Genomic DNA, 72,089 nt, shown 5'->3' with positions numbered 1-72,089 from the left:
CAGGAGCAGAATGTCTCTAATACCCGTTATTTCTCATTAGAAGCCACAGAAGCCAGAAGGAACTAGCACAAATTTTTCAAGTGCTAAGAGAAAGAAAGTGTTACCAGAACTCTATATCCAGTCAGAATATCCTTCAGGAATGAAAGTGAAATGAAGGCATTCTCAGATGAAGGAAAACATTTGAATTTATTTCCAGGAGACCTAACCTGAAAATTGCTAAAGGAATGTCTTCTTGAGACAGAAGGGGAGAGATAACATGGAATGCTAGAAGTGAAAAAGAAGAATTAGAAAGGGTTAGTATTTGGTGAGGATAATAGATTATTCTCCACTGGAATTTTTAAAATTATGCTTGATATTTGAAAACAAAAATGATAGCATTGTTTGAAGTGGTTCTCAATGTATTGACAAATAATATTTAAAACAGAAAGTAAAAAAAATAAATAAAGTGCACATAAACCAACTGAAAGAGCTTCCAAAGGCCAAAGCTGGAGCTATTTCACTAAGAAAACAAGTAATGTAGTATTGGGTTATAACCCAAAGTATAAAACAAATATCCATGAATCCATAGTAATAAATAAATCATTGAATGAATGAAGGAGAATAGAAAGTACCCTGTGCAGAAGAATTCCAAATAACTTATGTAGGTACTCTGCCCTTGGGGAGTGCAGCGTAACTCCCCATTTTTTCACTGTAAGCTGTACCTCACGTCATACTGCCAAAGAGGACAATAACAAGGGAAATAACAAGACTATGCAGTGGAGAAATCTGTCAAGAGTCCACCTCAGCCAGGACATCAAGGTCAACATCACTAGTGATAAGATGTGTTGATAGTGGCTACCGTTGATATGTGAAGAGGATGGCCGCTTACCTCTGGCTTCTTCCTCCCCAGATCCTATAATTGCCATCTAACCATGAGGAACCATCAGATAAATCCCAAGTGAGGGACATTGTACAAAATAGGTGACCAACACTCCTCAAAACAAGGAAACTGAGAAACTGTCACAGCCAAGGGGAGCTTAAGGGGACGTAACAACTAAATGTAACTTGGTATCTTGGATGAAATACAAGGATGAGAAAAACACATTAAGTAAAAACTAAGGAAATCTGAATAATGTATGGATTTTAGTTAATAATAACGTATCAACGTTGGTTTGTTAATTGTGAGAGATGTGCCATACTAATGCAAAATGTCAGTAGGAGAAACTGGGTGTGAGGTATACTATCTCTGCAATTTTTCTGTAAATCTAAAACTATTTAAAAATTTTTAAGTTTCCTTACAAAAAATTCTATGAAAACACTAATCACAGAAAGCTAGACTCGTTATATTAAGACAAAATGGACTTCAAAAAAAAAAAAATACCAGAGTCAAAGAGATGATAATGGTGAAAGGGTCAATTCACTAAGGAAATGTAATCCAAAATGTGTGTGATCCAAACAACAGAACTGACAGAGCCGAAAAGAGAAATAGATACCTCTTCAGTTATAGCGAAAGGCTGACATTCATCTCACAGTCATTGATAGAACCTCCAGACAGAAAATCAGCAAGGACTAGAACTGAACAACGCGATCAGCCAAATACCTACAGGATTTTGTGTGGATGTCGACAAACTGATTACAAGCATTATATGGGAAGGCAAAAAAAAAAAAAGAACAGCTATTTTTTTAAAGTTTTGAAAATGAAGGATAAAGTTGGTCTAATTTTAAGGCATTGTATGTATCTACAGTAGTCAAACAATGGGATACTGGTAGGCAAATAAACCTGTAAATCAATGGGATAGAATAGAGTCCAGGAATAGACTAACACAAGTATGGTCAAACGTTTCTGTTTTTGTTTTGAATTGAGATATAATTCACACACCATAAAATTCCCCTTTTAAAGTATACCATTAAGTGGTTTTGGTATATTCACAAAGTTATTTTTTCCCCCGTGTTTTTAAAATTGAAGTATAGTCCGTTTACAATGTTGTGTCAATTTCTGGTCTACAGCATAATGTTTCAGTCGTACACATGTATTCTTTTTCATTATAGGTTACTACGAGATATTGAGTATAGTTCCCTGTGGTATACAGTAGAAACTTACTGTTTATCTATTTTATATATATATATATATTAGTATCTGCAAATCTCAAACTCCCAGTTCACCCCTTTCCACCCCCTTTCCTCTTTGTAAAAATTTTTGTTTTTTGTTTGGAGAAATTTGTGTTTGGGATATGTATGTTTTTATTGTAGACTTGTAAGAGTGTTTTATGTATCCTGGATGCTAGGCTCTTATCAAATACATGATTTGCAAATATTTTCTTCCATTCGGGGGATTTTTCACGTTCTTGATAGCATCCTTTGAAGCACAAAAAATTTTTCAGTCCAATTTATCTATTTTTTCTTTGGTTGTTTGTGCTTTAGGGATGATATCAAAGGAATCATTGACTAATCCAAAATCACAAAGATTTATGCTTTTTTTTTCTTCTAAGAATTTCATAAGTTTAGCTCTTGTATTTAGGTCTTTCATCCATCTTGAGTTCATCTTTTGTAGATGGTGTGAGGTAGAGGTTCAACGTCATTATTTTGCATGTTGGAATATCCAGTTGTCCAGTTGTTGAAAAGACTACTCTTTTCTTTTTTCATTGTCTTAGAATCTTTGTAAAAAATCAGTTGACCATAATGATGGGTTTATTTCTGGACTCTCAGTTCTATTCCATTGATCTATATGTCCAGCCTCATGCCAGTATCACCTAGTCTTGATTACTGTAGCTTTGCAGTATGTTTTGAAGTCAGGAAATGCAAATCTTTAAACTTTGTCCCTATTTTTCAAGACTGTTTTGGCTGTTCTGGATCCTTTGCATTTCCATATGAATTTTAGGATCCACTTGTTAATTTCTGAAGAAAAAAAGTCAATATTTTAGGAATCATACTGAATCTATATGTAATTTGGGGAGTACTGCCATTTTAAGCATATTAAGCCTTCTAATCCATGAAGACAGAATATCTATTTATTTAGCTCTTCTTTAATTTTCTTGTAGTTTTTAGTGCACAGTCTTGTGCTACTTTTGTCAAATTGATTCAATTTATGCTATTGTAAATGGAATTGTTTACTTAATTTTATTTTCAGATTGTTCACTGCTACTAGTTGCATAGAAATACAACTGATTTCTATATATTGATTTTGTGTCCTGCAACATTGCTGAACTTTATTAGCTTTAATCGTTTTCTTGTGGATTCCTAAGTGTTTTTTGTATCAAAATACATGTCTGCTACAAATAGAGATAGTTTTATTTTTTTCTTTTTTGATCTGGATGCCTTCTATTTCTTCTTCTTGTCTGATTGTCTAGATCCTCTAGTAAAATGTTGAATGTAAGTGGAAGTAGCAAACATTATTGTCCTGTTCCTGATATTAGGGAGAAATTTTTCATTCTTTCACTGTTAAGTGTGATGTTAATTGTGGAATTTCTGTAGATGCCTTTATTAGGTTGAGGGTATTCCCTCCAGTTCTTATTTTGTGGGATATTTTTAGCCTATAAGGGTTTTGGATTCATCAATTGCTTTTATTTTTTTCTCTGTATGTATTGAGATAAGCATGTAGGATTTGGCCTTCATTAACATGATACGTTACACTGATTGATTTTCTTATATTGAACACACTTTGCATTCCGGGACTAATCCTACTTAGTAGCTGTGTCCTTTAAACACACACACACACACACACACTTCACTTATTTTTTTTTTGAGAAGTTTTATGTTCACAGCAAAATTGAGCAGAAAGTTCAGAGAATTCCCATATACTCCCTTTTCCCTTGCACACACAGTTTCCCCCACCATCAACATCCTGCACCAGAGTGGTACATTCATTACAGTCAATGAACCAACATTGACACTTGTCATTCAAAGTCCATAGGTTACATAAGGTTCATTCTTGGTGTGCATTTTATGGCTTTTGACAAATGTATAATGGCATGTGCCCACCATTATAGTACCCTATAGAATAGTTTCACTGCCTAAAATTCCCCTGCACTCAGTCTATTCATTCCCTCTCCCTTAATCCCTTGGACAACCGCTGAACTTTTTACTGTCTCCATGGTTTTGTTTTTTTACAGAATATCATAGAGTTGGAATCACGCAGTATGTAGCCTTTTTAGATAGAGATCTTTCACATAGTAACATGCATTTAACGTTCCTCTATGTCTTTTCATGGCTTGGTAGCTCCTTTCTTTCTAGCATAGAATAATATTCCATCATATGGATGTACCGCAGTTTATTTATCCGATCACCTACTTGAGGACATCTTGGTTGCTTCCAAGTTTTGGCAATTATGATATACAGCTGCTATAAACATCCATGTGCAGGTGTTTGTGTAGACATAAGTTTTCCACTTTTTGGATAAATACCAAGGGGCACAATTGTTGAACTGAATGGTAAGAGTATGTTTAGATCTGTAAGAAACTATCAAGTTGTCTTCCAAAGTGGCTGAATCATTTTGCATTATCATCAGCAATGAATGAGCATTCCTCGTGCTCTTCTCACCAGAGTTTGTCAGTGTCTTGGATTTTCACCATTCTAATATGTGTGTAGTGGTATCTCGTTGTTTTTATTTACAATTCCTAGTGGCATTTGATGGAGAGCATCTTTTCATCTACCATTTGTACATCTTCTTTGGTAAATTGTCTGTTCAGATCGTTTGCCTATTTTTAAATCGGGCTGGATAATAGTGCTTCAACAGATAAGTCTTTTGCAAATATTTTCTTCCAATCAATGGCTTGTGTTTATTATTTTGATATAACCTTTTAAAATGTATTCTTGATTCACTGTGCTAGTATTTTGTTAAGATTTTTAAAATCCATATGCATTATCCATATCCATTTTATCCATAAAGGATATTGGCTTGTAGTTTTCTTGTAATATCTTTGGTTTTGGTATCAGTATAATATCGAATTCATAGAATGTGTTGGAAAGTGTTCCCCTCTCTTCTACATTGTGAAAGATTTTGTGAAGGATTGATGTTAATTCTTCTTTAGACATTTGGTAGAATGCACCAGCGAAACTATCTGTTCCTCAGCTTTTCTTTGTGGGAAGCGTTATCATTATTAATTACTTGCTATTATCTATTCAAAATTTCTGTTTCTTCCTGAAGAATTTTAGGAGCCCATGTCTTTCCATAAATTTGTCCATTTCATCTGGGCTATCTAATTTTTTGCCATTCAATTGTTCATAATATTCTATTATAATCCTTTTAATATCTGTTAGGTTAGTAGTGATGTCCTTTCTTTCACCCTTGATTAGAGTGTTTTGAATTTTTCCTCTTTTTTTTCCTCTTTAGGCTAGCTATATTAAATGTGTGTCAGTTTTATTGATTATTTCAATAACCAACTTTTGGTTTTACTTCCTTCTTATGCAGAACCTCAGGGTCAGCCTTTGCAGATCTTTCCTGAGCGCGTGCACAGCCCTGGGCATGTACATATCCCTGTATCTGCACGTGACTTTCTAGATTCCCAGCAATGTGATGGTCGGCACTTTTCAAATCCCCTTTTTCGTTAGACTATTATTTGCCTCTTTGTTGTCTCTGCACCAGATAACTGCAGAGTTAATCAATTGCCTCTAATATTTTTAACAAATGCCCCAGGCAGAGGCTTTTTGCACTGGGTGAGCTCTGAATCAAATGAAACAAGGATAGCTCTATGAATGAGGTATTCCAGGGAACTACCAGACAGGCCGAATAATGACCATGCTCTGGGAATGAGGCTTTTAAAGATTTGAATCTATCCCCCTTCATTATTTGCTATGCTGCTGGTTTTCACCAAGATTGAGGACTTTTTTTTTAATTTATTGATGTGTAGTTGATTTACAATGTTAGTTTCATGTGTACAACAAAGTAATTCAGTTATACATATACATACCTATTTTTTTCTTTTCAGATTCTTTTCCATTACGTGTTATTACAAGAAGTTGAATATAGTTCCCTGTGCTATACAGTAGGCCCTTGTTCATCTATTTTGTATATAGTAATGTGTGTCTATTAATCCCCAACCCCTAATTTATCCCTCCCTGCCCTGTTAATTTCTGAGGTTAGTGTGGGGCTAGAGACGAGGGAGTGGGAATCAGGCAGGTGAAAGCATCACAAGGCCTTCTGTTCTGACTGAGATTCTGTTGTTTTCCTTGAATAAAGACTTCTTACATTACTATGCTTCTTTGTTTACTACCTAGAGTCTTGAAAATGTTGCTTCTGACCATTTTGGCCAGTTTTCTTGCTGCTTTTATGCTAGAGAGACCTTTTGAAGGCTTAGACTAACAAGTTTGCTGACAGTCTCCCTCTCCATTCTGCTTTTAACTTTTATTTTTATTTCATTGCACTTGACTACTCATGGTCAATCTAGGTGCAGTGTAAATTCCCAAGAACAGAGGTTTGCATAGAGCCAAAATGCCCTACAACAGGTGAATCGTTGAAACAGCTAGAGGCCTAACAACATGTTCATTTTAAGGGTTCACTAGTATTCTGTTTCTCTGTTCCTGTTCTCCTTCTCATTACCATTGAAGCAAGTTTAGTGGACGTAACCTTAGTTCGTACAGACAAGCAAAAGAACACGATGTCCCCACAATCATGACCACCTGTGGACAGCCCCTGTTGAAACCCAGATTTATATCCTTTCTAGATTCTCATTCTCATTCTTTCTTTCTTGGTATACATTCATATACTTACCCTCTTAAAATACATTTATGTGTTTATTCAATAAATGTGGACTTACAACCCAATAGTGTTTGGTGGTTATCATAAATTCTAATTGTGATATAAAATATTTGGAAAATTAGTAAGTTCATCAATTAAAAATATAAATATTAACACAGACATATAGTGAGGAGGCAGGCTCCTTTCAGTAGCCAACATGGCCAGGGGCCAGTGGCTCTTTCTTGACAGAGATAGTCTATGTGAAGGTGAAGGATTGTGAGCTTATAACAAACTATGCCCTAATTCAAATTTAAATCTCCAGGCAGAAGGAATGGCAGAGGAGTCTGGTCTCTACCTTCTCTCACTCAGCTTCCAGCTTCACGCGCTCAGAAACTTCTTTGCTCCTGTGTTCCTCTCTGGCTCCCGGTGACATGATCATTTCTGGAGCCTAAGACTCTTTCAACACCTTTTTGTTCTTCAGCAGTAATGTCAGTAGATCACTCATTTCTGGATTTCATTTTCACCGACTTTGCATCGCTTTCCTCCCTCTCCTCCTCTTATTTATTATATGAAGGTGGACAAGGGATTCCTTTAACGCCTTAGCACCTACGTGCACGAATACTACGTACCTCACAGAACTGCAGTGGGAGTTCAGTGGAGTAACGTGTGGAACGCTCTGACCAGAACTTAACAGTGAGCTCTCTCGCAGGAAATGGGACGTCTCATTTAATCATTGGGAGCTACGTGGGAGCCGAGGTGGTTCTGTGTGTTCCCTTTCTCAGACAACTTTCAAGCCCATTGGCTTGCATGGGGTTGGTAGAAACTCCTGAGAAACAGGATTTAAACTCTCTTGACTAGTAACTAAAACTGTGATCTGCAGAGCAGCAGCACTGGCCTCCCCTGGGAACTTGCTGCAGTGGAGATGCAGTACCCCAGACCTACTGAATCTGTGTTTTTAACAAGGCCTCAAGATGAACAATGTATATTAGGGTCGAGAAGGACCACTCTGTAAATTCTCCTTTGTGAAGAGGAGAAATGCCTGCTCCAGTGCCTGCAGTGCTCTCAGCTGAAGGAAGAGGTAACAGCTCTCATAAAGGACCTTTGTGAGGATTAAATCTGTTAGCGGCTAATGCTTTAAAATACTCCTGCTTGTTACTCTTCCAGTTCCCCTCCATAGCAGTTCATCTCCCCAAGTTCAGCATTTTCTCAAGTACTAAAACTGAATCAGTGGCTCCCTGCCACTCTTAGCGTCTGGTCAAGTGATAAGTCAGTAACCCTCTGTGCATGCCCATGGTGTTTCCTGGGGACGGGGCCGTGGGCCAAGTCTCCACCTTCAGGAGGCTGCAGTGCTGCTGTAACAGGGCATGTAGCAGCTTAGTGCAAGCTGCAGTGGGCTGCTCACCACCTGAAGGCCATGAACATTGCTGGGTGCCTTTCTCCTCGAATGGGATGTTACTAGTACCCACCTCTGGGGGCGGCTGCAGTGAGTTAATGACATCATCGTGCTACTGCATGTCCATAATAAGTCATGAAGTCCTCCATAAATGCTCATCATTAAGTCATCACAAGCACAATGAGTCTTACCAGCAGTGCTGTGAGAACTACATGTGAAGACACCTAGATTTAGAGAAGTTAAGCAATAATGTATTTAAGGACCCAAAGTTCTAATTAATAAGTGCTGGAGCATGGATTGGTCTCCACGTCTTCCAAATCTTTTAATCCCAGCTCTTTGCAGCTCTTTGTGCTACAGAACAACCCCCTCCAGTGCTGTGTTTTCCCTTAAGCAGCCCTAGCAGAGCTATGTGCCCTACAGTCATTTCCAGTGAGTTAAGGGAGGAAGACCCAGATCCTTAGTCCAGAATTGATACCCTAGAAAAACCCCTGGAGGGCTGCCGGCTGTCACCCATAATCCCCTGTCTGGTTAGGCTGCTCTGTCTTCCCTGTGGGCTCTGGATCAGGGGAAGTTTTGAGCATAAAGGGAAGGGCATTGATACACTAGTCCTCAGACTTTTGAAGAAAAATAAAATAACTAATGTGCCAGAACCTACTGAGGCACCTTACATGGTAACCCCATGAGGCAGCGAAATAATTATTTCTGTTGTTCACAAAAGAAAAATGAAGTTTAGAGAATTGTTCTAAATTTTCCAATTTCATGGAGCTAGGAAGGGAAGAGACGGAATCACAATGAAATCGACATGACCCCAGTGCCACACTCCACCCCTGGGAAGGAAAGGGAGGGAGTGGGCTGGGAAGAGGGGGAGAGAGGAAAAAATGCTGGAGTTCATTTTAGCCAAGAGTGGGAAGCATGGTCCTTAGGTTCTTCCATAGGCCTTGGTGAAGATATGTATGAAAAGAAACTTTTAAAATAATATTTATTTATTTATTTATTTATTTACTATTATATCATTTTATTTTATTTTATCTTTGTGGGGAGAGGTAATTAGGTTTATTTATTTTTAGAGGAGGTACTGGGGATTGAACCCAGGACCCCAAGCATGTGCTCTACCACTTGAACTATACCCTCCCCACAAAAAGAATCTTTCTGATTCCCTCTCAGTCACCCTCAATCTTCATCTCATGCACAATCTTTTTTCTCTTTCTTCTGTGTTCGTCTATTGCTCTGTCATGCTTTTTGAAAATCTGCTGATTTTTAAAATACTAACCTCAAATAATCAACAAATATTTATTGATTCATCACTGTGTTATAAATTCTGCCCATTTCTTGTGGGAAAAACTTACTAATTTGTAAGCATCTAATACACTGCACGTGAATAATAAACATAATCTGGGGCAGACCAACTCATTGTCGAATGTCTTTGGAGGTAAAGATGAAACTTCCTTAAATTTTTTTTTTTTTTTTTTTTGCCTTTTTCCCTGTTACCCTCTAAAGGAACCTGGAGTCTTGACCTTCTCTCATGAGGCTCATGGAATCTTCTTAAAGCCATAAAGAAATAGTACTTGTCTTGTTTGTGTAATTATCTTTGGGATTTTGCCCCATATCTGGCACCTTGTAGGTGTGGAGGTACTGTTACTGAGTCCAAACTTGTTCTGCTCACCACACAACAGGCTAATAAATCGGAAGACGAGGTGTTGGGGCAAGGAATAGCGACTTTATTTGGAAAGCTGGCAGACCGAGAGAGTGGCAGATTAATGTCTTGGAGAACCATCCTGCTCTAGTCAGAATATAGGCTCCTTTTATACAAAAAACAAGGGAGCGGGTGTGGTTGGTTGTTGCAAACTTCTTGCTGCAGGCATTCTTTGTTCTTGCAGCCGTCCCCATGGGCTAGGTCATGGTGTCCCTGTAAACCTCCAACAAAACAAAGGTTATTCTCTACTGCAAAGGTTGTTGATTGACAATTGACAATTGATTATTTGTTTCATAGACAGAGCTATTTCACATCCTATGTTTTGTGCTGAGGGTCCAAAATGCAGTGTGTGTTTTATGTCCACAGTACATCTCAGTTTGGACTTGCCACATTCAGGTGCCCAACATGTGTCTCACAGCCACTGTATTGGACGTAAACACCCTCATGGCCTGTTTCAGAGGAGATAACAGGGGAGCAGTTTACTGCCCAAACTGGCTTGATTCCCAGGACTGTGCCTCCCAAGGGGCCTCCACTCTTGAAGAAATGGGGATGAGGGCAGTTGTGGGGACCAATTAATACATGGGCAGAGCTTGGCCCAGAACAGAAAGCCAGATCTCTTGAGCTCTGGACACAATCCCAAATTAATCCAGCCAGAAGCAAAACAAAACAAAACTCTAAGGAGCTTGAAAGGAAACACTGATGGTCATTAAAATGTGATTGTAACTACTGTCCCACCCTGCTAATTGCCACAGTGAGATAAGCCAACTGCCATCCAGCTTCCCACCATCTGCCCCGTGCCCATCCCTTCTCCTCGTACCTGCAGCTTAGGGGCAGTTCTCAACCCATTGTCCTTTCTATTTCTGTGGGTTCACATGCTACTGAAAAACTCCAGGACTTGTTCAGTCCATCTGGGTTCAAGAAAAGGGCTTCCCGATGTACGGCATAAACCAAAGTCTAAACCTTGACTCACCACCTTCTATGTACTAGTGTTACTGAGTCCAAACCTGTTCTGCTTGGCACACAGCAGGCCAATAAATTGGGAGACAAGGTACTGGGGCAAGGAATAATGGCATTATTTAGAAAGACAGCAGACTAAGAAGAAGGGGGACTAAGGTCCTGGAGAACCATCTTCTCCAAGTCAGAATTCAGGCTGCTTTTATACTAAAAAGGGGAGGGGTTGTGGTCGGTTGTTGCAAACTTCTTGGTGTTGGAATCCTTTCTTTCTGTAGCTGTCCACATGGGTCAGGTCATGGTGTAAGCCTTCAACAACACAAATGTTATTTTCTATTCTGTAACTTTTTAATCTCTATATGAATGGAAAAGTGTTAATACCCTTAAAGGTCAGAGCATTGAGAATGGGCTCTCCTGTCTATTTCAGGCTAGAGGCAACAGTCTTTTATAAAAAAGGTGCAGAACCCATGTGACTCAGGACAGGAAACACAACACAGGATTGGAGCTAAAGGAATAGATCTAATACGGAGTCAGATTTGTTCTTCCCTATTACAGCATCACCCCATCAATCATCTCATCTCTGCTTTGATCCATTCTTTCCTATAACAATGCTTGAGTTTCTCCCATTCTATCACAAGTTTCTCCTAAAACCTGTGTCCACCATGTGTTCAGCTCCTTCTGCTCCCCTGCAAAATTCTCCATGGTCTCCTCACTTCTGCACCTCCCGTTCATCTCCCTCCTCCCTCCCAAAAAGCTTCCCTCCTACCACCCCCTGCAAGTGCAGTCGTTTCCTCAAACTTGAAACAATGAAGTGAGAGGTTTCAAGGGTGACAGAGTAGTGGTGGGTGGGGGTCATGTGGAGTGGTGTGGTGTGGTGTGGAGTCATGTTGGGTTGTTGTGGGATCATTTGGAGTCTTTGTAGGGTGGTTGGGGGTCATGCAGGGTTGTGTGGGCTCTTTTGGGGTCTCATGGGGCTGTGTGGGGTGGGGAAGTAAGACTACTTGAAGCCGGTGCTTGTGGTGAAGAAGTTGGGACTAAAACCTGTCCCAGGAGGACTCTCTGATGCTGAACCTGTTCCTGCCGGCCACGTCCTTCCTGGACATGCAGCGTTGGAGATCATTTCTAACCAGAACGGGTGCAGATGGAGCCTTTTAAGACCTGAAGTGTTTTGGGTTTTCAGTCAGCTTCTCCTCTCTGCAGGTGGGAGACAGGCCAGCAGAACCAGTCCTCAAAGCAGACCAGCAGAGCGGTGCCCATGTGTCTCTGAGCTCCTGGACTGCTGAGCAGGAACCAGACTTCCGAGATGGAACTCGCCCCGTGAAAGTGATATGTAACATTTCCAGTCTGTCCTCTTGGCAGCTTTTAAAGATACATCCCACTCTATTTCTCAACACCTGGATCTTTTCAAGGCATCTCTCTTTGATATTCAAATCTTTCACCTCAGGACAGACTTTGGTGGAAATCATTTCTTTCTCTTTCTTTTGCTGGGACAATCCCAAATTAATCCAATTAATTGCAAATTAATCCAGCTAGAAGCAAAACAAAACAAAACAAAACACTAAGGAGCTTGAAAGGAAACGTTGATGGTCATTTATTATCCCACCCAGCTAATCGCCAGTGAAATAAGCCAGCTGTCATCCAGCTTCCTATCCTGGGCCTCTGTGCCCATCCTTTCCGGTACCTGCAGCTTCCGGGCAGAACTTAACCCATTGTCCTTTCTATTTCCGCGGGTTCACATGCTACTAAAAAACCCTGGGACTTGTTCAGTCCGTTCCGATTCAAGAAAAGAGGGTCCCCATGTACCGCATAAACCAGTCTAAACCTTGACTCACCACCGTCTATGCGCTAGGTTGTCATAGCGGCGGCTTTTACAATAGCTCATTTCGTGATCAAAATGCTGCAAGTTAAGATTTCAGAGGCTATGCAGTGATGGCTTCCTTAGTAACTGGAGAGTGGGACTCAGCCCAACGACGTTTGCTGGCGGGGGTTGGGGGGGTGGGGGGAGGAGGGTGTTGCTGCACTGCACATGGGCAGGAGGGGTGCTTTTGGGATGCAAAGGGGTCATTTCCTTTTCGCTCGGTAACTAGTTCATTTGCCATAGTGCCCTTCAAAATGCCTCTCATTGATGAAGTGTGTGGTCTGGCCTACGCTGTTTTGCGGCTGTGCTGGGAAATCTTTTAAAAGTCCTGTTTCTTCGGCCCTGACTTGGTGCTCATCGCCGCCTCGGCAGCTCTGCAAGGCCTGGGAGGGAGCTCCGTGCGCTGGGAAGGGGAGCCGGAAGCGCAGGGCAGCACCACTCCCAGAAGCCCTTTCAGGGAAGATAGCGATTAAGGGAGGGGGCCTTACAAGGTGTTAAAAGGGGCTTAACTGGGTGGGTGCCTCCAGATCATCCTCAGGACTCAGGGAGGCCGAGAAGCGGTTCCCGCCGGAGTTCCTTGCTTCGAAGTTCCTTGCTTCAAGGAGGTGCATCTTGGCCATGTCTGCAAAGCGCGAGTCCTTGGGAGGAAAGCTTGCACGGGGTATGGCAGCTGCGGCCGGGCAGCGGGGTCGGCGCAGGGCTCACCTGGAGCGGTTTCAAGTTCTCTGTTCACTGTGGTGCTGAGACTTGGGGAGGGGGAAGACTAACCAAAGCAGACCTTTAAAAAGCCGCCTTGGAGAAGGAGCTCAGGATGGCAGTAGGGGCCCGCGGCAGTACAGTGTTTGTTTCAATTCAGAAGCGGGGAAATTTCCCGCTGCAGGGTTGGGTGGCGTTCCAGAGCCCTGAGGAGGGGGCTGGGGGCGGGGAGGTGGGGGTGATGGGGGTGGGGGAAGGGAACTGGTTTCACTTGGGCCTTGTATTTTTGCCCATTTTGCGCCATGGAGCGAAATCCATTTAGAACTGAGTCCATGGTGAGCCACGCTCTGATTGTCTTGGGACCCCAAAGCTGAAACAGGACTGCGGAGCCTCCCCAGTCACAAAGGGAAATATAAACGTGAATGTATAGAAATTTCCAGATGTTATGGTTCCCTCGTGTTAGTCTTTTGGCATCTCCTAGTATCTGCGTATTTTGGGTCCTCTCATAGGTGGCAGATAAGTTAGCAGGAGTCGACACATCTGGAGATGCTCTTTACTTTACAATTGTATAGTATGTAAGTTGTCGTAGTTTATTCGGCTGATGCCCCAAGAACTGTTTGGGGTTCAGTGATTTTCGTGGTATCCGTAGACGTGTGGGTGGAGCCCCTGAGCTGGGAGCTGAGGGAGAGCTGGGAGCAGGCTCTGTGTCTGTATTTCATGGGATTCCTCCGAGGGCGCCAGGACCAGCAGCAGACTCTAGGAGCGGCCCTGAGAGAGCTCAGGAAAGGGGCCGAAGCTTTACACCTGGAAGCAAAGTCCTTCTCATCTGGAGGCTGCAGGTCCTACACTGACCTGGGCTCAGGGGGCAAGTCTCAGGTCTCACGTGGAGATTGATGGGTGGTGGATGATGGGTGAAGACTGAGATCAAGAGCGAGCCTGAATGTGAGGCCTGAGACTAAAGTCTATTTTCTGCCTATCTATTCTCTATCTCTAGAGTGCAAAGAAGGCCAGAGGCGCAAGAGGACCAAGTTCGACAAAAACCAATACAAGATTCTCACTGAGGCCTTTGAAAACGACCGTTACCCAGACATTAATGACAGAGTAGATCTGGCCAATCGAACCAAGATCCCTGAGCCAAGGATCCAGGTAAAACTGTAAATCTGTTCTCCTTGACAGAGGGGTGGGGTGGGTGAGGCACTAGCGTGTATTGGCAGCCTGTTTAACACTGGCTTAAAAACTCACTTGGAGTTAATCTCCTTAATATCCCTGTAAGGTAGGCATTATCCCCATTTCCTGTATTAGACAAAGAAAGGTCAGAGAGGTTTAGTAGTTTAGGTTACTACTCTGGCCGGGGTAGAGGCTAAGCTGGCTTCTGTGGGTTGTATCTGTCAAATATTTACCATGTTAGAAATTGAAACTGAGAAATTTCAAAATATTTGCAAATTTATGAAAAATAACCATAATGAAGTCATTATGTGTTAACCTAAGTATTGTAAAGAAAATGGTTGAGACCTCACAGGGATCCCCAACAGAGGCTGGAGGTCCCAGGGGTCCCCGACCTTTTGAACCTCTGGGTCTCAGCCTTGGGGGTGTGTTGTAATCTCTCCTGGGGGGTGGGAGGACTGGGTCCCAGTTCCGCCTCCAGGAAGCCTGCCAGGATGAGTCTGGGCACAGCCCAGGGATTGGGAATTTTACACCCCCACCCCCCTGCCCCCTGGGTGACTGAGGTGTGAGCTCAAATGTGAGAACCACTGTCCTAAATGAAATTCAGGCCTCAGAGTAGAGCCCTTACATCCACAGGTTGTTTGGGGAGCCTCCCAGGTGATTCTAACGTGAAGCCAGGGTTGAAATTTCTGTCCTGGACTGACACTTTTCAATCCTAGACTAACGGGGTCCCATTCCGAAATTTGATCTGGGAGTATGGCCCTGGGTGTGCGGAAGTTTTGAAGTTGCCAGGTGACTCCAGCACACAGCTGACCCCCAGCCCTGCATCCTACACTGACAGCTGGGCTTTAGCTGGGGCCCGGGAAGTTCTGAACTCTCCCCAAGTGGTTTTCATGTGCAGCAGAGTCTTGAGAGTCACCCCACAGCATGCCTCAGCTCCCGGGGTCCCCCATTCCACTATTTTCTACCCAGCCTTTTTCGAGGTGCTTGATGAAGACAGAATGAATCTGAGGCCACTGAAGTGGGAATGAACACCCTTGAGGTTTGCCATGAGCCAGGTGCTCTTTTAAGAATTTTATTTTTCCAAAAAAAAAAAAAATCTATGTAGCCCCAGAGATAATTAAACAAACCACACCCAGAGGAAAGAAGGGTTACCGGAAACACCCAGTACTGGACTGAAAGATAAAACCTGGATGGTGAGGGCTGTGGGGCTTCCTATTTTTAGAAGTGGTAACCTGAAATGAATTTTTCCCAATTAATTTCCGTATGTTTTCTATGGAGCACCTCCCCACCCCTGACTCCCCCCCTCCCGAGGTGTTCCAAACTTTACAGAGTGAACCAGGATACAGAAAAAAAGCTTAGGGTTAGCCCCAAGCCAGTGACTTTTGATTTAGAAAGATTTGAAAGCCTCACAGTGGCCTCTTATCAGCTGGCCTGGGGAACCTCACTCTGAGGGAGGGGCAGGCAGCCCTTAAGGACTTGATCACAATCAGAAGACTTGCCAGTCATTACTTCCTTGAAGCCTCAAACAATCCAACAAGCTAGGTACACCTTTATGACCACTTGCAGGCAAAAGCAGTGGCCTCAGAAGTTCAGTAAATGGTTTCAGGATTCCAGTTTACAGCTTAAGTAGCTCCCGGAGCCAGATGGGAAACTCTGAAGTTCAAACAGCTATGCTGGGGTGCATCCCTTAGGGGGCACCTGGGAGACATGGGTCCAGAGGGGCTGGCAAAGCTTGCTGGCTGAAGATCAAATTAGCATTTGCAAAAGCCCCGGGGGAAGAAAGCTAGGTTAGTTCAGGTGCAGGCTAGGGCCCTGCGCCTGCCTGGAGTTGGGCCTGGCCTGGGGTCAGGGTGTAAACAGGAGGGTGCAAGGCTGGAGTTTTAGGAAGGCCCCAGTATAGGATTGGGCCTTTGTCATGCAATTGGAGAGTGTGGAGTTGTTTTGTTTTGTCTTTTTTTTCCCCTAAGTGGGAAAAATAATGCATGGGAGTTGTTTGTGTAGTTCTCCTATTGCTCTGTTCCATCTTTAGGGCTTGCCTGGTGGCTGGGCCTATAAAGAGGCTACTGTTGGGTTTCTAAAGAGCAAGAGGGAGGCCTGGCTGAGCTGGAGCAGGGTGAGGGGTTAAGGGGAGCCCACCAGGAGAGGGAGTAGTCCTGGGGGAAGTGGACCACATCTCAAAACTAAACAGAGGCAGGGAGGAGGCCTGCCTGGAAATGGGGAAAGAGGAGGAGACACTGCCTGTGTTTGGGCAAAGGAGAGGAGGCAAGATTGACAGCTGTCCTGCTCCCAGGACTCACCTGGCCGAGGTGAGGTTGGGAAGGGACCCACAGAGAAACTGATACTGAACTGGGGCTTGGGGTGAAAAGGGGTTTTACTCAGAGAGGTGTCTGTCTTATAAACTGCAAAATGATTACCACTGTAGCTTACCTAACACCTCCATCCCATCACATAGCATTTCATTTTGTGGTGAAAACACTCAAGATCTCTTAGCAACTTTCCGGTACGTATTCCCATTACCAGCTATAGTCACCACGCTGCACGTTAGATCCGCAGGACCTGTGAATCTCATGCCTGAGAGTCTGTGCCCTTGGACCAGCATCCACCCACTCCCCCCACCCCCATGGGAGGAGGCTTATTTGAAGGATGATCTGGATAATAAAGGCTGAATCGCAATTGGCAGACGGAAGAGAAGGGGCAGGAGTGAAAGTGCAAGCACGTGAACCGTGGATTCCAAGGCTGAAAGGGAGAGGCCTCCACACCGCGCCCTGGCCTGTGCCTCCCCCTGCCCGACCCTAGGTGTAGGCGCATGCGTACATGGGTGCTTCGGGCGGGGCGGGGCGGGGCGGGGCGGGGGGGGCGGATTTGCCTGCAAGGTGAGGTTGGGCCACACAGTGAATAGTTTGAATCAGCCTAGCCAAAGACTTTGCTTTTATTGTAAGCACTAGTAGTTTTGACATCTGTTTAACCTCAGGTCACAAGCTACTTAGCGGTGATGATTATGAGATGGCTTGACTGGAAAATGTCTTTTCTCTCCCTCCATCTCTCTTGCTTTCTCCATCTCCCCGCCCTGCCCCCTCCCCAGGTCTGGTTTCAGAACAGAAGAGCTCGAGTTCCAAAGAACACCCAGAAGGTGGAGGCACACCCCCCAGTTCCAGGACGCATTCAAAACCCTGGAGTCTGTGCCCCAGTTCCAGGACCCACTCAGGCCACTGGAGTCTGTGCCCCAGCTGACAGCCCCATTCAAAGTGCCAGAGTCTGCACCCCAATTCCAGGATCCATTCAGAGTGCTGGAGTCTGCACCCCAGTTGAAGGACCTGTTCTGGGTGCTGGAGTCTGTGTGCCAGTTCTTGGACCTGTTCAGCGTGCTGGAGTCTGCACCCCAGTTGTAGGATCCATTCAGGGCACCGGAGTCTGCACCCCAGTTGAAGGACCTGTTCTGGGTGCTGGAGTCTGCGCCCCAGTTCCAGGATCCATTCAGGGCACCGAAGTCTGCACCCCAGTTGAAGGACCTGTTCTGGGTGCTGGAGTCTGTGCCTCAGTTCCAGGACCCGTTCAGGGCGCTGGAGTCTGCGCCTCAGTTCCAGGACCCGTTCAGGGCGCTGGAGTCTGCGCCCCAGTTCCAGGACCCGTTCAGGGTGCTGGAGTCTGCGCCCCAGTTCCAGGACCTGTTCAGGTCGCTGGAGTCTGCGCCCCAGTTCTTGGACCTGTTCAGGATGCTGGAGTCCGTGCCCCAGTTCCAGGATCCAGTCAAGCTGGACTCTGTGCCCCTGACTGCTCTTGCCAGCAGGGTCTTAGAGATGCCAGCCTCTTCTGGAAGTCGGAGGACGCTTCTGGTCCAGCTGTTTTCTTGGGATATAGGGGCATCCTGGGTGTGCATATGGCCTCGCCTGACCCAGAGACTCCAGCTGATGCACTGGGTGAGCCTGCTGGAGATCTCCACTACTCTCACTTTTCCAGCTTCAGCCCCAAAGTCCTTACTGCTTCCCAACAGCCCTTCTCACAGTTGGAAGCTGACAGTGCAAGGACTCATTTCGGGAACCCTGGACCACTCCTGACATGCGGGAACTGGGCCCTGCGGGGGTGGGAGAAGCATCCTCCCTCTGGTGAACAGCCATGGTGGAGCTGGCAGTCCCCGCCTGCTCTGCAGCCAGAGACAGCGCCCCAGCAGCTGCGGCCCCAGAACCCGGAGACCTGGGAGCCAGCACGATCCGGTCTGCCCCTTGTGCCTTCTCCAACCTTTTCATCTCCTCCATCTCCTCTGCCCCTGGAGCCCTGGCCAAATCCTGCTTTCCCTCAGTGTCCTATGGGGCCTCAACATTATCCAGTGGCAGCACCTGCCAGGCAGCAGGAGCAGTTTCCATCCCTCCCTCTGAGAAAGGACGTTAGTGGGAAGCCCTAGGGCACCAGGGCCTTCAGCCACTGCAGCTGTGGGAGCAGCACCTGAAGCCTCTGCTACAGCAAAGTGATGGGAGTAAGCTAAGTAAGTGAGAGTCAATAGGAAACGGAGTAAATCAGCTAGAGTCATGTCTGCCTTTAATTCTATGGAGACTTGAAAAGGCGTTCAAAGATGTGTGTGCTTTGCATGGAGAGTCTCCCAGCTGCACCTCTCAGGAAGTGGAGTACATACGGGCAGGCAGAGGACCGGAGGGGTTTCCTTACATGGGAGGGAAGAGGGTTTTTAAAAATCCATCCGTCTTTTCCTTTACTGATCGATCAACGTGGAGCACTTAAAAATGTTTTATAAACCTTAGCAGGTCCTGAGGCTCAGCCTGAGGGCTGACTTGTCGAAATACATCCAGTAATCAATAAAGAATGAGAATTCACTGTGGCTGTTTCTGTGCCTCTGGAATGTATGCTCGCTCTTGTCCCTGTGCACATGGCCTTGTCCCTTGGCCAGGCCTTTCATGGTGCCCCCTGATCAGCCCTGGCTTGTCCCTGTACCCAGTCAAGTGTGGCTTCTTTCTGGACAAGTATGTCTCTGCCCCTGGGTAAAGTTTCCCCGGAAGCAAGCCCTCTTTCAACTCACCCTGCAGGGTCTAATGCAAACCCCAGTGTGAAATGAATGGGTCTGAGTAGAGAGAGAAATTGGAAGATGAATGAGATGCATCTCTTGTGTCAAGTTCACACAGTGTAGCCTGGGGCCCTACACTACCTACATACCCCTACCCCCCCACCCCACCCCAGCCCAGGAGGAGGACTGAACAGATCCCTCAAGGTTGGGGAAATCAAAGACCCTGCTCACTCACTCGGGAGACTAAGACCTTGGAGGTTACAGAGCAGCAGAAGTTAGCTTTTCCCTATTTATAAATAAGGATCTGGTGTAAATCAGATGTGAACTCCAGGAGAATTAAATTGCTCTGCACGGTCTGAATGTCAGAAAAACCAGGGGTCGATCATAGGCTGCTTATTCGTAGAAGTGCCTGATCACATATCTCACCTTTCTTGCTACTTTGGCATTTCTGTGAAATTAAGAAAGGGCCAACACGCTCAGAAACTGTCAGGACATTTGTGAATGACAGTGCAGTGGCTTCTTGGTGAGCCCAAATCCACTGGCTTGTCCTGCTTTATCAGGTGAGGCCTAGGGAGGCCTCCCAGCTCTTGGCCCCTGCCTCACAGTCTGAAGAGTCTGAAGTTGAATCTACATCCCTGTCAACACCTTAGGTTTTGACTCCAAACTCCACACTACTCATTTGCTAGTCTTTGGAAACCTTTCTAGCCTACAATCCCTTTCCCCCACCCCCACCCCCATTTTCCTTCCCATATGACAGTCCTGGCTGAAGAGGGGTGTTACTCTGGCCAGAATGAGCTGGAGGGCAGGGCCCCAGGCTGCACTGGGTGTCAGGGAGCTGCCCCTGTGTATTTGCTCCTGAGAGGATGTCCTGGGTTTCCCAGGGCCAGGACAAGAAGGAGCAGTGCTACGTGTCAGGGGACTCGATGTCTGTCCTCTGTTCAGATGGAGCTGGGTGAAGGCTTGGCTGAGCACTGACCCAAAAGGTGAGGTTTCTCCCTGGCCCTCTGTCTTTCTGCCCCTATAACACCTTGCCATGTGTGAAATCCACACTGAAATGGATTAATGAATATTAATTGGCCCTTATATGTGCCAGGTTGTGGTGGGGACTAGAGAGAAGACACTGATTCACCAGCCATTTATTATATGCCTCAGGCGATGCTGACCACAGAAGCTGCTTCCTCTAAGACCGGTGGTGAGTGTTCTTTCTCTTGAAATAAGACCTCAGCATTTCTAAGCTTCCTGTAGCTGCAAAGGAAATAAAGAAAGCTGTCTCTCGCTTTTTGACTCTACTTTTCTTCTATTCTTTGCAGGAAATTTGTCCTCAGCAGGGGCAAGGCCTTCAGGGAATTGGTATTTGGTGGGAAATTTTTTAGGATATTCAAGGGACAGGCTGTCTCACCAAGGCTCCATGCCCCTGGTCTTCTCAGATTAGCAGCTCCCTGGCCAGCTGGCTCCCTGTCTCTCCCCAGGCTCCTGCATGCCTGTCTGCCAGGCAGCTGATCAGGGGAAGCCTGAGGGATAGAGGAAAGAGCCTGAGCTAGGACTGGGGCTCAGTTCTGGCCCCCACACTTTCTAGATGCAGGGCCTGGGCAACATTTCTTCAAGAGAACCTAGCTCTCTAATTACAGGGCAGCATATGAATTCCTACTCGGGCTAAGATGATGGTTCCAAGTGTAAAAATAAACACAGAAAAGAGACTGCTCTGCAATTCATACAGGCTAGTCACCCCTGACAAAACTCACGAGGCAAATGACAAGCTGGGGGGAAAAATGGGAACATTGAGAGCAGAGAAATTAATAAATGCAGATATTGATGGATAGCATGCCCCAAAATGGAAGTGTTCTGATAAATGGGCAATATACATTTTTAAAAAGTCATTCTATTGCCAGTGGTTAGGTTCTTGTCGCAGAAAGAATTCAGAGACGAGACATGGAGGTTAAGAGAGTAAAGTGGGGATTTATCAAGGGATGGATGGTACATCCTCGAGGGGAGAGCGGGCAGGCTCATGTGAGTGGGCCCAGAGTTTCATTAGCAAGTTGGTTACATAGAGTGTGAAAATGAGTGGGCAGAGTATTCACTGGGGAGGGAAGGGTTTGGGGTCGTATCCCCTGATTTTCATCCCAGCTCCACCTTCCCAAAGGGAGGAGGGACTTTTGTCCTTATTTAGTCTGGATCCGAAGTGTCATGGTGTTGGTGCAAGATGGGTACTTCTGATCTGCAAGGCTAGTTTTATTGTAATGAGGGCATAATGAGCAAAAGGTTGCATTGGGACACTGGAGATTCCTGCCTTTTCCCACCTTTCTTTGTCCACCTCCAGGCTGCCCGTCACCCCAAAATGTGTGATTGCTTATCAGCCCAGAGGTTCCTGCTTTTCTTTGTCTGCTTGTTGTTTGCATGATGAATAGTTTCCTACATTTGGCTCTCCTTTTTTTGCCCAGTTCCTGCCATTTGGCCTGCACCCCCCTTTCTCTGCTCATAGCTATCTGCCTGCCCTAACAATTCTAAATTTAAAAACCAACACAACTTAAAATTGTGAAATACTGTATTTTACCTGTTGTACTGGATTAACAAATGAAAATATTTGTCATGTAGAGTCCAGTACTTAAGGATACGCATAGTAGAGCTTCGTTTATAATAGTAAAAATTAGAAAAAAAATTAATGAAAGTAGGATGGTTAATTATATGGATCTTCCAGTATATGAACTATTGTGCACCGACTTCACACAATGTCCTAAATTAATTGTATTCAGCATCTGAGCTAGAACTATTTAGCTAATTAAATCCCCTATTTTGCAGAAGAATTTGAGCAGCTAATTAGCCAGATCCAACTTCCTTCTTTCTCCATTTCACCAAATCTCTCCAGCTAATTATAAATGACTTTAAAGGCACACTGACATTGTTTAGATAAATCACGTGAAACTTCTGAACGCTCCTGGTCCTGGCTGGGGGTGGCCAAAGACGGTTGCCAAGAACTGACATCTTTGGGTTTTGGACAAAACACCCGACCAAAGGTGCCGCCCTCTCCCTTCCTACCCCCAGGAAGCCTGTCCCAGTTCCTAGAATGCACTTCACTTCTGGGAATCTCCCCTTATCTATGCATCTTTGCAGCAGCTCTTCTTGCTTTTCAGGCCCCCTTCCTGGAAGGTGGGGGAGAGGGGATGACAGCGAGGTAGGAGGCTGGAGGCCTGGTGCTCACACTTGAACTTGGTTCCAGGGAAGACATGATGGAGAACGGGAAGAAAGGTAAAAACTGACCCCTAAGAAACTCAGTTGTGGGGACTACGGGTTTTCAGGGCAACACATATGGGAGCTGGGAATGGTAAACACAACCCTGTAAGTCCATCTGAAAGTTCTGCTTTTGCATTCTGGGTCTGCCTGATAAGGTAATACAACGAATATAGAAAACCATTCCTGCTTAATTTCCTTAATTATATTAAAAGTGATTTATTGTTTACCTGAAATTCAGATTTAACTGGGGTTCTGTGTTTTATTTGACAGCTCTGCTTCCAGAGAGTCTAATGCATGCCAAAATTTGGGACGCACTGGCATAGAGACTTTGTCTAGGTCAAAAGCCCTGTTTGGGCTTTTTCAAAGGCATTTTCTGGCTCTTTCAATGACCAACTCCAAAAGTCTTATTTCTTTAGATCCCTCTCACTTTTATCTCTCTGGTGCTTTTATAACCAATGAGTCCATGTCCTACAGACTTCTCCTGAATCTGAGTGCTAGCTTATCCAAGTCAAACAAGCATCTGAATGTGGTTGTGTTTTCATCTTGTACCCACCAAAGGGGATTTGAAATACAGACACTACTGGGGAGAAGGATGGTGGTCCCATCAGAATTTGTAAGCCAAAGTGCTCTGCCCTCCTCTTCATCTCTGTCTTTAAGCAGCTCTGCCAGGTTGGATTAAGATTTGCTCTGATATTTGCACTGTTACCTGGAAGTATTACTATTTGTTCCTGTTAGGAAGTTAGATAGAAATGAGCACCGGGCAAGGGGAGAGGAAGGGGGAGGGAGCAATAATATTATGCCTGCACTCAGGATAGGGGCTTCAAAAACTTTTACTTTCTCTAAATGAAGGCCAGCAAAGAAGCCGGCTGCGGCTGCATAGTAGGGGGAAGGACCCGTCTTAACTTGACCCAATACTCATTGTAATGTAATTAACACTGCAGTTTGAGCCCCCTCCCATAGTTTCTCTGTGTGCATCACGGGCAAGAACAAGCACAAAAGAGATGGGTGTTCCTGAGCACAAGGAACGTAAGCCATCAATCAGCCTGAGCACACAAAGAAGCTGCGCTGTGGGTCAACCAGTCGGTCATGAAAACTAACCCCTAAGCCAGGATGTAAGAACAGGAAAAATAAAGGAGTGGCGCCGTTTTTCCCTCTCTTGGGTTGGCCCGCCCCCAGTTCTCGGGGGTGTGCTATATTTTACTGCATTTTCACTCTGCTAATGAAATCTTGTTAATATCACACCCTCTATCTCTCATTAAAAATTCCTCTTTTTCAGGTGACTAACAACAAAGGTAACTTTTATTCTCTATTTCCTGGTAACATTCCCATTGCGGCCTCCTCCCCAAAGGTTCTCCAAAAAGAGCAGGAGTGTCGGGCACATAGCCATCGTCCAGATTGCTCTTGTTATCAAAATGCACCAGACAATCCATGAAACACCACATTTCTGGAATGACAGAAATTGAAAAATTGCAGCCAAGAATTAAACTGTATTTTACTATCAAAGGGACACGTCATTGTGGAGGGACAGAGGTCTCAGATGTGCTGATCTGCACCGTGGACGCGGCCCAGTGCAAGGGATGTGCTAATAATCATCCTGGCCGCTTTGTGGGGTCAGAAGGCTCAGGAAGGGACCACGGTGCCTATTTGTGGAACTGAAAGGCATAGACAGTACAGTTAGTGACTATCAAACCCCTGATTCCTCTTGTGTTATGGTTCCTGGTCACCTTTGCAGTTATAGGCTTTAAGCTATGCTCAGGTATGTTAAGTGGTTCAAAATGGGGTCACCACGGCTAAGGAATTAACGAGTCATTAGTTATTATGAGCCACTCTCTAATTCCATAGTCCCCTGTTAAAGTTTCCAAAAACAACAAAGTGGAAGTTAACTTCCAGATATTACTATACTTCAAAATTGTGTTAATCAAACCCCACAGTTACTTCAAAGATATGTAATTAAAATGAGTAGAATACATGCCATTCACTGTCCATTTAGCAGGTGTCCTGTGCCTGCGTTGGGGGCTGCGCTGTGAGTGCCCACTGAGGCACCAGCCTCACAGAGCCCTCCATGCTCCTGCTCAGAGCCCACAGGCCTTGAGCCAGCTGAGGAGCAAGTGCGCTGCACCTAGATTGTGGAAAAGCCCAAGAAAGATGTCAAGAAAGCCACTGTGTCAGCCTCTGTCTTTAGATGAGGTGGTTAAGGAAAGCTGTCTGAGTATATTAGTCAGGATTCTCTAGAGAAACAGAAGTGATCATACATGGGTATATATGTGTAGATGAGATGAGAGGGGAAAAGAGGGGAGTTTTGAAGACTTGGCTCACATGATTGTGGGGGCTGGCCAGTTTGAGGTCTGCAAGGCAGGTTGGCAGGCTGGAGACCTAGGGAAGAGCTGACGTTGCAGCTTGAGTCCAAAGGCCCTCTGGAGTCAGAATTTTCTCTTCCTTGGGAGACCTCAGTCTTTTTCTAAAGACCTTCAACTGACTGGGTGAGGCCCTCCCACATTGTGGAGGATAATCTGCTTTACTCAAAGTCTACTGATCTATTATTTTTTTTTAATTGAAGTATAGTCAGTTACAATGTATCAGTTTCTGGTGTACAGCATGTTTCAGTCATACATATACATACATATATTTGTTTTCATATTCTTTTTCATTAAAGTTTATTACAAGATATTGAGTATACTTCCCTGTGCTCTACAGAAGAAAAATTTTTTTGTCTATTTCTTAATCTTTATTTATTTATTTATTTGTTTGTTTATTTATTTATTTATTTATTAATTATATAACTCATAGAATTATCTAGAATAATGTTTGGCCAAATATCTGAAGGCTGTGGCCCAGTCAAGTCAACACATGAAACTAACCATCACTCTGACCAGCTGAAAATACTGAAGCATGGCTTAGCCATGGGTAGAACATTCCAGAAAGGAGGGCAAGAGGCCCTGGCCTGGGCAGGGCTGTGTGCACCGAAGGGTTGCAAGAAAGAGAATTGCGAGGGGCGCTGGGAATGTCAGGCTGAGGCTGCATCACGCAGGGCCCTGAGGAGCAAGGCAGGGTTTTGAACTTATTCTGAGAGCAATGGAGAGAAAACTCCCAGAGGAAGGACAAACATGCGCAGTGACACGTGTCAACGCTGCATCTGAGGGGAACTTCCAGCTCCACGTGCCAAGTGTGAAACAGCGTGCCCTGCAGACCAAGCGCTCGCCTTGCTGAATGATGAGTGCCAGGTGCCAGCTGAAACAGGACAAATGACGTGAAAGACACAGAGCGGCCTTTTCCTCTAGCTTTCACTCCCAAAGGCTACTGGTACCCTGTAAGTCGCTGGTACCCTGACTCCCACCTTTCAACATTTTCTATTACAGACGTAGATCCCTATTTTACATTTTAAGTGCCATTGTATTGCACTGCGTTGTACTACAGACCCCTAACAGTGCTGAGCCTAATAAAGACCAGTCTTCATCTAGAACACAACTGGAGTATATGTTTTTTTAGTGACTGGGAAGTCCGTCTTTCTTTCATGATGACAATTTCTAGGCAGTTTTACAGTTTTCTTTGGAATGCTTCCTACAGCAGTTATCTGATTTCAAGCAGTCACCACTCAGCACTTTAAGCAGAGTGTGCAGTAACTGACTTTGGCTGTATCACAAAAGGAACACAGCTTAGTAATAAGAGGCCAGGCTTACGTAGTTACTGGGAGTCCCCCAAAGGACTGTAAAGCAACACTGTGAGAGTCCTTGAGAGAAAGAAGTCACGTGAAGAGGGACTGAATGTGAGAACCAGGCTCATCTGCTGGTGTGTGTGGGGTCTGCAGTCAGACAGGGCCTCCTTCATCAGGAACCAGCGGGCCTTCTGAGAGCTTTCTATTTCTAGCTCCTTTTACAAAACGCGTCTGAAGGCAGCTTGATTAGCAGGGAAGTACTTGAGGAAAAAAGCCAGTGGTTTAGTAAGTGGATGAGAGCCAGAGGCTAGTGCTCTCTGGGAGCTCCCCAGGCCTACAGCAGTTCCTTAAACTTCAATGCCTGCCCACCCCTGGCCCTGGGGGAGGGCGGGGCCTCTCTCAGTAGAGTTGCTAATGGCGGTGCTAAGAGTACTAGGCACAGCGCAAGACCACCTTCCCAGGAACACTTGGCTTCAGCCTCTTCTTTCTTCCCTGCTTATGGTGAAGCCCACCCAGCTCTGACAATGACCTTGGGAAAACAAAAACAAAACAGGACACTAACCTGTCATTTCCCAGGCAGTTTTGGATAACATTCCTGTTCGTTTCATGCACATTCTCCTCCTTGCTGTAACTGTGAGAAAAAGATGACTCCATCATGGTCTAAATTGGGCCCCATCACACTCAGCCTCCATGGGGTCCATGAAAGGCTGAGGATTGTTTCTCAGGACTGTTCTTAAAATTCAAGAGCTTTTTCTTCTCTATGAGCAGACATTTTTCTAGCAGAGGCTAACTGTATGGGTGGAAAGTTGAGATCCATCTCAGAATTTTTTTCTTTTTCAGGGCATAAAAGGAAAGAGAATTGACATGAAAAATTAAGAGACATGAGCCCACATCCTTCAACCAAATGTAATCTCCTTGCGGGCTTAATGGAGATAAATAAATGCTTTTGTTTCTACAGATTTACTTTCTATAGGAATTTGTTTTTGTGGAAGAGCTGAGTTCATCTGCTCCAGGTAATGCTTGCCCTGGTTCTGGGATCTGAGGATGGCAGGGGAGACAGGAAGCCAGGTACAAGGCCCTGAAGCAGGAGGGTGGGGAGCACAGGCACAGGTGGGCCCACGGGCTGTGTCCAGGCCAGCCTTGCTTCCTCAGTCTGCCTCTGCAGTTAGGAGCTCAGTGTGTGAAGGCAGGTGAGGCACAAACCAGAGGCTGGAGTTGTCCATGTGTGGGAGAGCCTGTGGGCACTGCCAAGCAAAACTTGCAGTGGAGAAAGCCAAGCAGCTAAGGACAACTTTACTCAAGGCTATTGCAATAGGGAGAGAATGAGCAAACGCATCCTGAACTCCACACCTCTGACACAAATTGCCACAGGGTTTTTTAGGTGTTGGCTGAAAGGGAGAGCAGAGGCACCTGTTTGTTATCTGGCTTTAACAAAGAAAAGTGACCTTCCCGTGTCTTTACGACAGGAGGGAGTTGTACAGCTCGGGGACCGGGCGCCTACCTTTTCATGGCAACTGGGACATGGGGGCGCTATCGCCTCTAATGTGACATTTCAGAGAGAGAGCTCCCAGGTCCTTGAGAAAGACATTCCTGGGTTATAAAACTGGCAGGAGACTTCCAAAAAAGATTTATTTATGTACATCTCAAAGGGGCGGAAAAGGAATTTTACAACTATTAGTTTTCTAAAGAAAATGCCTGATTATTTACAGTAGCCAAGACATGTAAACAACCCAAATGTCCATCGACAGATGACTGGATAAAGAAGATGTGGTATATGTATACAATGGAATACTACTCAGCCATAAAAAGAACAAAATAATGCCATTTGTAGCAACATGGATGGACCTGGAGAAGGTCATTCTAAGTGAAGTGAGCCGGAAAGTGAAAGAAAAATACTATATTATATCACATATGTGGAATCTAAAAAAAAAAAAAAGAGACAAATGAACTTATTTACAAAACAGAAACAGACTCACAGACATAGGAAACAAACTTACAGTTACCAGGGGGGAAAGGGTGAGAAGGGATAAATTGTGAGCTTGAGATTTGCTGATACTAATATCTATAAAATAAATAAACAACAAGTTCATACTGCATAGCATAAGGAACTATATTCAATATTTTGTATTAAGTTATGGTGAAGAAGAATATGAAAACAAATATATGTATGTTCATGTATGACTGAAGCATTATGCTGTACATTGTGAACTGACTATACTTCAATAAAAATATATAGGTACGAAAAAAAAGAAAAATGGGCATTGACCATCTGTTGGTTCCAAGGTGAGGAGTTGCCAGTGCTCAAAATACATTGGCAGGGATATGTGAGGAAGTTCCCAGAATATACTCTCAATTTTATGATCTTCAGAGTTCCAGAATATCCCTAAAAATCTGCTGTTGATACAGCCAAAGATGCACGTGGGTTTGTCTCACAGGCTGGGAGGAATGTTAACATCAATCGTGTCCATGAGCCCTTCACTTAGAAATTATGAGGAATGATGACACTGACTCTTCTCTTGACAGGCTGGTGTTTGTGGCTCTTCCACAGAAACAGTCAAAGGTGAGGCCAGTCGCCCACATGTCAATGTCCCAGGCATACCCAGGGCCTTCCCCAGGGTTTGCCTGGGATATGTGGGCCAAAGTGATGTCCTTACAGCTAAATCACCTCATCCATGGACATGGTCTGCCTCTCTATTAACTAACTGCTTTATGACTTTTCTAGACTTTTTAAATCATCTCCATAAATATCACATGCCTTCTTGGGTAGGTTAATTCCTAACACGCTTTAGCTAAAATACATGCTACAAATGCTAAAAAAAACAACAAAAATACAGTTGTATATTTGTGAAGAGGAACATTCATGATTTTATAAGTTAATGCTATGCCTGTAAACCTTTATAAAGCCTTCTAATAGTTTTAATAAGCTTACAGGTTGTTCTCTTGAGATTTATATGTAAACTATCATCTCACTTGCAATTAATGAGCGTTTTATCTTTTCTCATTCCAATCTTCATTTGGATTGCAATTTTAATTTCTTTTTAATGTCTTACAACATGGAGTAATACTCCAAGAATTACGGTAAACAATAGTACTAATAGCAGGCATAATTGCCCTATTTCCTACCTGAAGTAAATTGACGTAAAATTTCCAAATTAATTATGTATTTTTTGTTGCATTTTTAAAAATTTAGTCTTTATCCAGTTAAGGAAAGCCCTTGTATTTTTATTTCCTGATACTAGGTGGTGCTAGGTGGCCAGCTACACTGCTGCAGGTCTTGTTGGCGACACTTCTGGTGTTGTTACCAGAGAGTAAGTTCTTGTCTCATTGCAGAAAGAGTTCAGAGATGAGCCATGGTGGTCGAGAAAGCAAAGCGAGGATTTATTAAGTGGCAGTGTACTCTCAGAAGGGAGAGCGGTCAGTCTCAGATGAGTACCTACCTGAGTTCCTTTGGCAAGCTGGGCATACGGAGTGCAAAAATGACTGGGCGGAATATTCATTGAGATGGGAGGGGTTTGAGGTCGTATTTCCTGATTTTTTTCATCCCAGTTTCCCCTTCTCGAGGGGAGGAGGGATTTTTGTCCTTATTTGGTCTTGATCAGAAGTGTCATGATGTCCGTCGTACACGATGGGTATTTCTTATCTGCAAGACTAATTTTACGGAATGAGGGCACAACAAACAAAAGCTTGCATTCAGATGCGAGAGATTCCTGCCTTTTCCCACCTTTCTTTGTGTGCTGCTAGGACCCCTGTCCCCACAAGATACATGGTTTTCCGTGAGCTGGGAGGTTCCTGCTTTTCTTTGTTTGCCCCAATGACCCCTGCTGTTCACAAGATATATGGCTTCCTGCCACATGGCTCGTTCATATCTAGCTAACTGCCTGCTTTAACAGCGTGACTTTGGCTGACTTCCTGTCTGGCCTCCTCTCCTTCCTGACTTCTTGCAAAACCTCATTTCTCTGGCCTTCCCATTGACTTTGCTTGCTACCAACATCCTTCAATACGTTTCTGTAAGATAGTCAGGGCCACTTACTATTACTTGCACCAAAAAACTTGACTACCAGAAGGCACGAGGTGCAGAAAACAAACTATTAGAAAAATGTGGGGAATGTAGAATTAGCTACCTGACTTAGTAATTATGAAATGTAATAAAAACCATTTCTTCTTGGTCTTAGATCATCAGAATCTATTCCCACACACATTCTGGTGATTTTGCTGATTGAAAAACAGTTTGTTTTCTATTTCAGGGGTTGACTTCACAGTTGATCCCCTGGACACGTGGAGCTTTAAGTGTAGTTACAGAGCATCACACAGTCAGCGTAACCTGCAAGGACTGGGGTGCAAGGAGCAACTGATTTCCCCTTTCAGCGGAACTCACTCAGGCAAGAAGGTTTCAGGGTCTTCGTGCAAGGTAGGACTTGGACAAGCAAGGAAGACTCCAAGGGAAGGAGAAAGCAGGGTTCAGAGTAGTCCAGATATTTTGGATTCTCTAATATATTCCCATTCTAATTCTTAGACTTCCAATCAATGCCCTCACTTTGACAGAGTGATAATGTGATATTGTGAATTCAACTGACTTTGCATCTCAGCATGCTGTAGGATCAAACTGTAACACAGTTTTAGAAGGACCCTGGAATGTACTTTATGCCTTAATCTTAAAATTTAAGATACTTAAGTTTCTTGTTATCTTTCTTCAAGCTGTTCAATGCCATATCAGCTCCCTAAATACTAAGTGAATTTTACAAATAAAGTGACAAATATGGCACTATTTATCTATGGGTGTTGCTGCGATTTATTCTACAACTGGACTTGTGGGTCACAGAATCTGAGGCAGAATCATAACAAAACTAGGCAGAGGATGGACTGCAACCAGAGGTCTGGAGGTCAGTACCATCATTGGTGAGGCATTGGCTTACTTCCTAGGGAGATGGAGTGAATGTGTGTTCACATATATAAGGGGCAAACAGAAGCTTGCTATTTCACTTGATTCTGGGGGGACAGATGTGAAGCAAGTGTTGCCACTGTCATCTTCCCCACCTCCAGCGCACTGCAGACACTGCCTTTCTCCCCACCCCAGCCCTGTGGGCCCTGCCTGCCTCTTCTAACCCCACAGAGCAGATAAGCCGTTATCTCGGGGCCCTGTCTAGACTCCTGACAGCAGAATCCAAAGGCATAATAAAGTGAATGTTGTTTTATAACATTGACTTTAGGGTTTGTTTTGTGGCAATCTATGACAAGGAGAAAGAGAAGCGAGGTATTGGGGTGACTCACAGAGGAGATGGTGAGTGTTTATAATCTTGTTTCTTGTCAGTTAAAATTGTTTCTGTGGAGGAAGTGGCAATACCAAGAATGAATGTGAGAAACCAGGACTCATTCCTGGTATATTGCATTAAATGGCAGATAATTTGAGCATGATCTGAAGCTGTGAAAGGAGTAACTCGGTCGAGCTAGTGATGAGTGAGGACAGTGGCCATGGTGCAGACGTCGGGGAAGCCATCCCAGAGCAGTGCGGGGAGTCTGAGGCCATTGACAGCCGTCCACAGAAACACTGGCGTGGATGTCAAGGCTGCCTTGAAGAGCGTAACAGTACTGGTTTCTAGAACGCAAAGAGCTCTGAGCTCGGGACAAAGAGGAAGCTCCCTTTATGGAGAACCATAGAACTTGATTATTTTTTTCCAGAATATTTATCCTTCATTTACTTTTCCAAATGAGAAAAGAAAACTTCTAGAGAATATTTATTGGTTTTAATAATTTTGCTCTTTGGAAATTCAGCAGCGAGTTTCTAGGGGGAAGGAAAGGTACGTGCCTGAAAGGGCTCTTCTCTTGTTAAAAAGTGTGAGTAGAGGATTACCCAGAACGCTCTGTTTTACATTTTTCCCTGTGGCTTTCATTGCAGCTGGGCCTTTCTCAGCAGGTTCCATAATTATACGAATGTCTTAGCCTTTCCCGTGTTTCATTGTTCATCTGTTACTCACCCGGAGCACCTCAGGCCTGTTCAGCTGCAGAGATGGCTTGTTCCATGCACTGGCTGCAGATTAATTTTCGACTTGGCTCTTTTGTGTGTCCTAGGAAAAATGAAGTGGAAAGCAGCATTTTATGCTGTGATTCTCCTCGCTTGCAGACCTGACTCTTACCCTTTGTTGTACGGATGTGGGAGCCTGCAGACCGTTCAACCCTTGCTTCCCTAGCCGTACTTGCTCGCAGACTGGAGGCCCCATCACTGAAAGCAATCTTGCCTGCTTGAAGTGTTTCATTTACTGCCATTGCTTCCTTTAGTTTCTTTCCCGTCCTCTGGGCCTCACTGCCCATGGCACCATCGACTTCTCCTACTTAGTCATTCCATAATAAAAGGCTCAGCCAAACCATTTCAGAGTCCCAATTTCCAACCACAATTTTTGCTTATATGTAGCTTTAGAAAAGGCCATACAGAACTTCCAGCTGTATATCCTCAGTGATGTATAAGGGGGAATAATTCAGTGATGTGGGATGGATAAAAATCACTAACTCTTGACAAACAGCAACTAATAGCAACTTTTAAATGGTCAATTATTTGTCCACTTAATTGTCTTTGAGAAGAGTTCAGAAATTCAAATGCTCAGGGGTTAACCACATAGTGTAAATGTGGAGGGGCTGGGTTATGTGAAACAATAGAAGTGAAGTGTTACACATCTATAGATAGTTCTGCCACGTTTTATTGAACTAACCTTTTATTTAGAAAAATTTTGCATTCACTTGCAGTCGTTGAGCATTAACAGAGATCCTGAGTACCCTCCACCAGTTTCCCCCGAGATACTAATGTCTTACGAAGCTACAGGACAATATCACAACCAGGATGCTGAGATGGACACAGCCAAGATGCAGAGCACCTCCACCACTGCAAGGTCCCCCTGTGGAGCCCTTGTCCTCCCTTCCCCACCCCTCCCCCTGGGCCATCACTGATCGTCACTACTCTGTTCTCCGTCTCTATAATTTTGTCATCTCAAGAATGATGTATAAATGGAAGCATGTGGTAATGCAACTTTTGGGGGTTGGCTTTTTCCCCCACTTAGTATAACTCCTTTGTAATTTGTTGCCATGGTTCTCTTAACTGCTGAGTATTATTCCATGATATGGAGATACAGGAGTCTGTGTGACTATTCACCCACTGAAGGGCATCTGGGTCGTTTCTAGTTTTAGCTATTATTAATAAAGCTGCTCTGAACATTTGCATACAGGTGATTGTGTGAATATAAGCCTACATTTCTCTGGGATAAATACCCCAAAATTTACTTGCTTGGTTGTACAGTAATTGCAAGTCTAGCTTTGTAAAAACTACCAAACTGTTTTCCAGTGTGATTATACACATTTACATTCCCACTGTTACTGAGTCCAAATTCATTCTGCTCGCCACACGACAGGCCTATAAATTGGGAGACGAGGTGCTGGGGCAAGGAATAGCGACTTTATTCAGAAATCCAGCAGACCGAGAAGATGGCACACTAATGTCTTGGAGAAACATTTTCTCCAAGTCAGAATTCAGGCTTCTTTTATACTAAAAGGGGAGGGTTGTGGTTGGTTGTTGCAAACTTCATGATGCAGAAATTCTTTGTTCTTGCAGCTGTCCATGTGGGTCAGCTCATGGTGCCCATGTAATACCTCTAACAAAACCATCTGCCTTTACCAAGACTTCCTCATTCCTCCTTGCTGCAAACAGGCGAGGAGACAGCTGGGAGCTTCAAGACACCGAGGGCGACAGGGTCTGGTGGAGCACATAGAACCTAAAATTCCTTCTCTTCTTCATTGGTACTGAAAATTTTACTTCTATACAGAGTGGTCACTCAAGTGAGATTCCCCTGGTTTGGGCCCCAAATCTGTATCTTTGGCAAGCATCAAGGTCATTCTTATCCTCTTCTAAGTTTGAGAAACAGTGTCTTCTATTATGTGTGCATCCATCACTCCTCTGTAACAAGGTAGGTTCTCAGGGAGATGGACTTTTAGGCCTTGAGAGTGTTACTTAGAGTCATTTAGTGCACACACCGTGGCCTTGTGAGTCCAAGATTAACGGCAGCCACCAACGTTCAGCTGGAATATTCATGAGCATTCAGAGAAGAGGTGCGTGTGTTCTTTTTTTTTTAACTTAAGTAGAGTCAGGTTACAATGTTGTGTCAATTTCTGGTGTACATCATAGTGTCTCAGTCATACATATACAAACATATATTCCTTTTCATATTCTCTTTCATTACAGGTGATTACGATGTGCATGTGTTCTTAAATTGCACATGTCCTCTTTGTCTCATAGAATCTAACTTTGTGCTTCTTCCGTCCTTACCATGTTATGCACATTCTTTGAGGGAGGGATATAACAGGTTTTGTTAATACTAGAAATGGCATGCTATTTAAAAAAGCATTTCAATGATTGTTTGTGTGAGATACTCTCAAATATCCTAATCAGGAACCCTTCTGCCCCATACCTTAGGAATAGATTCCCAAACGAGAAGTGAATGGTTTCTTGAAGTCCTAACCAGCCAAAAGCACCAATAAAACCTGCTTCACCCAGACCAGGGCTACACTGTGGTCAGTTTCAACCACAGGTAGTTTTCACTGTGTCCACCCAGGAAGGGGCCCCTGAAACATCACCGATTCCACCTGACCTCAAGTTTGCACACCTGGGTAAGAGAAGCAGCCTATTGGCGATCCCATTGTGGCAGGGCAAAACTGAGGACCCAGTGCTCCTAATGTTAAGCCTTGAGAGATTTTGGGTTGCTTTCTCCCTTTTTCAATTGCACAAATATTCACATAAGGATTTACTTGAAGATGGAACTCAAACAGGCCACAGAATGGGCTTGTTCAAAGATCTGTGTGTGCGGTGGAGAGGCCTGGACCCTGTGTCAACAGGACCGTCTCCAGACAAATTCTTTAGTCCTCGGGAATAATGGTCCGCCTTGTCCGGGTGCCTGCCCTCCTGCCTCTCCTCATGAAGGAAAGGAAGATGCAGCAGCAGTCTGGTTTCCGGTGATGATACTATGGATTTCCCCTCATAGTCCACGTCCCTCAGATCATGCAGAAAGTGTGTGTGTTTATAACGGCTTCAACAACAAAGGCACACATACGAGGACTTCAGGGCCTGTCAGAACCCATTTTCTGGGCTTCGGGTCAGTAGGCAGCATACGTGACATGGTGTGCGGTGGCCCATTCCAGGGCCCAGCCTGGAGGTGGCATCCACCTCTGGTGCTGGTCCTTGACCCGCACTGTCCCATATGGTAGCTGGTGGCCGTGTGTCGCTAGCTGATTGGCACTGTGGTTGGCTGAATTTGAGACGTAAAGGCAAAATACACACCAGGCATGAAAAAAAATAATAATAAAGTATCACATTAAAATGCTCTATGTGAATTATATGTCAAAAACAACAATATTTTGGTATATATTGGGATAAATATAGTTCATCTATTTCTTTTTAGTTTCCTAAGCGGTGAGTAGAAAATTTTAAATTACACAGGTGATTTGTGTTCTATTTCTGCTGGATGTGCTGCCAAGTCACACAGCTTCCTCTGTCTCCTCACTCAGGGCTCAGGAAATCACCTCTGCTGATAATGCCTCCTGACCACCTGTCTCCTTGTCCTGATATATTTGTGTTCACAGCTCTTACCTCACCTGGCTTCACGTTTGTTATCTTGTCTCTCCCTTTAAAATGAAAGCATGTAAAGACAGGGACATTGAGGGACGTTGAATTCACAGAACTGGGAATAACGTGTGGCCCCAGTAGTCGCCCCATAAGCACTTGCTGAATGAGTGAATGTGTGCACCAGGACAACTACCTAAGAGAAAGTTGCAGTTGAGCTGATGACCCAGTGCTATAGTTGATAAACAATTAATTGAACATATATTAATTTTGGAATTAAAGTGTTTTCTTCTATTTTTTTCACACTTCAGACACTTTCACAGGCCCTGGAAAGGCTCATAGCTCTTGGCACAGGCCCTCGTGGCTAGTGACCCATTGGACGCTATTTCTGTCTTGCTCATTTTGCTTCTTTGGTTCTTTGTGCCCAATGGATATAAGCAATCTGACCCATGGCCATGGATGGGAAAACTATGTATTTAAAACCAAAAGCTGGAGATAAGAATGCGGAATGGCTGCCATTGATCTCTGCACCTTGACAATCGTGACTCATGATCAGGAGGCAGATCCACCAGTGAGGTAATGTTACAGAAACCTGAATCCCATCGAGAGACCAAGCGACACTCAGAGGGTTGGAGAACTCAGGTTTATCACGACGGCAGGCCCACAGGAGTTAACACTCCAAGCTCTGGACCCCGTCTGTAGGTTTACACAGGCTTTTATAGGATTTTATGTTTCAATCAAATTTGTGCCATATGCAAATGAGGTGTTAGAAATGGACCAATCAGGAATGAACTTTGGGGAACCAATGGAATTTTAGGGGTAAGTTTTGTTTTCCTAGAAGCAAGCCCTTTTACAGAAGCACAAAAGTGGGAAGGGAGTGGCCCTGCTTGGGATGTCTTGCTGGTCCCTTTGTGGGTTTTGCCCCTTTAGTAACAAGAGAGGCTGCCTCAATTCCTCTCACCACTTGCCTGTGCTTGGTTAATTTCACATCTATGTTCTCCTACTCTGGGGTTAAAATGCTAAGATATGACAGCTTCCCAGGGAGAGTCCTGGAGGCATGGGTGAATTCCTGGAGAGGTTCCCACTTTAGTGGAAAGGGTTAAAGATAAGCCGGTGGGAAGACCAGGGATCCTGCAGTGCCCTTGGCCTCTGCCTGCCAGCACCCTGGCCTGCGAGGGGGATCAGGACGTGAAATACCATCTGGACCTCAGTGCCCATCAGGAAAATTCATTGAGTGTCATCACTCCCTCCTTGTCTGCATTTGAGGCCCATTAGCCCCATCAAACTAGTGCTGCATCTATCCCATGTGCCAAGAGGAATACTCACACTGTGGTGCCAACAGTCTCTTAAACATATGAAGTATTTTAAATTTTTACTATTCCATATAGATTTCTCTGTTGGATGTGTTTAAACATTTTAAAAAAACAAAAACCCAACCCTTTAAAGAAATCCAAGAAATAAATGAGCAGTGTGATACAAAGATGAGTCAGTAACTCAAACCTCAATCCTTCTGAGATGACACGTGCCCTGCACTCAGAAGGGTGTCTAAGCTGGCATGCCGTGCCTGTCAGCTGGTGCAATTGTCAGGTTTTCTCATTATGAGGATGCCTGCTAAAATGTCCGTATTTGCCACTCGATGTTGTCCACTCTGAACCTCACCCTACTCTCAAGAAAATTTTGCTTAGCAGTCAGCCAAGTGGACAATCCCAACTGCCTTAGTGTAATATGAACTGAAGCCTTTCCGTTAAAAATTTTCCAGTTTTATTGAGATATAATTGATGTTCAGCACTGTCTAGGTTTGTGTAATGCATAATGACTTGACTTACGTATACTGTGAAATGACTACCACAGTAAGTTTAGTTAACATCTATCATCTCATATAGATACCAAAAAATAGAAAACAATTGTTTTTCTCCTTGTGATGAGAATTTTCTCAACAATTTTCCTATATACCATACAGCGGTGTTAGCTATAGTCATCACATTGTACATTACAACCCTAGTACTTATAACTTGGAGTTTGTACCCTTTGATCATCTTCATTCAATTCCTCCTCCCCCAAATCCCACTAGTAACCACAAATCTGATCTCTTTTTCTATGAATTTGGTGGGTTTTATCTTTTCCTTTTTAGATTCCACATATAAGTGAGATCATACACTCTTTGTCCTTCTCTGTCTATTTCACTTAGCATTATGCCCTCAAGGTCTATTCATGTTGTCACAAAAGGCAGCATTCCTTCTTTTTTATGGCTGAGTAATATTCCATTATATAAATGTACCACATATTCTTAATCTATTCATCCATCAATGGTCCTTTAGATTGCTTCCATGTCTTGGCTACTGTAAATAATGCTGCAATGAACATGGAGTACAGATATTTCTTTGACACAGTATTTTTGAAACCTTTCCATTTTAATTGCCACTTTGAGTCTCCTGTCCAGTTTTTCTATTTTAAGAGTAATATAAATAGGAGCCCACTGTCTAAATCCCAGAGCAGATCTAAAACTCTCATGTCTTGGAAGGGTCTGAGATTCTAATAAGCCTTGGAAAGTTGCTCTTGTCATTCATTTGACAAATATCCACTTCATGTGGTTCTGATTTCTCTCCCTCTTTTCCAAATGTCTTTGCTAAGCTTAAGCATGTTTTTAGAGTCAGTCATATCAAATATTATGACAATCGGCAAGGGATGACTTATAAAAGAAACACATACTTTGTTCTCTCCGTCACAGGTCAGCACATTTTTTCCATTAAGGGCCAGATGGTAAGTATCTTAGGCTTTGCAAACCTGTCTTGTGGCTACTCAGCTCTGCACCTGAGGCAGGAAAGCAACCACAGACCATTTATAAATGAGTGGCTTTTATAAGTGAATTTATAAATGACCATGGCTGTGTTCCAATGGAACTTTATCCTGGACATTTATAACTGACACTGAAATTTGAATTTCACATAATTTTCATGTGTCACTGAACAGTCATCTTTTTTTTCCCTAACCATTTAAAAATATAAAAACAATTCTTAGCTCATGGGCTGCATGAAAAGAGGCGGTGAGTTACAATTTGCTGCTTTCTGCTCTAAAGTGCCAATAATTCTGACCAATAATTAGTATGAATAGTTTTGCTGTTGCTGTTAACAGTTACCAAGTGCCCACAGTGGCTAAATGACAGAGAACGGGCCTCAACTCTGAGAAAATTTCCTCTCAACAAAACTAGACAAATAGAGAAATAGAAATTTTGTTTAAAAAAAATCTGTTTCCACCTGTTCCAATTATGTTTGTCTGCTGCCTGCTTCCCTGTTTTGTTTATACTCAGCAGCTCTGAGCCAGGTTTGAAACTGAGAGAGCTATGATTTGTCAGTTTGACGTATTTTAGAAGAGCTAAATGTGTAATAAAATCATTTTGAAAGAAAAGTGTCTGGGAGAACTATTTTGTAGCAAAAGTTAAAAATTCAATGAAAAAATTCAATAAAAAGCTTTTTAGAGAAATAGAAGGTGAAGACAGTTCCAGGAACTGCGATCATTATTTAAAATAAGCTCTTCATTCTTAGCGCTGCTACCAATGCGAAGCTTACCTTGATAAAGATTTATGGGAGATGAATCCACACTTTACAGATAGTTTCAGTATTGCTACTGGCAACCTGAAATGAATGGAACTATCATTTTGATAATTTTTAATGAAGTATGTGACAGCTTCTGCCAAAGGGAATGAGGGTCTTCGTGTTATAACACACACTTTCTTTTTGAGATCTAATTCTGAAGGAGATGCTTGTTTTGGAATTTGACGCCCAGGAGACAGGCAGCAGGGAGAATATAATCTCCTCCATCCTCATTTCCAGTGGGCAGAAAAGCAAGAGCTGAGATGCTGGGCTGCAGTCTTGCTTCCCAGTGAAGTGGGTATCCTACAGTGGGATGTGATTGAAGGGGCAAAACCCACAGAGGGACCAGCAAGACCTCCCAGGCAGAGCCACTGCCTTCCTGCTTTTGTGCTTCTGTAAAACGGCTTGCTTCTAGGAAAACAAAACTTACTCCTAAAACACCATTGGTTCCCCAACGCTCACTCCTGACTGGTCCATTTCTAACACCTCATTTGCATATGGCACGAAGTTCATCGAAACCTAAAACCCTATAAAAGCCTGTGTAAAACTTGCAGGTCAGGGTCCAGAGCTTGGAGTGTTAACTCCTCTGGGCCCGCCAGCATAATAAACCTGAGTTCTCCAACCCTCCGAGTGTTGCTTGGTCTCTCGATGGGATTCAGGCTGCTGTAACATGGTAGCTTCACAGGCTTGAACTCACCCCTCTGCAAGGTTTTCCTCTGGGGCTCATAGACTGGCCCCTTTCCTTTCAGGAGTGGGGCTGCCCTGGTGGTGGGTGGTCTGTGAAGGTAAACCTGCCCTGTCTGTTGCTCTCACCACACCAATGGCAAGATGTCAAGCTAGAAAATCACCACTGCAAGGTCTGAACTGAAATTTCTCACAAGAAGGTGTTGTTTCAGCACCAGGACGCATCCAAACGCCGTGGAACAGGGGTGAAAAGGCTGGTGAGATGCCAACCAGTACAGCGGTCCCAGCACTAACCACTCACCAGAACTTCTGGGTCGACTAACTGTGGGTCAAAGTGAAATTTTATGGCCTTAATTAAACCACACTTTTTCCCCTTTTTATAGAAAGTACTGGGACTTCCATGAAGATTCTGTTGGATTAGGAAAAGGTTTTATGGGAAGGTGAGACACAGACATTCAGGAAATTTCCTCCTAGGGGGAAATTACTTATAGAGAAGGTCTTTGGTGTATTGCTGGAGGGCTGATCCCAGAATTCTCTGTCATTTTGATCAAGTAGTTTTGAAGGCTTGACATCACTGTGATGTGCAAAGAGGGTGTCTGTTGGCTTCTCAGGTGGTGTTCCCCTTGGAATTGGCTCCCTGATAGAGTCTCTACTCCAGGGTGGCATCCACAATTATTTTCCATGTACTATAAACTCAAGTTAACCAAACCCTTGAGAGACTGATGTATAAACCCAAATGCCAGTGTATTATTTTCCAGTGGGTAAAAGATAGAACTCAGTTCTGCTCTTCAGCACATCCTCCCCTCAATAAGGAAACTGAACATCTTAAGGAGGCTGTTTAGGTTGGATAAGAGGTGTGTGAGAGACACCTGGCTGGTATCGTGCCTGACGGCAGTCTTACAAAACACCTGTGAATTGGAAGCTGAGATGTATCCATCACTCCTATATGTGAATCTCAAGTGCCTGTTGGCAGAGGAGCTTCCCTCTGCATGTGGCTGAAACACCGAGAAGTCCTGACTTTGTAGGGCCCTTGGGTCTACGGCACTCACAGACTGTTTCTCTAATTAATACTGACTCTTCAGACAAGAGTGAATTCAGCTTCCCTGAGTGACAGCCACATTTTAGTCCTATCCATCTGTTTCTCCTCCTTGGTATTGACATCCCTTGGTGATACCTGCATATTCTGAAATCCCTCCAGCTATGCAATTATAGACAATCTCTAGCTTGTGTGGAAAATTGATCTCATTTACCTGTATCTTTACTCATTGTATTTTGGAAGTTGGTTCTTCTCAGAAAATTTGTTGATTTATTTTTGCTAAATTGCTGCTTTTCTTTCAGTTTTTTTTTTTTTCAGGGACATAATATCAGTCTAAAAATAAGTCCTAGGAGGGAATGTCTGTATTCAGTTGGGGCTAAATTAGGGAGGGGACAGACGTGAAAAGAAGGAAGGGAAAGAAAAAGAAAGAAAGAAGGTCAGCATTGTAATCATAGCCTTCCACCTGACCATCGGGAAACTTACTTATGTAAAGTGGGTCATACACAGTGGAAAACACTTCTGTTCCAACCTATGGAATATTCAGTGTTCAGACTCAAGCTTAGGGCCTAGGTTCAGCAAAAATAATGCTGCATCAGCTCTCTGCAACTTGTGCACACTTCTGATTCCCACTAGAATGTCCATCTTGATTATTTCCAACCTGCCAGTGAAGCCTACCTCTACTTCTTGTATTATTCTGAGGGTTAATTTTAGTACCAATACTTTTTTTTTAATGTTTGTAATGTTTTTATTTTATGTTTGATTCACAAGGACTCATGAACACAGATGGTGAACAGAGGCAATCTCTCGGGTTTTGGCGCCATCCTGAACCAAAAAGGGATCCTGCAAGAGGTCAGTACCCCTCCAGTCAATTTTGTTCATGGTTTTGTGTACAAAGGTGCTAGGACAAATATCTGGGTGTCATCTTCTTGTCACCCTAGAGGTCAGAACAAATTTCAGTCGTGTCTCATGGCATTGCCATATGAGCAATTATTAAAATCAGGGCCTTAACCTACAAATGGGAAACAAGACAAACAAAAATGGTTGTGAGAAACATATGAACTTTGAATAGTCTCTCATTAGTATTTGATGACTTTATACCAAGCCATATATTGTTAACTTATCAGTCCCTCTTTTTTCCCCCTTTTCAGTTTTATTAGGTAGAATTATTGCAGTTTGACTGCACATACACATTATATTGCATGTAAATACATATATACAGTATAGCGCCCATTTATTTTAGTTTATATATGTAATTTTAGTACCAATTCTTGATCTCCTATCCTCTGGACAGTAAAGTAGGTATTATCATTATTCAGTTGTCTATTTGTGCTTTTGAGGCCACAGAAATTCAGTATTGTTTCAAGTATCTAATCCCTTTGCGCCATCATTTGTGAACCTTGTCTCCCAGCGACTTTTATAAAAAACACGCTTTACCTGGTCTTTTCTGTCAGCACCAGCTGGGCAGGTCCTACTTTCTAATGCACTTACATACTTTTATTTCAAGTATGCCTCCTGTAGGTGGCGAAGTGCCATAACTGAGCAGGACCCTGCGGGGCTTCCAGGGTCAGACCCCTCCTCCGTGTCCTCTGCCGTAGCTCCTCTCTGAAGCACCAGATAATAGTATCTCAAGTATATTTCCTGAGTGTTTTGGATGCTAAAAACCACCACCAAAGGGAAGAAATTAACTACTTGATGACTGTGAGCATGTAAGGATGGATAAGGTTGACAGACCTGTTACAACAACAGGGAATTGTGCACGAGCTGATCATGCACCCTGCCATCCCCCCACTCACCTGCCTTTAAATATGCTTGTTGAAACCTTTCAGGGAGTTCGGGGTTTTCTTGGGCATGAGCCACCTCGTCCTCCTTGCTCAGCCCTGCAATAAACCTTACTCTGCTCCAAATTCTGATGTTTCAATTTGTTTGGCTTCACTGTGCATTGAGCACGTGCACCTGCATTCAGTCAGAGTACTGGATTAAAAAAAAAAAAAAAAAAAAACTTGTGGGGAGAGGTTATAGCTCCGTGGTAGAGTGTGCGCTTAGCATGCATGAGGTCCTGGGTTCAGTCTCCAGTACCTCCTCCAAGTATAATTAAATAAATAACCTGATTACTTCCCCCTCATGAAGCAAAATATTAAAAAAAAAGTAGAGCAGGGCTCAGCAAACGTTAAAAATAATAATAATAATACTTTTTTAAAAGAATAAAAAAGGAGAAATCTGGTCCCAGGCGACAGAAGCCTCTCCCACTGGGAGTGGCTGATTCAGCGGTAGGTGGCGCCGTGGAGCCCAGGCTCCGCAGCCTCCTAGCTGGTCCTTGCTCTTTCGGCCAGAAGGCCCGTCCTCCCAGGCTGCAGGCAGGTACGAGAGTCCTCGCAGGCTCCTGCTGGAGGGACAGCGGGGGCTCTGCGGGGCCGGCACAGGTCCCCCTAGACCTCTGCGGTCAAAGCCCGTGGTGGGTGTGCAGAGGCTTAGCATAGCCCCGGCCTGGCGCTGGGATCAGGCTCAGTGCCACGAGGTCGCATGCCGGGGAGCGGAGCGCAGTCCTTCCCCGGAGGACGACAGCACGTCCTACTCCTGGAAGGACGAGAAGGGCATGCTGGCCAGCAAGTAACAGATTATACTAAAACCGGCCTGGAAGTTCCTGGCACCGCCTCCCACAGCCCAGCAAGGTCATTTCAGCAGGTCTTCCTGTCTCTTGGGGTGAACTTTGTCGTGGCTGAACTCTTGCTTAATTTTTTTCTAAATAATTTACAGAATCAGTTTTATTTTTTAATTTTATTTTATTGTGATAAGAACACTTCGCTTCATGAGATCCACCCTCTTAACAAATATTTAAGTGCCTGATGCCATATGGTTATCCACAGGCCCAGTGTTGTACGGCAGGTCTCTAGAACTTTCTCGTTGGCCGTAACTGAAACCTTAGCCTTATTGGGCAGTAACTCCCCATTTCCCGCACCCCCCGCCCCTGGCAACACTCTCCCACTCTCTGCTTCTATAAATCTGACTACTGCAAGGACCTCCTGTAAGTGGAGTCGTGCACTATTTTTCTTTCTGTGCCTGGCTAACTTCACGTTGTATAACGTCCCCGGGGTTCATCCACGCTGGGACATGAGGCCAGATTTCCTTCTTTTTAATTTTTTAATTGACGTATAGTTGATTTACAATGTTGTGTTAGTTTCTGGTGTACAGCATAGTGATCCGATTATGCGTAAATATATTCTTTTCATTATAGGTTATTACAAAATATTAAATATAGTTCCCTGAGCAATACAGTAGGACCTTGTTGTTTATGTATTTTATATATAGTAGTATGTACTTGCAAATCCCAAACTCCTAATTTATTCCTCCCCCCACCTTTCCCTTTTGGTAACTACAAGTTTGTTTTCTATGTCTGTGAGTCGGTTTCCGTTTTGTAAATGAGTTCATTTGTGTCTGTTTTTAGATTCCACATATAAGTGATGCAGAATAATATTCTATTGTATTATATACTGCATCTTCTTTATCCATTTATCTGTCAGTGGACATTAAGGTGGCTTCCACATCTTGGCTCTTGTGGCCAATCTTTCTTTTCTCTCTTCTCTTCAGATGGATGAGCCTTAGTCCAGGCAGATGTAACCTCTTCTATGTGTCCCTTGTAGCCACAGTTTCTTGAGTGGATCTCAGCACTTGTGAATCTCTCCTTCCTTCTTTCCAGGCTTTTCAGAACCAATGAAGCTGGGGCTCAGATGCGTCCCAAACATGCCTTATCCACGCAGCATTCTGACCTGAGGCTTTGCGTGGATACTGGCCACGCCTCTCATTTGCAGTCTCCAAGGTGTGGCTGAATGTGTGTGTGTGTCCAGACTTCACAAATCGGGAAACCTGATAGTTTTGCTGCTTCAGAAAAATGAAATGTAAATATTTTCTCTTGCCTCTCAGGACGATAGGAAAATAAAGACTTCACCATCATCAAGGAAAAGAGAATTGGATTTAATAGGTTGTAAAAAGATCTTTGACACTTAGGGACAATTACATTGTCAGAATGTGAGGTGGAGCAAGTCCCTGAGGGAAGCAGGAAGAGAGAAAGAAGCATTTTCCTGAAATGGAGGAAAAGTCAGAGGAGGGATGTGGGGGGAGAGAGACAAGGCTTCACACAGAAGCCTCGTCCTTCCCAGGCCTCAGGACCCTGTGCCCCATCTAAGCATCCCACGTGGTACCCCACTTGGCGAAAGTCCCAGGACACCCACAAACCCGAGAAAAGAGCTGTAGAGTACAGGGTATGCATGTGGGGATGGTAGGGAAACCTCATGTTTTCCACCCCACTTGGAATAAAGCTGGTGGCCTCACCGTGGCCGACACGGTTCTCCTCGAACTGGCTTCCACCTGGGCCCCCATCCCCCATTCCCCAAACTTCACGCACGCACTGACCTCCTCTGCTTCTCCCTCAGGGCTTTGCACTTGCTGTTCCCTCAGATATTTCCCCAGGATCTCTGCCTTTGCTGACACATGGCCCAATGCCTACACTATCTTCAGAAATTGACAGAGAGTGGCCCTTCATGACTGTCTAATATAAAAAGAGCACCCCCCATCAGTCTCTATTGCTTTATTTTGCCTGATCTCTTTGATATCATCCTTGATAGTATATGTTATTAAATGAAAAACAGCGCCAAGAAAATAAAGGACTTTTCTGTCTAATTTTGTCATTTCTGCAGTGACCTAAAAGGTGCCTGATGTTCGGTGGATCATCATGCTTAATTAACACATACCAAGAGAACAGTTTCCTTTACCATCCACTACCCTAGGCAAGTGTGGACTGAGCAACGGAGAGAACGCAGTGGTCAGAGGCAGCAGCAGATGGCGCTATGAAGACAGGACGCATGAACCTAAAACTGCTCTAAAAATTATTAATTTTTTTTAAAAAAGCTGAGTACTAAATTTTGGAGAAAACTGGGGAGTCTGACAGGACTGCTAGTTTTGTGAAAATCAAGGGATACTTGTTATATAACACCTACCTCCTCTCTGTATTTTCTGCTCAACTCTGCTGTGAACCTGAAACTGCTCTAAAAAAAAGAAAAGTCTATTAATTTAAAAAGAAAAAAAGAAAAAAAAGACTTACCTCCATCACCGTCTTCCACCTCTCACCTCTAAACTGCCGGAAATCCTAGTGTGAAAACATTAGTGCCAGTGACCAGGAAAGCTGAGCTGCCCTGTTTCCTGCACGTACTGCAAAGGCGTGGGATGTCTCACAGCGTCGTCAGCCTCCTGCCTGGCTACTCTCTGAGGAAATATCTGACACGTACGGAAGGGCTGTCTTGAAGAGGTCTTGCTCTAAGAACAGGTCATGGGGATGTGGCTGCCACAGGACCTTGGGGTCCTGATGACAGAGGTGTTTATACCTTGACTCAGCTTTTTAAGCTTTTCTTTTTATGGCTAGTTCCCTTTGGGGATAAAGTGAAGGAATGTGTGTTTAGGACTAAGCTATAATCTTTTGTAAAAATTTTTTTTTTACAAAAACTAAGTTTTTTTCTTGCATTGTTTTATATAGTATCTCGAGACAACTTTATGTGCTTTTTCCAAATGGAGATGCAGGGGTGGGGGGTGTGTATTAGTTGAGGATCTCCAGAGAAACAGAACCAACAGGATGTGTTCACAGCAAGAAAGCGATGTATTACAAGGAATTGGCTCATGCAATTACAGAGACTGACAAGGCCAAATCTGCAGTGGGGGCTGGCAGGCTGGAGACCCAGGAGGGCTGGTGATGCAGATGAAGTCTGAAGGTCAGCTGCTGGAAAATTTCCTCTCTCAGGGGCGCTGGCCTTTTTATTCTATTCAGGCCCTCAACTAATTGGGTGTGGCTCACCCACATTAGGAAGAGCAATCTGCTTTACTTATTTTATTGATTTAAATGTTAAGCTCATGCAAAAACACTGACAGACACATTCAGAATAATATTTGAGCAAATATCTAGGCACCCTATGGCCCAGCCAAGCTGACACATAAAATCAGCCATCACAGGGTGGGAGAGAGGGACGCTCAGACTCATCTTTAGATTACAAAATAAAAGTAAGTAGGAGCCTCTAGGTGGAGAGGTGACACCCAGGGCAGAGCACAGGGCGCATCCGAGGTAGGCGCAGTGGCTCTGGGAACCAGGCAGTGCTGCGGGGAGGGGAAGGACAGGTCCCACCACCCATGTCCTCTCACCCCATCAACATCTAACTTCCTGAAACTGGGCTCATATGCCACGTACCGGCTTTGGTCGGGGGATGCAGGTGGGCACTGTGCAAAGGGTGCCATGCTGCACTGCACTGGGGAACAGGTTGGAAAAAAGGATCCCTAAAATCCTAGCCCTGGACCTGACCTCAGCTGCACACCGGGTAACACCTGGGCCAAGCGGCTCCACCTCCTGGTGCTCAAAAATTGCCTGCTGGAGTCCGTGTCCAGCTTCCCTTACTCCTCCTAGAACTGTCCGTCTTCAGAGTCTCAGTGGCAGGTGTCAGTGTCCAGATGGACTCCCTCCTCAGAGCCAAGTGAGGACACGTCCCCTCCTCACCATTCACTGAAGTCTGATGAAGCTGTCAGGGCAACTCACCGCAGTGACTCTCTAAGACCCAGAATCCCCTTCTGCCCTTACTCTGCTGGGGTCTATAAGGGTCACACGCACACACACAAATTAAATAAATAAAAAATAAAAAACCAAAGCAAACGAACAGAAAAATTCCCCTCCAGTGCATCACTTCTCAGGAAGCCTCTGGATGATTTGTTCTAAGAATGGTAAATGTGTGGAACAACAAAAACAAATACACAGGATCTAAAAGACAAGGAACTGAAAGAGAATCAGATCATTTTCGCTAGTAAGACACAGTAAATGATATCTAGAAAAATCAACAAATCGTAATACAGGCATGTTATTTGACAGTATGGAGATAAATGTCAAAAGAATGAGCTAAGACAGGTGAAATGACCTGCCTCTGCTAGGGTGACCAGTGATCCAGGACTCTCCCAATTTTAGCATCAATTCGAGCCCACAAGACTAGCAAAATATTTCAAAGGAATTTAAGATATCAAGTGATGACTAGGATCTGACAAGGCAATAACTCTTACCTTTCTAGTGGAAGAATAAATTGGAATAGACCTTCAAGAGTAGTCAGGAAATATCTGGAAGAATTTAGTCAGGAAATATCTGGAAGAATTAAAAATGTCTTTTCCTTATGACCAAAAAAAATACCCCCAAAACCCTTTTGCACATGTGCAGCGAAGGACAAGAATGTGTTCACAGCAGTAGCACTATTCATAAGGGGAAAATGAAACCCTGGAAACATCCAAAAATGTCTACACTGAGGAATAAATGAATAAATTATACAATGGAATATTACAGTGGATAAGATAAACGACCTAGAGCCATGTGAATTAATGTGTATACATCTTTTAAAAATTTATAACAGATGCAGTTTCGAAATGAAACATAAGGTAGGATACCATTTATTTAAATTTTAAAGTAAATTTTTTATTGAAGCAATCTGGGTAAATATTAAACTATGCAAAATCATATTTTGCAAACAAACAAAATTAGGCTACAAGAAAACATACCAAATGCACGATGATGACTACCTATGGGGACTGATGGAGGAGAATGGGGCTCAGAAAACCAAAAGGGGTGATTTCAACTTTTATCTACATTGCTCTCATGTTATATAGATATAGATCTAAAGTAAAATGTCTAGATTTGTTTTTCTGTATAATGGGTACAAAGGTGTTTATGACTATCCTCTGTATCCCCCTGTAATTTTTAATTTCTCAAAATTAAAAAAAATGAATATGAAATACTATGAGATCCTAAAAAGGGTGAGACTATAAAAAGCTAGTAAGTTTTTTATTAGGACACACTTTCTCTCTGGAGGGAAAGGATGAGTTAATTTATCCCAAATCAAACAACATTAATAACTAACTAGTTGTTAAGAACTGAAAAAATGATATGTGCTGGTGCTGAGTTAGGCTGGACTCTCCCAGAAAGCAATGTCTGAGTCAAAGGTGGGTAGTTAAGTCATTTTGAGAAATGATTCCAGAGGGCAGAGGAGGAGGACCGTGGAAACTGTCACAGGAAAGAAGGGAAGACAACACAAGGGTGAATTCTCAAGCTACCCATCACGGCGGGCAGCGAGGGCCAGGTTCCTCCAGGACTCTGTGGAGCCATGAGAAGTGGCTCTGGGAAGTGTCTCCATCAGCCTGTGTTCCCCAGGGACCAAGGGCTGCCCAGGGGCGACGGCACCCTCATGTTCCATGGGTGCCAGGGAGGTGCCCATGGTGCCTGAGAAGCCCTGGGCCAGAAGCTGGAAATACACCAGAATTGGAGGCCGGGTGCTGCCAGGTGTCCCCTGCATGGGGCTTGTTGCTGCATCAGTTACTGGAGGAAAATGCAGGCAGAGTGGAAATGAGGGGGGCAGGCACCAGAGAACCTGGTCCGGGGAGAGCATTTTCCTTTGCTCAAGGTAATAACCAACCTACACTGCGATAGTGAAGCTGGAAGTCAGACACTGGGACGTGCTCCCAGGCTTAAAGGCTATGAGCTCCAACAGGAGCTGTGCTGAGGAAAGATGGCTAATGTACCTGGGGACTTTGCCGGAAAGGCTCCCGAAGTACCTTTGCACAATGACAGGTCTGAATGGAAGAAGAACGGTGTCCCAGACACTTTCGTGACAAACCCGTTTTGAGATTTTAATTCTAATTGTGGATTCTCTTTTTCCTTCCCTCCCTCCCTCCCTTCCCTCTTGTCCCCACACGTCTCTTCAGTCCTTTTATATCATGGTCTTCTTTTCTCTTCTAAGTTATATTTTGAATCCTATTGAATTTAAACTTGTATTTATAACAGGAAGTAGGTCACTACCTGGCTATTTGTTCTTAATAAATAACTTGACGCAGGGAAGGCAGATATTACCTGACTCCCTCAGCAACAAGTGGCACTAAAAACATTCAGTTTTCCTTACTTTCAGCACTGAAGTGTTTTAGTGAAATCTGCTCCTTTTATAATTATAAACAATGTGATTTTGGTTCATTTATTGATCAAAGTTAAACATTTTTAGTGTCTGTGGTGTGGTTTTTTAAAAATAAGTTCATTTTCTAGGCATTTAGAAATCATACAAATTTAAATTGTAAATTTCTCCTCTCCTTTTTCTGTGCCGTCCTCCTACTGCCCCAAGTAAAATCTGTATCTTCGGCTTTTCTTTTTCTCCTCCCGCCAACATAGTGCAATGTCATTGAAAAAAGCCTTTTATTACAGTATAGTTGATGTACAACTTATATGTTACAGGTGTACAATGTAGTGTTTCATAATTTTAAAGGTTATAGTCTTTTTATAGTTATTGTAATATATTGGCTGTATTCCCTGTCTTGTACAGTATATCCTTGTAACTTATTTATTTTATACATAATAGTTTGTACCCCTTAATCCCCGATCCCTATCTTGCCATGCTCCCCTTGCCTCTCCCCACTGGTAGTTTGATCTCTATGTCTGTGAGTCTGTTTCTTTTTTGTTATATTTGCTAATTTATTTTATTTTTCAGATTCCACGTGTAAGTAATATCATACAGTATTTGTCATTCTCTGACTTACTTCACTTAGCAAAACACCCTCCAGGTCCATGCATGTTATTGCAAATGGCAAAGTTTCATCCTTTTTATGGCTAAGTAGTATTCCATTGTGTGTGTGTGTGTGTGTGTGTGTATGCATGTGTGCATATATACATATATATATACACACACTACATCTTCTTCATCCATTTATCTGTTGACGGACATTTAGGTTACTTCCATATCTTGGCAATTGTAAATAATGCTGCTAGGGATATTGGGGTGTATGTATCTTTTCGAGTTAGTGTTTTCATTTTTTTTCAGATATATACCCAGGAATAGAATTGCTGGGTCAAAGTTCTATTTTTAATTTTTTGAGGACCCTCCATACTGTTTTTTATAGTGGCTGCACCAATTTACATTCCCATAAACAGTGTAGGAGGTTTCCCTTGTCTCCACATCCTCATCAGTATTTCTTAGTGTGTTCTTTTTAATGATAGCCATTCTGACAGGTGTCAGGTGATCTTTCATTGTGGCTTTAATTTGCATTTCTCTGACGAGTAACAATGTTGAGCACCTTTTCATGCACCTGTTGGTCATCTGTATGTCTTCTTTGGAAAGATGTCTATTTAGGTCTTCTGCCTATTTTTTTAATTAGGTTTTTTGCTTATTTGATGTTGAGTTGTATGAGCTGTTTATATATTTTTTAATTTTTAAAACTTTATTTATTCATTTATTTAGTTAGTTAGTTTACATATTTTTGATATAAATCCTTTCTTGGTCATATCATTTGTAAATATTTACTCCCATTAAGTAGGCTGTTTTTTCATTTTGTTAGTGATTTCTTTTGCTGTGCGAAAGCTTTAAAGTTTGATTAGGTCCCACTTGTTTATTTTTGCTTTTCTTTTTTTTTTTTTTTGTTTGTTTGTTTGTTTGTTTTGGAGACAGATCCAAAAACTACCTCTACAATATATGTCAAAGAGTGTTCAGCCTATGTTTTCTTCTGGGAGTTTTATAGTTTCTGGTCTTAGATTTAGGTCTCTAATCCATTTTAAGCTTATTTTTGTATGTGATGTTAAAGAATGTTCTAATTTTATTATTTTACATGTAGGTGTCTATTTTTCCCAGCACCACTCATTGAAGAGACTGTCTTTTTCTCTCTTGTATATTCTTGCCTCCTTTGTCATAGATTAATTGACCAAAAGTGCATGGGTTTATTTCTGAGTTCTCTATTCTGTTCCATTGATCTATGTGCCTGTTTCTGTGTCAGTACCATATTGTTTTGATTATTGCAGCTTTGTAGTATAGTCTGAAGTCAGGAAGCATGATTCCTCCAGCTCTGTTCTTCTTTATCAAGATTGTTTTTATTTGGGGTCTTCTGTGTTTCAATATAAAATTTTAAATTATTTGTTCTAGTTCTGTGGAAAATGCCATTGATATTTTGATCAGGATTGCATTGAATCTGTAGATTGCCTTGGAAGGAAGGTCATTTTAACAATAATAAGTTCTTCCAGTCCAAGAACACTGTATAGCTTTTCATCTGTGTCCTCTTCAGTTCCTTTCAGCATTGTCTTATAGTTTTCATGTCTTTTTCCTCCTTAGGTATGTTTATTCTGAGGTATTTTATTCTTTCACATGTGATGGTAAATGGGATCTTTTTTTTTTTTTTTAATCTTTCTGTTAGTTTGTTGTTAGTGTACAGAAATGCAACAGAATTCTGTATGTTAATGTTGTATCCTACAATTTTACTGAATTCATTAATGAGCTCTACTAGTTTTTTGGTGGCATTTTTAGGATCATCTATGTATAGTATCATGTCATCTGCAAACAGTGACAGTTTTATTTCTTCCTTTCCAGTTTGGATTTCTTTTATTTCTTTTTCTTGTCTGATTGCTATGACTAGGACTTCTGATGCTATGTTAAATAAAGTTTGGCTAGTACTGGCTTATCTGCTGGCATATCTGGGCCCAGGAATCTGCTTGCAGGTCCCAGAGCTAGTGTTAGATCTTGGCGGGGGGCAGCTCCTGACACAGTTGGGGGTGGGGTCTGGGGTGTCCCTAAGCATGTATTGGCCTGCTAGTGGGTGAGGCCAGGGCCCAGTCTCCCAGGCAGGGCTTGGCCTGCTAGTAGGTAAGCTGGGTGTTCAGGCTGTGGGATTGTGGTTTTATTGGGTATGGTGTCTGCCCCTTGGGTGTAGGTGAGGCTGGTCCTGAGGCTAGAGCAGGACCCCTGGAGGGCAGAGCCAGGGCCCAGGGAATTGGGGCTAATGCCTGCCCACTGATGGGTGGAGCTGGGTCCTGGGTCCCCTGATGGGCAGGGCTGAGTCTAAAGGCAGCTGTGGGCTCAGGGGATCTTAGGGAAGACTCTGCTGGTGGGTGGGGCTGTGCCCTTACCCAGTTGGTTGCTTGGCCTAGGCATCCCAGCACTGGCACCACCAACAGGCTGTTGGGTGGGACAGGGCTGGGTCCTGGGGCTAAGGCTAGAAGGATTCGGAAATGGCACTTGCCAGCACCAGTGTCCACATGGTAGAAGGAGCTCCCCATATGGCTGCCACCAGTGTCTGTGTCCCCAGGGTGAGCTCCAGTTGCCTCCTGCCTTTGGCCTTCAAAGCCAGATGCTCTAGGGGCTCATCTTCCTGATGCAGGACCCATGGGCTGCAGAGCCCAACATGGGGCTCAGATCTCTCACTCCTTGGGGAATGGGGCTTGACTATATCACATCTCCTCCCATCCTACCTGTCTCATTGTGGTTCCTTCTTTATATTTTTAGTTTTAGAAAATATTTTGTGGTAGGTTCCGGTCCTTTTCATCAATGATTGCTCTGCAAATATTTGTGATTTTGGTGTGCTCACGAGAGGAGGCTGTCTTCTCTCTGATGTAGTTTTTAATCACACGTGATTTTATGACATTTTCCACAAACTCAATCATATCAATTTTTATCTAATTTAGGTACATTTGGAACTTTCCATATAAACTGTCACACATGAATTTTATTTAAGAATATATATATTGTTTAAATAGTATAATCTGGAGAGTGTGAAATAGTATGTGAAGGTATGGGTTATAAGTCTATGGTCATAAAAGTATAAACATTTAAACTCATTAAAAAAACATTTTACATAGCAAAACAAACAACAATAAAATCCCCAAACAAAATTTAAACACACACACAATCTGCTGACTTTCATGCTCCATACTTGGAAACTGGCAAAGGCAGGGCAGGAGATACACACTTAAATGCCTTTGGCATCCAGACAGACAATATAAATAGATGAAGCATTAACCGGTAGCTATGGAGACGACGGTTGGAGACGACGGTGCACAGTGTGCACCCCACCCAAAGAAACTTACCGATGTCATCTTCCCTTCCCCAGTGGGAAGAGGCTTCAGCACGAACAGTATGAGGACAGGCAACCTGTGTGAAATTGAATGTGTTTGAAAGTTAGGTGATACCTGGGAGGGGATTACGAAGTGTGGAGAATTTTAAAGACCCAGGCCATCACTATTATGTAAAAGACCACTTAAAAGGCGTCTAGTAGTCTCAAAAGCTCTGGATGTTTCATAATCTAGTCAACAGCAAGTGGCGGAGGAATTAAAAATACATTTTCAGGTTGCTGAGCGCGGCCGAGCGCCGCCGGCGAGGCCCCGAGCCGCCTCCTCGCAGCTGCGGCGAGACTTGAACCGAGCGCCCCGCGGCCTGCGGTGGAGGGGCGGCAGCGGCCTGGCGAGCGGCGGTGGTGAGGAAACCCGAAACGCAGAAGAGGTGGAGTAGCCTGTGAGGGCATGGAAGTGCCAGGGCCGGAGCGCCCCATGATCTTGCATCTCAGCTGAGGAGGTTCTAACGTCAGTGACTTTTCCCTTTTAGGGATGCGTGTGCAGACCCGGGCCCTGCAGATACCGGCACCTCCGCCTCCGCCTCCGCCTCCTTCGCCCGGAGCACCTCACCTCTGACGCCCTGCGCAGGAGCGCAGCGTGGTCAGCAGGAGTCAAGCTGCGGCTGAAGCACGGGCGCAGTGAACCTGCAGGCCCACCTCACTCCTGGCACTCAGCCACATCTGGGGACCACCCACCTGACAGCGGCATGATGCGGATGTCTCGGGGCACGATTGGCACTCCTAGGCCGCAAAGCTACCGCTCTAGCTCCTCTACCAGTGACCTCTCCAGCTATGACCACGCTACCTCAGGCGGAGCCCTGCCAGTGCAGCTCCCAGGGGAGCCCAGCGAGGGTCACCCTTCCTGCCACCCTCTCTCCCCGGCCAAGTCCACCAGCAGCATCGACCAGCTCAGCCACGTCCATAGCAAGAGAGGCCGGGCTTACAGCTCCTTCTCCACCAGTTCTGGCGTCCTCGAGTATCCGCCCCCGGGCGTCTCTGGCCGGGAGCGCTCAGGCTCCCTGACACACTTCTGCTGGAGGTGGCCTCCTAGAAGGGATGAGGTAGGCAGACATTCGCTATGTCCACATAGTCTGTGACCCCGTAGGGGAGTCTCGGGCGAGCATGAGGTGAACTCTTCAGCCCTGCTTCTCCAAGCTTGGGACACTCGAGCATCCGCAGATGGTCAAATGGCATGATGTTCCTGGGGCAAGGGAGCGCCACCCGCTTCCTGGAGCCAGCAGTGCCCCAGTTTTTTGGAGACCACCGCTGACCACTTGCCTCCTAAAGTGGGCGCACCCCTGCCCCCCGGCTCGGAGTGACAGTTACGCCGCCTTTCGGCAGCAGGAGCGCCTGGCTCTTGGTCCAGCCTTGATCAGAAACAGTCCTGCCGGCCTCAGGCCAACTCCGCAGGCTTCCTGAAATCTCCCTTCATGGAGGAAGAGCTGCATACGGCGCTAGAGAAGAGCCCGCAGAAGCCCCCGTGAGGCCCGAGCGGAACAACACGCAGAGGGCCCAGCCTGGCCAGCCTCGCTGCCCGCTAGCGTCTGCCCGGTACCCTCCTGGAGCCGCACTTTGCCCGGGTGCCCCAGGCTTCCGTGAGTCGCATCGGCACGCTCTACCCTCCACTGGCCACGGAGGGCGCGCACACCGCTCCCCAGGGAGCGTGCGGCAAGATGCCTGCCCTTGACGAGGCTGGGAATCAAAGTGGCTCCAGCAGGCCTGGCTTTGCCTTCTGCCAGCCCCCAGAACATGACTCAGTGTCCCCAGCAGAGAGGAGACCCGAAACTTCAGCCAAATGTGTCCCCTGCAAAGTCCATTTCCTTTCAGTGCCTGGAGATGGGGAGATACCTCGCACCTCTCCAGGGTGACAGCCCACGTCCCGACGAGAGAAGGAGCACCGAAGGCAACAAATATTCTCGTTACCGCGGCCGCCGGCCCCTCAGGCTCAGGCCCGGCTAGGGGGTGAGGACCAGTGGTCTTTCATGCCCTCAGAGCCTCGGGGTGGGGGGGGGTTCGTGAAGACCATAGTGCCAACACCCAGCGGAGGCTCCAGAGAGGCAGCCTAGGCCAGCGCATGCCACGCAACTTTGGCAAGACCAAACCTGCCTTCTCCTCCCTCCAGAACATTCCTGAGAGCCTAAGAAGGCAGAGCAGCCTGGATTTAGGAGGGGGAGCCCAGGACGTCCACCTGGGTGGCCGGCCCACCTGTGCAGTCAAGGCCAGGCAGAGCACTCTGGAAGGAAAGCTGTTCCTGATCACAGGAACCACTTGGACAGTCAATTTCTTGTCCAAGGCTGGAGGGGAGAACTGGTGGCTTGGCTTCTTTCCATAGTTCAGACCCAGGGTGTGGAGAGCCACTCTCCCCACGCCCCCCGGAGACATGGAGCCTGGGCCAAAGGAGGCTCAGCTCCAGCAGCGCCTCGACTTTACTGGGCTTTTCAGCGAGGAGGCCCCCGGCAACAGCCTGGGCCACTTCCCTCCGCCTCCTCCCCAAGCTATGTTCCAGGTCCAGTGGGACAGCGAGGGCTGCTGTGAGCCTCACACCAGCAGCTCCAGCAAACTTGCCAAGGTGACACTTGCCAAGGAAAGGCCCATGCCTGGTGCAGCCCATTTGGGTGATAGTCAGATACTGGCTTTGGCTTCCAGATCCCAAACTTCTGTCAAGAGTTCAGAGGCCAACAAGCCCAACTCGCACTCCGCCACTGGTTGCTCTGCCCCAGCCTGCTGGGTCTCTCAGCAAGCAGCCAAGCCCAGGGCAGCCACCTGCCATCCAGACCAACGCCTCGTCCATGACCTAGTCAGTGGGACTCAGGGTTTAGAAAAGAATATCAGTTCTGGTCCTCAGAAGACATCAGAACAAAGGCTCTGGCCAAGGAAATTGTCCAAGACAAATCTCTGGCAGACATTTTAGATCCAGACTCCAGAATGAAGACAACTATGGACTTGATGGAAGGTTTGTTTCCCCGAGATACTAACTTGATGCAGGGAAACAGTATAAAGAAGAAGGTCATGCAGAGAACTGTCAGCTTCCCAGGAAGTGAAGCCAAGAGGAGTGAAGACAAGGAAGCGGTGGGCTTGTTGTCTGCTCCCAAGGCTGAGCTTCTGAACAAAATCAAAGACATGCCAGAGGAGGTGAATGAGGAAGAGGAGCCAGCGGACGTCAATGAAGAGCAGACAGAGCTCATCGGAAGCCTCACCCACAAGCTTGAGATCCTCCAGGAAGTGAAGGGGGGCCTGATGATGGACCCAAGCTCAGTAACGCCTTGGGGGTAGAGGTGGAGGCCTGGATCAGTGAGCTTTCCAAGCCCAACGAGGTTGACAAGCACAAGATGTTCATCAGGGACTTGGACAAGATGTTGAACCTGCTGCTCCTCCCTCTCGGGGCTCCTGGCCCGCATACAGAACATCCTCAGTGGCCTTGGTGAAGACACCAGTCACAAGGAAAGGTGCTCTCTCAACCAGAAGAGGAAAGTCCTGGCTGGGCAGCACGAGGACGCCCAGGAGCTCAAAGAGAACCTGGACCGGAGGGAGCACATGTTGTTAGACATCCTGGCCAATTACGTCTCTGAGGAGCAGCCCCAGGATTACCAGCATTTTGTGAAAATGAAGCCCATGTTCCTCATCGGGCAGCGAAAGCTAGACGACAAGACCAGGCTGGGCCAGGAGCAAGTCAGGTGTCTGCTGGAGAGCCTTCCGGCAGCAGACTTTGTCCCCAAGGCAGGCGCCCTGGCTCTGCCCCTGGACCTCGCCAGCGCCATGACTCCTGTGGGGGGTGTCCTGCTATTGGCACTTTCCCAACGGAGCCTCTCCACGGCAACGCCTCCTGCAGCCCCCCACCTAAAGGTCACCCCTTCTCTCAACACTGTGTAACCTGAAGACTATTTCAGTGCGAGCCACCCTTTCAACTATACGGGTTATTGGGGTTTTTCTTGATGAAAGGAAACATTCTATCTGGGAAAAAGCCCGTGTTTTTCCCTCTCGCCCTTCATGACTGATCTTCTACGAGCTTGAATGCTGCCGGGAACCTACTCCTTTCTATTGTTACTTCCTAGTAGAAAGAAAATTAATGAAACTGAGAACTGATTGGACAGTGTGTGGTTGACCATTGAGTTTTTCACAGGCTGAGGCAACCTGGGTCAGTGTGTGTCGCCCTCAGGAATGTATCTGCAGTGGCCTTCTTTGCTGTGGGCAGTCTGTCCCGACAGCAGGTACGAGTGCTTATCACTGAAGGGCCTACAGCATAAAGCTTTAAAAAGAAACACACAGAGAAGAAAACTGTCAAACCTTGAACTCTGTTATTTATATTTTTAAAAATGAAAAAGATCATTGTGTGCTAACCCTTTGATTCTGTTGTGTGGTGGACATAGACAGCTACGTTTGAGCTTTGTATTTTGTGAAAACCTTAATTAATGAAGAATTCCAAAGATAAATATATATGTGTGTGTGTGTGTGTGTGTGTGTGTATTTGCATCAAGTTCTTAGATAGGAGGTAAAGTGAGGATGTACTGATTATCTCCAGCAACGCTGGAAGGGACTGAGCTTTTCAAATCCATGCCTTTGGCTTTTTCGCTCTGACCAAAGGTCAACATCTTCTCGCATCCTCCTGACCCACTCCGCCAGCCACAATGGGTTCTCTTCTCCCAGAGCACGCATTAGCAGATATATTATCGATCATTCTGGCTTCCATTTAATTTATTTCCAGGAAAGTCTAGACAGGATTTTATCTGCAAAATGGGGAGGAGTAGGGTAACGCATCATATGTCTTATATTATTCACAGAAACTAGACAGGTTTTACTTCTGGCTGTAACTCATTTGAGGACACAAAGAGAACTTTGACCTTAATCCACTGGGTCTGGTTTTAAAAGGTGGAGCACCGTTTGATTACTTAGAAGGTGTTTTTAACTTCAGGCTTAGTCAAAGATGACCAAGAAAAACTCATTTTTGGAAAGCAGCTTGGAATGGATAATAAGACATCCTTGGGCTTGAATCTCAATTCATCCGCTTGCTACCTCTATAACCTTGAGACAGTTATGTCTCCTCGCTAACTTCAGTTTCTCCATTTATAAAATAAATGTCTCAACATCCCTTTTGGTTACCTTAACCTTGCCTGTACTTCCACTAATAGTCCTTTCAGTAATGTACGGTTTTCTGACTTCACCAGCCTTTGGAATAACCCAAGAAGCCGTGCAGAATTTGCAAGTTCCCAGGTGACTCTAATGGATGGTCATGGTTAAGAGCACCGTGTTACAATTTTTCAATTTGAAACATTTGGTGCGAATTCTATTTTCTAATTGGATCTTGGATACAGTTGTCAATTCTTTTAACAAGAATTATCTTGCATAGATTTCTGCTAAATACTCATTGAGACTCTGGTAGGCTCTAGGATTAGATAAATTTTTTAAATTTCCTGTTTTTAAGAATTTAACCTGTGTAGAAAATGCATTTAGAATTTATACTCAAACAGCATAGACTTTGGTTTAAAGGATGCACATTGTTGTTTTAATTGTGTTTATTATCATGTGTTTTGCTTTGAAAACATATTTCAGACAACAAGACAAGTAAAGGAAATAACAGCCACACAAACTGGGAAGCAAGACATAGAACTCCTGCTCACAGGTGACGTGACTGTCTACATAGAAGATTCCAGAGAATCGACACACAGCAACGACAAGAAACTCCTGGAACTGATCAGTGACTGAAGCAAGGCTGCAAGGCTGCAGAACACAGGTAATCTATGAAAGTCAACAGAACTCATATATACCAACAATAAACAACTGGGATTTGAAATTAAAAACACGGCACTATTTTTTAAAATGAGTGGAAAATGGCTAACTATGTAAGTTATGTCAAACTATGTATAATGTCAAAAATCAGGTTGTACACCTTAAATATATACAATTTTTATTTGTCAATTGTACCTCAACAAAGCTAGGGAAAAAGCCCACGGTGCCATTTATATTATCAATAAAAACATTTAGATATAAATCTAACAAAATATGTACATCTGTGTGACAAAAATTACAAATCTCTGGTGAAAGAAATCAAAGCAGATCTAAATAAATGGGAAGATAATTCATGCTTATGGATAGGAACACTCAGTATTGCTAAGACGTCAGTTCCTCCCAACTTGATCTACACACTCAATGCAATACCAATAAAAGTTCCAGCCAGCAACTTTTTGGTTATCTACAAATTGATTCTAAAGTCTATATGGAAAGCCCAAAAGGCCCAGAATAGCCAAGACAATGTTGAAGAAGTAAAACCAAGTCAGAGGACTGACTTTACTCCAACTTCAAGTCTTATGATAAAAGTTACAATAACTCAAAATTTTTTTTTAAATTACAGTAATCAAGACAGTGTGGTATTGGCAAAAGAACAGACAGAGTAACAGAACGGAATAGAGAGCTTAGAAATAGACCTACACAGATATGTAGTCAACTAGAAAGGGAATGAGAATGTTACCAAGTCCAAACTCGTTCTGCTTGCCACATGACAGGCCAATAAATCAGAAGATGAGGTGTTGGAGCAAGGAATAGTGACTTTATTTGGAAAGCCGGCAGACCAAGAGGATGGCAGACCGATGTCTAGGAGAACCATCCTCCTCAAGTCATAATTCAGGCTCCTTTTATACTAAGAAGGGGAGAGAGTATGGTTGGTTGTTGCAAACTTCTTGCTGTAGGAATTCTTTGGTCCAAGTTGGTCAGGTCATGGTGCCCCTGTAAAACCTCTAACACAAAAAATGCTATTTTCTACAAATGTCATCTTTATATAAGTGCAAAACTGTTAATATCCTTAAAAGTCAGAGCCTTGAGAAAGGCTCTCCTGTATATTTCAGGCCAAAGGCAACATTCTTTTACAAAAGGTTCAGAGCCAGCAAGACTAAGCTGAGTAAACAGGGCACAGGGTTAAAGCCAAAGGACATCTAATATGGACTCAGATTTGTTCTTTTCTGTTACAGAACAACTGGATAGTCACACACAAAACAAACAAACAAACCAAGAAAAACTAGAATCCAGACACAGATCTTACACCCTTCACAAAAACTAACTGAAAATGGATCACAGACCTAAATGTAAAACACAAAATTTGAAAACGTGTAAAAGATTCACAGGAGAAAATCCAGGTGACCGTGGATTTGGCAGTGAGTTTGAAAGCACCAGAAGTATGATCCATAGGGAAAGGTTGGCAAATGAGACTTCACAAGGAGAAAGGCGGCATCTATGAAAGACACTGTTATGAGAACATGGAGGAACCTTAAGTGCATGTTGCTAAGTGAAAGAAACCAATCTGAAAAGGCTACAAAATGTATGGTTCCAACTATAAGACACTCTGGAAAAGGCGAAACTGTAAGACAGTAAAAGGATTAGTGGTTGCAAAGGTTTGGTGGGGGGGGTGGAAAGGTAGAGCACAGAGGATTTTTAGGGCATTGACATTATTCTGTGATACTGTAATGGTGGATGCATGACGTGCATTTGTCAAAACCCAAAGAACTGTATAATACAAAGAGTGAACCCTAATGTAAACTGTGGGCTTTAGCTCATAATAATGCATCAATACTAGTTCATCAATTTTAACAAATGTCCCACAACAGTGCAAGATGTTAACAACAGGAAAAACTGAGGGCCGGGGATGAAGGGAGTATGTAGGAATTTTTTCCATACTTTCTGCTCATTTTTTTTTCTGTGAACCTAAAACTGCTCTAAAAAATAATGTCCATTAATTTTTAAAAATACACTACAGAAATATTACAGGCCCCACCTAATAAAATTAGCATCTAAAACTTTGGAAAAAATTTATTAATAAAATCTGATTGATTAGAAATAGTAGAATGTCCAAATGAAGGCGGAGTTGGGCAGCATTAACGATCATTTATGTCTCTGGAGTAGGAAGTGATCAGAGGCAAAGTCCTACGAGGTTGGGCTGTATTTTGTTTCCCACTGATAACAGATGTCCAGGCCAAGGGCGTCAGTAGAAATGTTGCCCTGCATTAGATTCTTGGAGTCACTGGTAGGACTAATTCTTGCAGACTTGGAGTTTAAATAAAAAGTAGGTAAAGATAAATTTCTGGGTGGGTCTCATGAAAGTCTCCCCACATAGACTTTATTTTCCCCAGCTGCAAACAAGGGCAAGCGAATGGGTAATTTGGAAGGTTCCTCCCAATTCAAATGATGTGACTCTTTGATGTTCTGGATACAGCAGGAAAAATGACTAGAAGTATTTTCAGGAGGTAATGAGTCTTGCAGTTATCACTGGGGAGTGGAGTTTAAAATTTCCCAATTGATCCCTTAAAGGCAGAGGCCTGCAAAGTTGTTCTCTAAAAGGTTAGACTAAGGGAGCTTTTGTTCCGTGGACCACACACTCTGTCACAACTACGCAACCCTGCTGCGTAGGCGCAGTCACAGGCCCTACTGTTTGTCAGGACGAGAAGCCTGATATGTGCTGGTCAGCAGGAAATCAATGACTGACTTTTTAAAAAATTTTAATAGGATTTATTCTTTTAGAGCAGTTTCAGGTTCACAACAGAATTGAGCCAAAAATACAGAGTTCACACATAGCCTCCCCACCCACACATCTATCCTCCCCTCCCCTCGACATCCCTCATCAGTGGGGCATATTTGGTACAATCGATGAACCAACATGGACATGTTATTATCACCCAAAGTCCGTAGTTCACATCAGGGTTCACTCTTGGTGTTGTACATTCTGTGGGCTTTGACAAACGCATGATGGCCTGTAGCCACCTTTATAGTATCACACAGAATAATTTCATTGCCCTAAAACTCCCATGTGCTCCATCTGTTGAATGAATTACTCTTAAGTAGGGAGATCCCAGACTTTCTTAAGAGCTGAGGGTGACATAAATTAGCTCAAGTCCTTTCTATAGCTGTAAGTATATAAGCTTATCAGTTGTGGTTCATTACAATATAACAAGAAAGTGATACCTTAGAAAGTAGTTTTTGAGTTTGTGTAGCTAAAATGAAGCAGAAATCCATAGCTGTTGGGTGAGGTTAAAAAGAACACCTACCCTCACCAGAATGATCCATATGGCCAATTTCCTACGTGGTACCAGATGTATTAGGTAATTACTCAACTCCCCTCCCCGACTCCTTTCTGCTTTGACTGTGTTTTTAGCTTAAACATCTCCCTTGGAGAACAGTATGGCACTGGGGAGATTAAGACTGAAATGATAAATGCTTAGGATTTGAGACCTGTTCTCAGAAGAGAAATGAGCTCTATCCCACTTGCCCAGGAAGCACCGGACAAGGATGCAAATTTTGGCATCTCTTTTACCACCCGGCCTTGTGTGCAGTGTACAGAGAAAGCTGTGCCTAACGTGGCCCTTCCAGTCCCTGCCTCATCCCAAGGGACAGTAAGAGATGCTAGGAGATACAAAAGGGGGAAGGAAAAACCCCGACGTGGTGCCAAGCCAGGACAGAGACACCAACGCAGAGAGGGTGATAAGCGAGCTGCAGCGCAGTGACAGCAATGTGGTAAAAAAAAATTATGATAACATTAATAAGTAATCAGAAGATTATGGGAAAGATATGTCCTCTGCTTGGAAAATGGGACCAAGAAAAACCCAGGTGAAATCTGGGATTGTGCAAGTGCCTAGGGCGGCGAAGAGTCACCGCAGGTGGTTCTGGGCCTGTAGTTAACTGCTCTACAGGAATATGAGTGTTTCGTCCTTTAAAATTTAGAATTCTGCCCTGTAACCACCATATGGTCCCCTGTCATCTGCATAGTTTGCTATCAGTTAAGCAGTGACTTATTTATTATACTCCAAAAATATTTGCAGAATTAATAATGAGCTGGTACTCATAAAAACAATCTTTAGAATGCTGTTTCTGAAAGTGATTGCTGAGTGTCTCAGAGCATTACCTCAAGTCTCTAAAACCTAAAAACTCACAAAATAAATACTTGCCATGGAGCACACTGATTCTTATTTTTCAACATTAGTTTCACGATGATGCTCTGTGCTGACTAATTTTTCCTAATTTTGCACGTATTAAAGAAAAACTTGGTCTAGTTATGAAAAAGTACGCCATCCCCTCACCTCCAGCAGCCCTGCACACCGTTGCCACGGGCAAACATCTGGTTGTTGTTCACCTGAGTCACCTCCGCCCGCGGACGGCTGCGGTGGCTCAGTTCCAGAAAAGTATCTGTGTGCTTACCACTCTGCAATGGCAGTTCTGCATCCGCCAGCTTGTTTTTGTATTATGTTTCTTTTCTGTGGCGATGGGTTTGTGAAAATCAGAGGTCTTCCTGCTAAGACCCACAGCAAGGCTGTGGCTGTCTCCATGGGTCACCGCATTGTGATTTTAAAAGTGAGCCCTGGTCACCTGAAGAAGCAATCTGACCTCACTTTGACAGCTAATCACCAAAGTGACCCCAGCAATTCCTTGGCTTCTTTGTTGAGTAGAGGGGCAACTCATTTTCATCCAGGAGGTTCTTCCCTTGGGCTGTTTTGTCTCCCTAGGGTAACGTAAATTGAATTTGGCTATAACCTCATTCTGGGTTGGATATACTGCGTAACTGAGCTTCTCCATTTTCCTTTGAGGAAAAGGGTAAGGAAGTTGGAAGAATGGAGGAAGGAGAAGAAATCACACCAAGTGTTGCATCTTTCTCAGCCTGGGCATGAAAAGGGGTCCTTCCCAGGACCCAGCTACTTTTAACTCATGCCCCCACCGTGCGGGTGGTACAATGAACCCCTTCCACGGGCTAGGCTGAGACCATGGCACTTTTGGAAAAGGCAATAAATAACCCTTTGAAAATGTTATCTAGAAAATAATATTTAGAACTTGCAGGATAAGAGGGCTGGGTCACCTCTACCGATAGACAATGACAAGGATGTGCAAAACATAACCACAGCTGGCCATCAGGCAGCCAGTGAGAATGGTCAACTGAAAGCCACCTTCTCTGAAGATTAAAAAGGAATGATCAGGGAAAGAAACAGAGCAGCCAGCTTGGTTTGGAGAAACTTCTGGACTTGCTTGGGAGGCGTTTCTGATAAAAGAAGTTTTCACCTGTTGAGATACAGGGAGGGCATTCTGGCTTGTACATGAGTTAATTGAGTTGTGTGCTAACTAAAGCAGCCTGTGTGCGGCTGTCAAACACACACTGTGCATCTGCTTTAATGATTAAGGGAAAGGGCTCACTGACCAGAAGTAAAGAACGTCCACGTTAAAAATAAAGATTAAACGCCCCTCTTCTTGGGACACCGGTGCTGGTCCTCCTTTGATGATAAGACTCCGTCTCAGGAGCCAAGGCCGTGCTGTACGTGCTGGTCTGTTTGGATTTTTTTTTTTTAAACCTTGAAGAAATGTACCCCTGACTTGTTTCATATTCTTTGTTCTGACAAGAAATAAAACTGCTGGAAACCCTGCTTCTCTGGAGCAGTTTCTCAGAGTGATTCTGGAAACTGGCTTCCAGACCCGTCCTCAGTTGGTCTCAAATGCAACTCTTTTCCATTCTTATCACTAATTGTTTACTGATTACTTTCACTGACATTTCTAACCTCAGAGCACTCCCCTAAATGAGGGAGAAATGGTGATAAGTCCCGAGGGCTCTCACAGATGCCCCTTCCTACCACATGCTGCTGAGTAAAGGAGGCAAATGGGGACAGATGCAGAGAAGCCCCTCAGGCTGACTGCAGGCACAGGACAGGCCGGCCCCCGGGGCCTCCACACTCACTGCGTATGTTTCTTCAAGGTGGGAGAAAAGCAGAGAAAAGGCAAAATTATTATACTTGCATGGATCTAATAATTCTCATGAATAAATAAACACCTAAGGGAAGAGAAGAGATGAAAGGAACAAAAACCATCTGCTCCCTGAGGAAGGAGAGATGGTAGGGGAGGAAGAGAGACGAGGAGCGCTGTGTCAGGACCAGCCCAGAAGGGAGTGACCCACAGGAGCCAACCAAGATGGAGGTGAAGGCTCCCCAGGTGGGGAAAGGAGGCTGCACTCAAACCCGAGGATCCGTCCACAGCGACGAATGGCTCTGGCCTGCAGTTCAGCCAACTTGCCGAAGCCTGGGGAGGCACAGCCAGCTAAGCTGCACCATCCTGAAGTGGCCAGTCCCCAGGAAGGCGGAGGACGCGGGGGTGACTGTCCAGCCCAGTGTCCACTGGGAGTGGGTGCAGGTGGCTTTCAGGACAGGGGGCCACGGGACCCATCTCAGAAATCATAGCTGCCACAAGTAAGCCAGACTTTCAGATGGCAAGGTAGACACTTCTCAGACCTCTCTTTTCTCTTAAACCTTAAGAAAACAACAAGGAAATTAATAACAGAAACGGAAATTCCAGCTTAAATAAAGTTAGAGGACACCTGTATTGCCAAACCTCAGTACACCTGACACAGGGCAGCTGCGGGCAGGGGGAATTCAGAAACCTTGAGAACACGGTATGAGCAGCCCCACGTGCAGCTGGGAAAGCAGGGGGGAGAATGGGTTAAAACAAGCTGGCGCTCCCTGCTGTGTGTCAACCAGCAAGGCATCCCGTTTCACAGAAGAATTTAATGAGAACACCTTCCTGGAAAAGTTCTTTGAGAATCTAGGTACTGCGATGTCTACTAGGGACCGACAGCGGAAGCGAAGAAGAGCAGCTGGGAGGACATTTTCTTTCCGGTTGCCATGGGAACAACGGAGCAGAGAACAAGCCAAGGAGGGCCTGGGCTCAAGCACAGTTTAATTACATCTCATCTTCCATGTTTGCAAGATCTCCCAGGTTAGTGGCTTTCAACCTGTTTTGTTCTGGACCATCAGTGAGAAATATGTTTTCTATTACACATACGTATGTGTTCGAATTACTAGCAAAAGTTTCATTTCAAAGTGCATACTCCTACTACATATGACGCATTGTGGTGTTGATATAGAATTCTATTCTATTTTAATTTTTTAAATGCAGCTGTGGTGATAAAACCCCAAGATGATCCCCAATGGTCTCTACTTCCTGGTAGTCACACATTTGTATTATCCTCTCCTCTCTACTCTGGGCATGACCTACAACTCATTTCTTTCTTTTCGTCTTTCTTTCTTTCTTTCTTCCTTCCTTCCTTTCCTTCCTTCCTTCCTTCCTTCCTTTCTTCCCTTCCTTCCTTTTCTTCTCTTCCTTTTCTTTTCTTCCTTTTCTTTTCTTCTCTTCCTTTTCTTCTCTTTCTTTCTTCCTTCCTTTCTTCCTTCCTTTCTTTCTTTCTTCCTTTCTTCCTTTCTTGTTTTACTGAGAGATAACTGATGTGCGTCACTGTGTACATGATGGTATGAGGTAGGTGGGACTGGAGTGCTTCTGCTCGGAGAGGAGCCACTAAATAGTCCTCCAAATGAGTTGTCCGCTGGGATGTGCACTCTGTGATGTCACCTGTCACCCATCATGTGGGCTTACAAAGTACACCACTGTTCATGCTGCTCTCAGCCCCACCTCAGCCATGGGAGTCCAGGCGGTCTGCCTAGGTGTTCCTCATGCACTGTGCTCACAAAGTCACCAGGGCAGACCCACTGAAGTTAGTCACCAGGACCCACCATAGTTGCACATAGTCGCATACCTGGACCCTCCCTGGGAACTATGGAGTCAGCCCAGACCCCAGCCCTGCCTCCGCATGCTCGCACCCACTCCTAACGCCTGACCTGCCCCAGCCACACACCAGTAATCTGCTCAAATGTCTCACAGGTGCTGAGCTTACAAAGGCACTGGAGGCATAAATCTGCCAAAGCTGCCTGGGAGACGGCTCAGATTTCAGTCCCACTTCTGAAGTTACACAGACCCTTGGAATGGGCTCAGATTTCCGCCCCACCTCTGCTTGGAGGCGACCTGCCAGCCCTTGTGTTCCCAGGGCTCTTAGAGGCAGAGCTGCACTGGCTGTGAGTTCGCTGTGAAGGAGACTGCCGTGGCGGGGTCCCTCTGGAGGAGCCACCCACCGCAAGCATGCTGAGAAAGAGGCTGCCACGCCAGGGTCCTGCCCCTTCGCACATGTTAACACTGCAGCTTCTCATGGTGGACCAGAGCTCTGTTGCATGTACTCCGGTTGCAGCCCATACCACACTCCAGCCCCTTCAGACAGTCTCCACGCAGCCAACCCCAGTCCTCTCTCCAGGGAACTCCAAGTTTCGTGCACAGTCAGATGCACATCTTGGGCCAAGGAGTGTGAGGAGGCAGCACGGAGGCTCTGTGCCAGTCCCCCTCTGTTCTGCCTGCTGCAGAGCTGCTGTACTCTCCTCCGAGCCTCTGAGGATCCCCTTCTGTCCCACTGGCGAAGGGGCTTCCCAGGGCGAGGGAAGTTTTCTCCTTCCACAACCCCCTCCTGGGGGCAGAGGTCCTGTCCTGATTCTTCTCCTTAATTTTTTTATCCTACACAGTTGGAGATTTTTCTTGTAGCTTTGATTGTATGAGAACTTCTGCCAGAGTTCAGCAGGTATTCTGTGAGAACTGTTCCACATGTAGATATATTTTTGATGTATTTGTGGGAGGAGGTGAGCTTGCATCCTTCTTTTCCACTGTCTTGAAGCCCAGTCATTTCATTGCATTTCTCTGATGATTAGTGATCTTGAGCATCTTTTCATGTGCCTGTGCAACTCATTTCTAGCCAATAGAATAAGGCAAAAGTGATCATATGCCACTCTTACAATTATATCACATTATATATGACTTCTGTATCTGCATACTGGAGTGAGAGGTTCTCCTTGCTGCATCAGTGAAGTCAATGGACATACTGAGGAAGCCTGTGTGGTGAATAACTGCATAGTCTTTAGGACTTGACAGCAGCCTTCAACCCAGAGCCAAGAAGAATCCAGAGCCCTCAGCCATGCAGCCACAAGGATGAACTCCACCAGCAACCTGAATAAGCCTGGAAGTGGTTCCTTCCCACTGAGCCTCCAGGTGAGACTGTAGCCCTGGTCAACACCTGGCTGCAGGCTCAGAGGACCCAGATAAACTGTTCTCAGACTCTTGACCCAACCCACAGAAATTGTGAGATAACCAATATGTGTTGTTTTAAGTTGCTAATTTTGTGGTGATTTGTTTGCAACAACGGAAAACTAATTCAGCAGGCCACAGCCCACTGAGTAGACTTCATGGCACATTCATGAGTTGCAACCTGCAATTTGAAAAACAGACAGTGAGATGATAGGTATAAATGAATTTTGATTGTGCAGGAATGTGATAACAAGAAGACTCTCCAGTACATTTGTTATAGAAAGTTGAATATATGTGCCTAAAGAAGAGAACTAAATAAATGTAATGTAGCATTGTATTTAAAACTATGATTTAATTTTTCCTGAAATAAAAGAAGAAAAAAATCCGCATATTAAGAGAAAATTATCATTTTATGGGGGGAAAATGATACAGAAAAACATCACTGAGCTGTTCCCTGGTAAAATAGACTTCAAATAAAATGATAATTTGGGCATCTACTTAAAAAGATCAAGTGTCTTAAAAGGAGTTAAAAAAAATAAAAAAGACTTGGTTCAGACTTCTCACCCACCACGGCAGAGCCTACAAGATGTTCAAGAAAACCTCATTTTCTCTTCTTCCTGGGAACACAGCGTTTCTGCATTTCCCCAAACCCGCTTCGTATAGGTGAGCCATTGACCAGCGTGGCCAACAGAAAGGTAGTGGGAGTGATGTGTGCCATCTGGGGCCCAGGCTTTTAAAGAAGAAGCTTTGCGCCCTCCATTCTCTCTGCTAGTTGGATAACTAGACCCTCAGGACAGAGCAGGACATCCACGTTGTGAAGGAATCCCAAGTCCCTGCATTTCCACATGGAAGAATGTTTCATTGCCAACCAGAAACACCCTCTTCATAGTGTTATGTGAGAAATACGATTTTATTGTATGTGTACCATAAAATCTTTGGGGGTTCATTTCTATAGGTGAGGGCATCACTAGTACTTCAGTGTTCAACACTAGAAGACAGTGAAGCTATGAAGAAACAGGGTGTGACAGCAGCCTGAATCCCGTTGAGAGACCAAGCGACACTCGGAGGGCTGGAGAACTCAGGTTTATCACACCGGTGGGCCCAGAGGAGTTAGCACTCCAAGCTCTGGATCCTGTCTGTCGGTTTACACAGGCTTTTATAGGGTCTTAGGTTTCAATAAAGTTTGCGCCATATGCAAATGAGGTGTTAGAAACGGACCAGTCAGCAGCGAGCTTTTGGGAACCAATGGAATTTTAGGGGTAAGTTTCATTTTCCTAGAAGCAAGCCCTTTTACAGAAGCGCAAAAGCAAGAAGGCAGTGGCCCTGCCTGGGAGGTCTTGCTGGTCCCTTTGTGGGTTTTGCCCCTTCAGGGAAGAAAGCATGACCCAAGAATTTTATAGTCAGCGAGCAGTTGTCCAAGTGTATAGGCAACAAACATTCTCAATCATACAAAAACTCAAGGAATATGGTTCTCCATGAGCCTTTAAAAGTAGCCTACTGGGAAAGGAATTTCAAGCCATTAAACTCTAACATAAATTGTAAATACAGAATTAAAGGTTTACAACCAAATATCAATGTTATAAAAATAACTGTAGAAATAATAACATAAATAACCACACTTTGGAAGTAGAGCTTAGAGAAGCTGTGAAGTTGTTTTGATTCACTACATTATTACTTTTTATAGCAGATGACAGAAAGATATTTTCAAAACTGATAACTCAAGCAATAATAGAGGTAAAATTTTATCTATAGGCATAAAAATAAATAATATAAAAACTAGGAATTATAAAATAATCAAGAAAAATGGGTGGTAGAAAGGAGGAAGACTCATAAATGGACATGAGAGGCAATGAGTTTATCAATTACCTTATTGTTTATGCAAATGAATCTTTTATACAAAGTAATTGTTATAAAGGTAAATCTTTAATTAAAAAGAAATCACAAACTTTCTACATTATCAAAAACATTTTAAATAAAACAAATGCATAGAAGACAGACAGAGAAAATACAGGACCTATAAGAGAGATAATTTTTTAAAAGAAACAGTACACAACAACGTTGTGCATAAAATAAAATGACAGAGCTGAGACCGAAAATGTTTGCCATATTGTTCAGTGCTAATAGAACAAATATACTCATTTGTTTTTTCCTTTTCCCCTCCCTCTTTCTTCCTCTTCTGTCCCCTTCCATTTCCCACCCTCTCATCTCCTCTTTTCTTTTCTTTTTCGTTTTACTCTGTATTAACTGACCCACATTAAAAAGTTTTTCATTTCATTTCTTTCCTTTTCTAACTCTCTGCCTTTTAGTACTAAATTTTTACTGGTTTCTCCTTTTTCAAATCACAGGGATAATCAGATATTTGAAAAGAATCTATAAATAAAAAGCAAAAATAAAACTGTCATTTAGAAAAAAGAAAGGAACACAGAATAAACATTAGCAGTGTGGACAGTAAAAGACAGCTTCAGAAGAGCCTGCAGTTACCATGTCCAGGAACAGGAGACACTGCTGAACATATAAAATAGGAACCAGACGTTGGGAAAAGAAAAGTTAAAGAGCAGGAAAAATGCTAAGAAATTAAAATGTGATAGTGAAAATTTAAATTTCAAAAGAAGAAGTGGACAATGATATCAAATCAGTCTCTGAGAAGATAAATAAAAACTGATGGATTCATGGAAAGAAGATAAAATAAGTGGATTAAGCTGGGCTTAAGTGATGGGTATTTGACTAATGGGTGTTTGAGAAAATGAGACCAGAGAAGGCAGTAGGAGAAACTTACCAAACACTCAAACACGTGGATTTCCCCCGAAGGGAAGGGCTTGACTTTCCAAAGCGAGAGGGCCACCAGGTCCTCTCACCAAGTGAAGGAAACCAAGGCACACCTCATAAACAGGGTGAAAAGGGCGGTCACAGAACATTCTGGAGAGATCGCTGTACAAGGAGTGGGGGATAAAACGTTATCAGACATCTCAACGTTACTAAACACAGAATAAAAACTGGGACATGCTATCAAAATTCGAAAGGGAAATTATGTTCAACTTCCATTTCTGCACTACATCAAACTACT

The 72,089-nt window shown here is 44.2% G+C and overlaps 1 pseudogene; it reads left to right on the top strand.

Annotated features, from left to right (window-relative positions):
- The first annotated feature begins 13,165 nt into the window (after positions 1-13,165).
- On the top strand, positions 13,166-58,321 carry LOC105065436 (protein Shroom3-like; annotated as a pseudogene).
- Positions 58,322-72,089: the final 13,768 nt, after the last annotated feature.

Source organism: Camelus bactrianus, chromosome 31 (genome assembly GCF_048773025.1).
Source record: "Camelus bactrianus isolate YW-2024 breed Bactrian camel chromosome 31, ASM4877302v1, whole genome shotgun sequence".
Taxonomy (NCBI): Eukaryota; Metazoa; Chordata; class Mammalia; order Artiodactyla; family Camelidae; genus Camelus; species Camelus bactrianus.
Note: the sequence above shows the minus strand (reverse complement) of the source record. Positions and strands in the feature narration are given on the sequence as shown.